At 50.8% G+C, this 70,910-nt stretch overlaps 1 protein-coding gene across 4 annotated transcripts; it reads right to left on the bottom strand.

Moving 5' to 3' along the window:
• Positions 1-10,707: 10,707 nt before the first annotated feature.
• KIAA1755 (KIAA1755 ortholog) lies at positions 10,708-52,399 on the bottom strand. Of its 4 annotated transcripts, none has more exons than XM_032419744.1 (14): positions 43,144-43,330; positions 41,782-41,979; positions 36,878-38,201; positions 36,117-36,305; positions 30,752-30,875; positions 28,200-28,356; positions 27,256-27,342; positions 25,856-25,972; positions 24,018-24,116; positions 22,933-23,081; positions 20,736-20,874; positions 19,187-19,309; positions 18,315-18,524; positions 10,708-11,228 (listed from the first exon to the last, which is right to left on the bottom strand). In XM_032419744.1, the coding sequence occupies exons 1-14, from the start codon at positions 43,159-43,161 to the stop codon at positions 11,166-11,168; spliced, it is 2,997 nt and encodes a 998-aa protein (XP_032275635.1). In that variant the 5' UTR covers positions 43,162-43,330; the 3' UTR covers positions 10,708-11,165. The 4 variants fall into 4 exon arrangements, with proteins under 4 accessions (XP_032275635.1, XP_032275633.1, XP_032275632.1 ...); XM_032419742.1 differs by lacking the exons at positions 10,708-11,228; positions 43,144-43,330 and adding exons at positions 11,314-14,338; positions 52,240-52,399; XM_032419741.1 differs by lacking the exon at positions 10,708-11,228 and adding an exon at positions 11,314-14,338.
• Positions 52,400-70,910: the final 18,511 nt, after the last annotated feature.

Genomic DNA, 70,910 nt, shown 5'->3' with positions numbered 1-70,910 from the left:
GGTGGCTGGGTTCCAAGAGAGCAAAGTGGAGGTTCATTTTTATAACTCTGTTTTGGAAGCCACAGAGCGTCCCTTTGGCCATGCTCTGTTGGTCAAAACAGTCACACAGGGGAGAGAATATAGACAACCCCCCACCCCCCCACTCCAGGAAGGAGAGTCAGGGTGACATCCCCATGGGCGATGTCATGGTCATCTTTGGGAAACACAGTCTGCCCCGTACACGTGGTATGAGAGCCCCTGAGAGGCCTCTGGACCCAGAATCCCCTTTGCTGGTTCCAGGTAGCCGCCGTGCTGTCACCGGGAGCCCATTCTGCTCAGACCCCTCACTCGGACACAGCTAAGACCTCTCCGGTCAAACTCAGCCCATGCTCAATCCTGGATCTCCTTCTAGAGCTGATCCTGGGGCCCTTCCTGCAGAGGGAAAAGTGGTTAAGCTTTTTTCTTACAAACAATGAAGGAAACAAAAGCAAACACCCCCCCCCAACACACACACACACCCACACATCAACCCTATGATCCCAGCATTTGCAGGAGGGTTGGCCAAACAGATGGGGGAATGTTGAGACAAAACCAGCTGGGAAATGCCTCCCCCGGCCAGAGGACACAATTCTGTGTTGAGGGCTGGAGGGTGGAGCTGGGGTCCTGACCTGGCCCAAAGAGCAGAGACTCTCAGACAGCTGGTGGTCAAAATAGGGCCTCTAAATAGAGCCCGGAGCACAGCAGGGTCACGTGGTTGTGAGCAGCTTTCAGAGGGGAAAGAATCATTGAAATCTGGGTTGCTGAGATTCTGGGGGGGGAGACGTGAGAGCCAGGCCAGCCCCCAGTTAGATTAACAACAGCTCCTTGGAATCAGATCCAGTGGATTCCCATCCTCTACCTCTTCTGGGGTCTGACCCTCCGCCCAGCAATGGGAGAAGAACTCGGGGCTCAGAGAAGGGGAAGGGCTCACAGTAAATCGGTGGTGGAGCTGAGACTTGAACCCACCTCCTTCCACTGAGCTGGCCCAACCAAGGCCTCTTAGGGTTCAGAATCTCTTATAAATGGGTCCAATTATTAATAATAAGGTGACCTCCCATTCGTGGAACTCCCAGGCTGAGCATTACATGCCCCTCCTCACCCAGTCCAACGACAGTGCGGGAGGGTTGGGGGCTGTTACTGACACTCCCATCTTCCAGAGGAGGCAATGGGACTGACACAGGAAAGAGATGGTTGAGAGAGGTGAGCCCCTGAGCCCGGCACCCATGCCCTCAGAAAGAGGAAGTGGCCCGCTCAGACCATGCTGGGCACGCTGGCAATTCCCAGCCCTTGCTGAAGTGTTTGGCGTTTCCTGCCCCAGGGTCATTGGCAACTTGAACTGCTTGCAACCCCAGCCAGATGTGGCTATGTTAACAGGAGTTCCTGGGGGGTGTGGAAGCAGGTGGCTCCTCCAGGCATCCCACACCCGGCCATCCTATCCCGGCTTCCCGGCAATCCGAGCCAGGATAATTGTCCGCATTTTAACAGACAGGCAAACTGAGGCCCAGAGAGACAATCAGGTCACCCCTCTTCTGGATAGTTGAGGGTGGGGGGGGGCAAGAAGCTGCAGCTGGATCCTCGCTGACATCCTGCCCACGTGGCTCCTTCCCCAGGGTGAGTAGGATTCCTAGGAATGATGGAAGAGCAGAGGAGTCAGGAGCTCCTTCCCTGCAGACTTCAACTAATCAGACGGTCCCCGTGACTCATCCCCATATCCCCATGGCCCTGAGGCTGTTCTGGCTTCAGCCTTCCTACCACAGCCTTGTTCCTCAGCAGTGAGGACCAGGCCTGCCCCTCCCCTCCCCCGCTCCTGGGGAAGCATTGTCTTCCAACGAAAGGCACCAGATGGGTAGGGTGACCATGTAATTTACTGCTCAAACCGGAACACTTTGGGGAGCTATTAATAATTATGTGGGGACAGGAAACATTAACCGAGACTGTCTAAGGCAAACGGGGAAGTCTGATCACTCTGCAGCTGGGCTATTGTTTAGCTCAAAGTATTAAGAGCACAAATGTCTAACACAGAGCACTGGCCACAAACTGGGGCAAAAGGGTTCCTAGGAAGATATGTTTTTGAGAACGCCTCAAGTCATATGGCATGCCTGGGCGGGCGGGGCCGGGAGGGCTCAAAACTATGTGCAGAGCTTCAGAGCACACCCTCTGAAAGGAGACTGTCTGGGTTCACATCCTGGTTCTACTTCTTGAGGGCTGTGTGAGCTCAGGTCTGTTACCTAACCTCTCTGACCCTCAGTTTTCTCATCCATAAGACCAATCTACCCCCAAAGGACCATTGTAAAGATGAACTCAGATAACACAGGTAAATCATCCACAACAATTTTGGCACAGATTAAATGCTCAGAAAATAAGAAGCCATTGTTATTTTGTATTAATTTGATTGTTATTAATTAATGATGCCAGGCACTGAAGGGGGCAGACCTCCAGGTCTCAGATAGGGCGCTGCCCTCAGGTACACACAGTCCTGTGGGAATGAAGGCTTGAAGGACAGACCCAGGGCTATGGAATTCAGAGACGTAGGAGGGGTCAGAGAGTCAGAGACTTTCTGACTTGGATGGGGGCATCGGGGTAGGCTTCCTGGAGGAGGTGGACCCTGGGCAGGGTCGTAGTCCACAATCTTTGGAAGATTAAGGCCATAGTTCCTGTTTCTAAAGAGCGTCTGATGTCCCTTTTTCTCCATATGAGTACCCAAAAAGAAAGTTCACTGAAGTTCTGCTTTTTATCTTCGTGACAACTTCCATGCGGTATTTGAGATGTCAAATATCAAACTCTTTTCCCTCAAAAGTTCCTTTTGGGGTCCTTGGGCTCACATTTCATCTGCCTAATATTTTGCCCCGGTTGCAAGGAGCACAAGGGCCTCAAGCTAGCTGGACTGAAACCTGATAGGAGGAGCTGGGGCGTGCACGGTGGTGAACAGGGGAAGCAGGTGAGCGGGCGCCTGGCCCCAGAGCAGGGCTGGCGGCTGACCCTGGAATCAGGGCCCTTGCTATCTCTGGGCCTCTTGAGTGTGGCTCTGGGACCGTCAGTTTTAGTCCACCCCCACCGAGCACTACTTTCCTACGTTCTAGGGACACGTTGCAACTCAGCAGCCCTCTGCCCTTGACTTGACACAACATGCTCGGTTCGGAAACTGCCCAGCATCACCGATTCCCAAATCCAAATCCTGGGGAAAGACTCTTACTGGCAATCTTGGGTCACATGTCTACTCCTTATCCAACCGGCTTCAGCGGCCCAGGACCCCGGGTCAGCAGGTTGGACATCCACTCTCAGAAGAGGGAGAAGGCTTTTGCAGGAGGGGGACACAGCTTGGGCTTTGCGTGGAGGACACCGAGTGGCTGAGTTCGTGTCAGCCCCCCGTGGCTGCTTGAAGGGTGGCTGCTGTAGCCCAGTGGCCCAGACGCGGCCCAGAAAGGGAAGTCGCCAGTGAATCAGCAACAGAACCAGAGCTCAAAGCTATTTCCTTCTCCCAGCCCAGGCTTGAGGGTCTGGGGTGAAGGGGAGGGATGGGGGTAGAGGAGCAGGGAGAATGAAATCAAGAAATAACAGGCTTCACAGGAGCGATAATGACATTTTAACTTGAAAATTGCAAGGAGACAGGGCTGCGGAGGCGTAGGCAAATTTCCATGCAGATGAGATGCAAATGAGCCTGCCTGTTCTTGCCTGGTGCACCTGGATGTGGCTCGGCGACAAATCCTAACGGGCACTGCATGGCTATGTGATTGATTATCAAGGCCAGCTGGGATGACAACTGCACTCCCCTCTTGGGAGCTGGGGGAGAGACGAGACTGTTTCTAGAGCGCCCTCTGACGGGGAGACCCTGAGGCATGGCCCTATCTAGTACAGGGATGGCAAATTTGGGGCACATCTATTACTTTTATCGATGCTGGCATCCATGGCAGACATCATTAATCAATCATAGAATTCTTCTTACCGAGCGGGCCATGTGCTCTAGGCAGTCCCTACTAATAGATCAAAGTTGGCATTCATTCATTCATTCATTCATTCATCCAACAAATCTTGTCGAGTTTTTTCCCTGTGCCAAGGATATATTGAACAAAGACTTTCTGTTCCTGCTCTTGTGAAACGCACAGTTTAGAAAGGGATATGAGCATTAATAAAATATTACAAAATGGCAATTGGGATAGTGCCTTGATACCTAGTTTCAGTACAAGAGGGTATTGACTTGTCCTCAGTGGCCAGGAAGGGCCCACCGTCTTGCTGATATCTGAAGCATGTGAAGGGCTTAACTAATTGAAAAAGTAGGGGAAGAACATTCCAGGCCCTGAGACAAAGAAGAGCTTTTAAGCAGGCATTTTCAACACTACACCTACATTCCCTATGATCGTGTTTTGTTTCTTTGCATCCCTTCTGTGGCTTAAAAAAAAAAAAAAAAAAAAAAAGCTTTATTGAGGTATAATTCACATACCATACAATTCACCCAAAGTGTACAATTCAAATATTTTAGTGTATTCACAGGTATATATTACCACCACAGTCAGTTTTGGAACATCTTCATGACCTCCAAAAGAAATCCTTTACCCTTTAAGGATTCATACCCTCCCACCCCACACCCCCAGCCCTAAGCAACCACTAAATTACTTTTTGTCTCTACAGATTTGCCTGTTCTGGACATTTCATATAAATGGAGTCATGTAACATATAATCTGTTATGATTGGCTTCTTTTACTTAACCTGAAGTTTACGAGGTTCATCCTTGTTGTAGCATGCATCAGTAGTTTTTCCTTTAAAAATTTTTTATTGTGATAAAATATATATAACATAAAATTTGCCATTTTAACTATTTTTAAGTGTACAGTTCAGTGGCATTTACATTCACAATGTGCTATCATCACCACTATTTCCATTTGCATCACCCCAAACAGGAACTCTGTACCCATTAAACAATAATTCCCCATTCCCTCCTCCTCCCAGGCCCTGGGAACTTTTTCTTTTTTTTTTTTTTAAGTGGGCTCCATGCCCAGTGCAGAGCCCAATCAAGAGTCAGATGCTCAACCGACTGAGCCACCCACGTGCCCCAGGCCCTGGTAACTTCTAACTTACCTTATGTTTCTATGAATTTGCTCATGCTAGATATTTCATATAACAGAATCATACAATATTGGTCCTTTTTGTCTGGCTTATTTCACTTAGCATATTGTTTTCAAGAATCATCCATATTGTAGCTGGCGTCAGAACTTCCATTCCTTTTATGGATGGATAATTTTCCATTTTATGTACATACCACATTTTGTTTATCCATTTATCTGTTGGTGGACACTTTGGTTATTTCCACATTTTAGCTACTGTGAATGATGCTGCCATGAGCATTGGCACACAAGTGTCTGTTTAAGTCCCTGTTTTAAATTCTTCGGGGTGTACACCTAGGGATGGAATTGCTGGGTCATTTTATGTTGACCTTTTAGAGGAACCCTCAAACTTTTCCACAGTAACTGCATCATTTTACATTCCCATCAGCAATATAAGGGCTTCAATTCACTATGCCTTTATCAACATTTGTGATTTTCTGCTTTTTTGATGATAGTCATCCTAGTAGGTATGAGGTGGTATTTTACTATTTTTGATTCGCATTTCCCTGATGACTAATTATATTGAGCATCTTTCCACATGCTTGCTGGCCATTTGTATATCTTTGGAGAAATGTCTGTTCAATTTCTTTACCCATTTTTAAATTGGGTTGTGTGTCTTTTTGTTGTTGACTTGTAGTTCTTTATATATTTTTTAATTATTATTATCATTATTATTATTTTTAGAGAGAGTGTGTGTGCATAAGCCAGGGGGTGTGGGGCAGAGGGAGTGGGAGAGAGAGAATCTCAAGCAGGGTCCATGCCCGGCATGAAGCCCGATGAGGGGCTTGATCTCACAACCCTGAGATCATGACCGGAGCTGAAATCAAGAGTTGGTCGCTAACCAACTGAGCCACCCAGGCGCCCCTGTAGTCTTTTACATATGTTAGATACTAAACCCTTAATATATATATGATTGGCAAATATTTTCTCCCATTCTGTAGGTTGTCTTTTTCATTTTCCTAATAATGTCCTTTGATGCACAAAAGTTTTCATTTTGATAAAGTCAAATTTAGCAATTTTTACTTTTGTTGCTCATGTTTTTGGTATCATATCTAAGAATCCATGGCCAAATCCAAGCTCATAAAGATTTACTCCTAAGTTTTCTTCTAAGAGTTTTATAGTTTTGACTCTTACATCTAGGTTGTTGATCCACTTCAAGTTAATTTTTATATGGCGTGAAGTAGAGGTCCATCTTCCTTCTTTGACATGTGGAAATCTAGCTGTCCCAACACTGTTTGTTGATTGGACTTGGCACCCTTGTTGAAAAGCAATTGGCTGTAGATATCGGTTTATTTCTGGACTCTCAATTTTATTGCAATTGTCTGGATGTCTGTCTTTATCACACTGTTTTGATTACCGTAGGTTTGTTTTGAAATTGGAAACTGTGAGTCCTCCATCTTTGTCCCTTTTTTTCATGGTGTTTTGGCTGTTTGGGGCCTCTTGGAATTCTATGTGAATTTGAGGATTGGTTTTTCCATTTCTGCAAAAAAAGGCTGTTGGGATTTTGATACAGATTACATTGAATTCTGTAGATTGCTTTGGGTAGTATTTACATTTTAACAATGTTAAGTCTTCCTATCATGTACCTGAGATGTCTTTCCATGTTTTTAGGTCTTCTTTAATTTTTTCAGCAATGTTTTAAAGTTTGCAGTGTATAAGTCTTTCGCCTCCTTGGTTAAATTTATTCCTAGGTTTTATCCTTTCAGATGCTATTGTAAATGGAATTGATTTTTTTTTTAAGATTTATTTACTTATTTGAGAGAGAGAGAGTGGGGGAGGGGCAAAGGGGAGGGAGAGAGAATCCTCAAGCAGACTTCCCAATGAGTGTGGAGTCTGATATGGGGCTCAGTCCCAGGACCCTGAGATCATGACCTGAGCCAAAATCAAGAGTCGGCTGCTTAACCAACTAAGTCACCCAAGTGCCCTGTAAATAGAATTGATTTCTTAATTTTCTTTTCAGATTATCCATTGCTGATGTATAAAAACACAACTGATTTTTGTGTGTTGATCTTATATCCTGCAACTATTAGCTCTAGTAGCTTTCTTGTGGATTACTTGGGATTTTCTATATACAGGGTTATGTCATCTGTGAATAGAGACCATTTTACTTTCTTTCCAATATGGGCGCCTTTATTTCTTTTTCTTGTCTAATTGCTCTGGCAAGAACGTCCATTACAATGTTGAATAGCAATGGTGAAAGCAGGCATCCTTGTCTTTTTCCTGATCTTAGGGGGATCAGTTTCGCACCATTGAGTTTGATGTTCGTTGTGGGTTTTTCATAAATGCCATTTAACGTGTTGAGTAAGTTCCTCTCTATGCCTAGTTTTATGACTATCTTTTATCATGAAAAGGTATTGGATTTTGTCAAATGTCTTTCTGCATCAAGATGGTCATGTGGGTTTTTAACTTTTCATTCTATTAATATGATATATTACATTGATTTATTTTCTTATGCTCAACTACCCTGGCATTCCTGAGATAAAATCTCAATTGGTCATACTGTATAATCTTTTTAATATGTTGTTTGGTTTGCTAGTATTTTGTTGAGGATTTTTGTATGTATATTCATAAGGTATATTGGTCTGTAATTTTCTTTTCTTGGGATGTCTTTATCTGGCTCTGGTATTAGGACAATGTTGACTTCATAGGATAAGTTAGGAAGTGACTTCATTCCTTTTTATGGCTAACTAATGTCCCATTGTTTGAATATACCACATTTTGTTTATCCATTCATTAGTTGATCAATATTTGGGTTGCTTCTACCTTTTGGTTATTATTAATAATTATGCTATAAATATTCCTGTGCCAATTTTTGCACGGACACATGTTTTCATTTCTCTTGGGTATATTCTCACAACGGAATTGCTGGGTCATATGGTATCTTGATGTTTAACCATTTGAGGACCTGGCAAACTGTTTTCCAAGGTAGCTGCACCATTTTACATTCCCACCAGCAGTGTATGAGGCTTCTAGTTTCTCTACATCCTCACCAACATTTGCTATTATTTGAATTTTGATTCCACCCCTCCTAGTGAGTGTGAAGTGGTACCTCACTGTTGTTTGGATTTGCATTTCCCTGATAGCTAATGATGTTGAGCATCTTTTCATCTGTTTATTGGCATTTTTGTGTATCTTCTTTGGAAAAATGCTTATTCAGATCCATTGCCCATTTTTAAATAATGTTGTTTATTATTATTATTATTATTATTATTATTATTTAGTTGTGAGAGCTTCCTATGTATTCTTTATACTGAATATTATCCTCTATGGGCCTGTACCTGCAAAGATTTCCAAAAACTGCCCTCGGGCTCCTGGACCCTGCTTAGAGCAGCACGCTTTTGCAGAGAGCCCCATGTGCCTGGAGGTGTAAAATGCCCTGCAGGGTCCCCATGTCACCAGGCAGAGGCTGACACTTGGTCTGCAATTGTACCTTGGCTTCCTTCCCTTTCTGTCCTGATTGCCTTTTCAACAACTCACCTGCACCTGAGCCTCATCTCCAGGTCTGCTTTTAGGGGAACTTGAGCTCAGACAGAGCTTGGAATGGCTGAGGAACTAAAAGGAAGTCAGTGTTGCCAGAACTCAGAGAGAATATGGAGACTGGGGGATATGGTGAGGCTAGTGCATAGGCAGAGGCCTGACCACACAGAGCTTTGTGCATCACAGTGATTATCTGGAGAGCCATGGGGTGCCACTGGGCGGTGTTAAGTGGAGCCCAACTTCATTTGGCATTTTGTAATGGTCCCTCTAGGTTCTGTGTGCAAGACACGTGAAAGGGCCCCAAGTGGCTGCAGGGAGCCCATGGAGGAGACACTGTGACAGCTGTCCAGGGAAGAGAGGATGGAAGCTGGGATGAGGATGGGGAGTGTGGAGGGAAAGAGAAATGGCAGGTTAGAGAGAGATGGGCAGGTGGATTTCAGGGCTATGGGGAAGTTCAAGGACTCCTGGCGGGTTTCCAGCCTGCGCACCTGGAGAGATGTTCAGTGCACAGAGAGGGCGGCGGGACTGGGAGGGCAGAGTGGGGGTTCCACATGCAAGACGACACCAGTTTACCATCAGCTGCTGGCCCCATCCCATTTCACAGATGGAGCAAGTGAGGCCTGAGGAGTGCAGGGTCTTACCTGGGGTCCCCCAACATGCTCCAAACAGAAGGGGATGGGACTTCAGGAGTCCTGTTGCCCAGCCAGAGAATTTACTCTCCAGGGGTCCCACTGGCTCCAGCCTCAGAAAGCCAGGTTTTTAGCTGGGAGAGGGTGGGGTTTTGAGGCCCATGGGTTTGTCCCGGGCTGGAAGCCAGTTCACAGCCCCCAGAGAACAGAATATCTCTGTTTTATGAGGGCGGCCTGTGCCCTGACTCGGACCAGCTGCCCTGTCCGGGTCTGGTGGGGGTAACTTGAGGGCGTGAGGGAGTGGGGCACCCACGTCAGAGTGGCCAACAAATTGGAGGCTTATCTGCGTTCCCAGATTTGCCATTGATCAGACCAGGCTCCAGATTCTGACCTTTCCCCTCTTTGCCCTGTGACCCCTTTCCTTGGCATTTGACTTTGGGCAGGGCACCTCCCCCTCTCCAGTCTTCATTCAGTCTTCTCATCTGTAACATGGGGACATCCCAGAGTATGACTTTTGTGCCCTCAGGGTTGTAGTGACTATCAGATGAGAAAAAGAATGGATAAAAATATACTTTGTAAACTGGAAAGTGCCTCAACTTCTATTTGGGCTCAGTCTTACCTCTGCCCTAAGCCACTGCCAGGTGGATTTCTAAGGCTTTGCTCCCTGACAAGACAATCACCCCTCTGGAGAGGAAAAACGCCTGGTATGGAGCTCAGGGATCCAGAGATCTTATCACCCTGGCCCGGGAGGCTTGATAAACCCACTGGACAAGTGGAGAAAACTGAGAGGCTGTCTGCTCAGAGTCGTCAGGCCATTAAGCTTAGATTCAAAGGCAGGGCTCTCTGATTCTAAAGATGAGAAAAATCCTTATCCGTTTCGTGACCCGACTGGACAGACAGGCCAGAGGGGAAACAATCTGCCTGGGGTCATGCGGGCAGTCAGCAACAGCGTGTAAATGCCACCTGCGGTCCCCGCCTCCCAGGCCATGCCCCTCCTACCCCCTTGCCCACCAACACCTCAAGCAAGAGAACAGGGCCCCCACCGTGGTGAGCTAGACATAGTCATGTCATTGGCAGACTTGGGGAAGGAACTTGGGGTTCCTTGACAGCCCATCCTCCACCAGCACAGAGGGACGCTGCACCTCCAACTCCTCAGAGCCGCCTCTTAGGGGCTGAGGCTTTGCTGAAACGAAGCTCTGTCGTCACTCATGGGACATCTCCCTGGGGAGACCACACGCCACGCCCCCACCATGGGCAGGTTAGGGCAGAAGTCAATTAATCAGAAAACTAATTAAGAAATCCACATGATTCAAAGAGCAAAAAATTCTCTTGGAATCTATTGGTGGCCTTGGAGAAATTTCTTCCTTGATCTGCTGGGTAATGAAAGCGGGGGCTGTGGCCCGGCTGGAGCCAGAGTATGATACCAGATACCATTTCTTGAGCACTTACTATGCTCCAGGCACCTTTCTAAGGGCTTTCCACGTAGGAATTCATTTAATACTGACAGCAAGGCTTTGAGATCTGATTATCCTCATTTTATGGATAAGGAAACCAAGGCACAGAAAGGTAGCGCAACTTGGTCAAGGACGCACAGCTTGTGAGCCACGGAGCCCGGGTGGAAATCTGGGCTGCCCAGCTCCAGAGCCACGTGACTGACCACATTGCCACACTGGCTTGTGGGCTACAAGGGACAGGAGGTGTCGTGCCTAGAGGACCAAGACCGGCCCAGCCAAGGCCCCTGGGGTACAGCAGTGGCCAGGCCCAGCAGGATTTCTGAAGGGACAAAGCCTGTGGCCAACGCAGAAGCAGCAATCAGCCCAGATTGTCCCGAGATGAGTCCAAAGTGTCAGCGTCGTACCAAGTCCTGACTCTGCCCCTCGCTGCATGGCACTCCGAGTCTCGGTTTCCTCCTCAGTAAGATGGAGTGAACTTGGTATTGGCCTCATAGGATTGTTGTGAAAGATCCAGTGAGCCCCAGAAAGCTTCTAAAGTGCTTAGCACTGAGCTAGGCACAAAGAAAATGCAGACTAAATGTTAGCTATTAATATTATGTATTATTTTTTTATATTATTCTTTGTCATTAGATTTCATACCTGCATCCCCTTCCCCCAGGGGCTGCTGTGAGTAGACAGTGTTGGGGTTTGGCTCTTTTTAGAGACAGAGGGATGCACAAGATGGCTTTGGGGAGCCCTCCCTTCCAAGGATTCCGGAACCATCCACCCCCCTCCACAGCCCCCCCTCCTCCCTCGCAGTGTCTGTACTCTCTCTCTCAAGTTAGTTTCCATCCTTGCACCCCAGGTGCCCTGGCTCTCTGCCTGTGGTCCCCACTGGTTGGATGCTGTTGCTATGACAACAGCATTTTAAGAGCCTTCGGCCCCCCTCTGAGGCGACAGGCATGGATGGAGGTGGGCTTATCAACCGCCTCCTGCATCGGCAGGCCAGTCTGGACGGAAGGCAGGAGGGTGGAACGCGAGAATGAGAGCTGGCCTGGGCTGGGGGGCTCATGACGACGGCCCACCTCGCCGTGTCACAGGAGAAACACCTGAGTAGTTGATTACAAAGGCAGATTCCAGCCATGCCCTGGCTCCCAGGGCCTGATTTTAATTGTCTGGGTGGGAACCCCTAAGAAGCTGCCTTTGATCAGCTCTGCTCATGGCTCTGAGGCAGGCAGGCCATAGACCACACTTGAAGAAATCTTGAGTCCCAGAAGAGTCCTGAAGCCATCTTGGGCATTGAGGTTTGTGTCGCTTTCTCTACTGAGCTGTCTCCTGAAAACCTTGCCTCGTCCTCCTAGGCACTCTCCAGTCCCACCTCCCTCTCTTTCCAGAGTTGAGCTGAGTGCCCCACCCTCTGCCTGGAGCCAGGAAAATTCCAGGGCCAGGCTGCCAGAGGCCACCTGGTTAATGCATCCTAGGCGGAGACAGGGCCTCACACTTTCCCAGCATAACGACCATCAGGGGAGGTGCTAGCCGGGGTCACTCTGGGTGATGGGAAAGGCTGGCTATCTTCTAGATACCCTAGAAGGGACAGGTGGGGCTAGGTAGAAAGAGATAGGCAGGGAGCTACGTGATCAGGCTCACAGAAATCCCAGAAAAAGGGAACAAATCAGACTACCCTGCCCCGGGCGTCAGGAGTGGGGAATCTTTTTATGACAGTCACATTGTGACCAACAAAGAATAACCCGACCCCAAAGAAGAAGTAAGCCACTGAAGATGTTATCACCAGTCCTTACTCAAACCAAGACATCACAAGAATGATGAGGCCGCAGGCTCCCTGATCCGTCCTAAATAACAGACTGTCGGTGGAGGCCCACGTTGGCAACCCTGTCGGGACCCCTCTCACTCCTGAGAGCTTTTTCTGTACCCTTGCTTCATAAAACTCTATCGTTTTCCTCACTCCCCTTTGTCCACAAGATTCATTCTTCGGCCCCATGAGACAAGAACCTCACTCTCCCGCTTCACTCTGAGATCAGGGGTATCAAGGCCTTCCCAGCCCGTCCGCCTGCTGGATGGGGATGTGGCTCCCCACTCCCACCCAACCCAACCACCAGCAGAACCCTACGACGCTGGGCACCAGAAGCTATGCCTAAAGAGAGATGGGGACCTGGGGTGGAGGGAGGAAGTTCACAGAGTCTGAGATGTGCAGGGAGAGAAGAAGACAGAATAGCAGAGGGGGAGAGGGTTCTCTCTGGAGTGCCCGCAGGGGACAGGACCCCATGGGGTTCCTGGAGTATGAGACTGATTGCTTTGTCAGGGGGAGGAGCCGTTGAGAGAGAGTGCGTTCCCTGCCCTTACTCCTTCAGGGTGCTCCAACTGCCTTCCAGCAGATGACTCTCTTTGCCCGAGGCAGGCCCAGAGAATAAACAGCATGTGCTGATTTACTTGACAACACACCCTTTATTCCCTTCCCACACTCACCTCCCTGCTCCTCCACCAGTGGTTCCTGAAATCATGGCCAAATAAACAGGAACCGGAACCCTTGTCTCAGATAAGAAGCCGCTCCCGAATCCCCCCACTCATGGCAACTATGCCCCGTGGGCCCCAAGGGGAAGCTTATGCACCCCTGGACTCCAGGTGGGTGTCTGGCTTGCCTAAGACTGAGCCCTCTGGAAGGGTCTGTCCCAACAACTCTCTCCATGATGGGACACGGGGGCTGTGGAGTCAGTCCCAGGCTCTACCGTATCCTGCCTTGCCCTCTACACTCACTATTCCGTTTGTGAGTCAGGTCTTCCTAGAGTTTTCGGGACCTGGGAACAGGTTCAGGTTCTTGCTTTCTCCTACATGGGCCAAACATACAGTGAGTGCTCAGGAGCCACGTCCAGATGAGATCAGCCAGGGCTCCCCAGCTCCCTCCTGTCACTGGGCCCCTCCCCAGCCACCCCCTGGAGCCCGGTGCCATTGGTGGGGGTCCAAGCTAGAGGGATGCAGGGGGACTTATCTGGGGTGAGTCCTCCAGAGACGTCTGTGAGTCTGTCCCCTCTGAGGAGAAGCTGCCCCCAGTGGGATGGAGGGTCTGACTCTGCCTGGGGAGTCCCTGCCAGGAGAAGAGGGGGTCAAGGAAGCGCTCAGGGGCTGGAAAGGGAAATGGCTCATGGGGGCCTTTGCCTTCATCAGCCTCTACAGCCTGGCCACCTTCCAGGGGCAGAAGGCCTGCCTGCAAATTTCTGTTCTGCCCCTCTCTGGGGGCATGAGGCCAACAAAGATTTGGCGAACGATCCAGGCCCCGTGAGTCCTGGAGGGGCAGGCCCCACCTTCCCTTGGAAGTGACATCTCCATTCAGACCCTGGCCCCTGGCGGCTACCCTTTTTAGCTCCGGGGCTGCTGAGCGGGCCGTGAGCCCCGCTGGGCATGGGCAGTGGGCCAGGGCCTTCTTCAGGAAGGTCTGGATCTCCTCGTGTCTCAGCCGGGCCTCCTCCCACAGCTCCTGGCCCAGGCCGTCCTGGCTCAGCGAGGCCACCTGCAGCCCCATGGCCGTGAGCTTCTCTGCGGGGAACTCAGACGCCAGTCGCTGCACGTAGCGGTGGAGGCGGCGCTGGTCCCCAGGGCTGGCCCTCTGGGCCTTGCCCAGCCTGAGCTGCCTCATCAGGTCCTGACAGTCCATGTGAAACCAGGTCATCTGGGGGCGACAAGACAGGGAGGTGGGGCTCAGGCTAGGAGCGGGACTGTGCCGCTCCATGAGGACAGGGATGCGCCTCTCCAAGCAGAGAGTAAGCATTGCTGGGTTGAATTCATAAGAAGCGCCCAGTCGATGTCCTGGCCTCCTCCAGTGAAGGACAATGGTCCCCTCTCTTCCCTCAGGTAAACACACCTGCCATCAGCAACGGTCCCCAGCACCCTTCGGATCCTCAGGCTTGGTCCCCTAGACCTGGGGGCCAACAAAGACTTAACCCTTCGCTGAGGCTGTTTTTCCTTCTCAAGAAGGTGAGGTCGTACTAGATGATCATTCGGGTTCTTGGATTGTGGTGACAGTTGTCTTCACCCCTTATGAGTGGCACGGAGGGAGGCATCTAACAGACGTTTATTGAGCACCGACTGTTTGGCAGGCTCTGTGCATCTCATGTATGATCACACTGAACGGTACCAGCAGCCCATTTTACAGAGGAGGAAACCAAGGCTCAGACACATGAAATCACTTGCCCCAGGTCACGTGGCAAGTCAGGGGGGAGCTGGGATTTGAACTCAGGTGTGTCTAGGCTTCGAGCGAGTATCTTCTAAGCACCGCCTCGCACGGGAGAAACTGGTCCAGCCGGGACGGTGCACACACAGTCCCCAGCGAGACCCAGGCCCGGGGGCCCCCTCACTCAGCTGGGCCTCTGCCCCATTTTGGGATTCTGCCTGTCCCTACTTCACCCACAAAATGTCTGCAGGCTGCAAAGGAGCCAACTCGTTCCCAGCAGCTCATGATAAACATAATCTTTCTCTCCATTAATTTAGAAGCCGACAGCGAGCTGTTAGCTGTGGGGATTGGAGAACCATTTTCTCCAAGGAAACCATCTTTCCGCGGATTAAGGGAACTTGTCTTTAGATAAATGGCTTCATATTCGCGGAAGCACACAGAGCTCATGGCTGGGAAAGGGCTCCATAAATCTCTGTTAGTGGCACAATTGTTTTATTATTATTTAGTGCCAAAGCTGCCGGACGCACGCTCTCGGGCCTGGGGCTGAGCCCAGCCCAGGGCTGTCCTGTCTGTCTGTCCATCTGTTTGGGACTCCATCTTCTAGGCTGAGCTGGATAGGGATGGGTAGCACCTCAACAATCATCTTACCCAACCCTAGGCTGTGTGGATTAAGATTTAGGGCCGGAGAGGAGCGGGGGGGCCTGCCCAGGTCAAATAGCGAGATGACCCTAGTGGGATTCCAGGTGAGGCTCCCACCTCCTCCCACCTCCTCCTGTAGGACCTCCAGGCCTGGGGGACAGGGGGAGCTCTATTTTCCCACATGCCGCCCCCCCCCCCGCCCCCCGCCCAGTCTTCCTTCCTCCGCCTCACTCCTCACTCTCCCTCTGGCTACTTGGTCGCTGTGGGGGCCGACCCTGCACCCGGCACCGGGGAGGGATGAGGACATAGTCCCGGGGCTCGCCTCCCGGGTGACTGACAGCAGGTGATGAAGCCACAGGATAATTTCAGATCACAATGAGCACCGTGAAGTGAGACAAACAGGGTGACCAGAGGGTTGGGGGGCCAGGCGGGGACACATGAGCTGAGCACTGAAGACAAGAAACCAGCCGGTCTCGAGGAAAAGCCTTCCCAACTGAGGGACCAGCATGTGCGAAGGTGCAAAGCCGCAGTGAGTTTGCTTTACAGGGCCGAAATGGGCTAAAATTAGTAAGCAGGGGAGAGAAGCTGCCAGATGCCCTTAACCCATGAGGCATTACCACCGCTCCTACTGCTCCTAATGATGATCATATTGGTGTCGATAATAATAACACCAACTTTGAGTAAAGCCCCGGGGTTGGGTGGGGGGTTACTTACATTTCATTTCCTACTCTCACTACCCAGCAGGGCTGGCCCCAGAGCTAGAGGACCTGGGTTTGAATCTCAGCTCCGCCGCTTCCCTGCTGTGTGACCCTGGATGAGTTACTTGACCTCTCTGTGTTTCCTCGTACATAAAATGGGCATAATAATAGCACCTGCCTCAGAGGGTTGGTGTGTCAATAAAATGACATGTGAATGATGAACAGGGCCTGCCACATAGTAAGAACTACAGAAACACTGGTTATGATTACTATTATGATCGTTACTACTGACGAGGAGCCGAGGCCTGGAGCAGTGAAGACCATCACTGAGGTCACACGGCCTGAGCAGACAGGAGCTGCCCCTGGCTCTAAGCCTCAGATTCTGCCACTGCCCGGCTCTCTACTGTCAGCTGGGAGTGGGGGTCCCTCCACTGCCACTGTCCACATCCCTTGCCGGCTGCCCCACATAGACAGAGAGCGGCCTGTCCTCCCGGCGCCCCAGGCAGGCCTTGACCAGAGTCCCTCTTGCTGCCCTCCAAAGCATCCTGTGTTCTCCCTTTCCTGTGTGCTGGGCCAGCCTGACAGCTGGGAGGCTGGGGTCAGGCCCTTCCCACACTCTGTCCTTGGCGGCGAGTGCGAGGGGGTGAGTCTGAGGGCACTGGGCCTGGGCCAGAGCTGGAGTTCTTGTCCCATCTGGGGTACAGCTCTCCCGGGCTGCTCCTTGTCCTCCTAAGCCTCAGTCCCTATCAGAAAAATGAGAGATTTGACTAAATGGATTTGGGGGAGGGTTGTCTTAAGTCAAATCCTGCTTGGCCACCGGCCCTCTGGGGAACCATGAGCAAGACCCTTTCCTCTTTGGGCCTCCGTTTACTCATCCACTGAATGGAAACAGTGTTGGCACCCCTCTCTCATAAAGATATGGTGAGATTAGGGGCACCTCGCTGGCTCAGTCAGTAGAGCGCGTGACCTGATCTCCGGGTTATGAGTTCGAACCCCACATTGGGCATAGAGCCTACTTTAAAAAAAAAATAAATAAATAAAACAGAGATGATGAGATCAAGTCAAGCAAGGTTTGTGAAGCACTTATAGGAGTGTCTGGCATGGAGTCCACAATCACTAATGTGGGCTCATCTCATAATAATCATATCATCATCATCATCATCATCACCACACCTGATTGAACAGGGGAATCTGTTACCCCCTGCTCTCCCAGGTTTGGAGAAGAACACAGAGCATCATGAATGCATCTGTGTTCAAATTCCAGCTCTTCTCTTCTGCAGCTGTGTGGCCTTGGGCAAGGCCCTTTCCCTCTTAGGGCCTCAGTTTGCTCATCTGGCAAGTGGGACCACTCAACCTTGCTACACTGGATTGCGAAGAGATGATGGATACAAAGCAAAGGAGTTCGTCTTGCCTCCTACCCCAGCACTGCCCCACTCCCATGCCCTAGGGGAGCCCTACCCTCTCCTCCCTGCTCCTGGCCAAACTCTGGGTTCCTGGCAAGGACCAAGGCCTCTGCTCTGAGGGTGCTCAGAGAAGCCTCTGGGCCCACCTTCTCCAACTACCCCCCCTTCCCTAGCTCCCGCCGTCTGTGCAGGACAAGGTGAGGCATGGCAAAGAGCACTAGAATGGTGCCATGGGCTTGCTGTGTGACGCTGGCTAAATGGCAGCCCTTCTCTGATCCTGTTTTCCCAGCTCTGCAACAGAGGGGTGGGACAAGATCAACGTTCTTAGCCTGGTCTGACTACCTAAATTTGTCTGCAGTGAGCTACCCGCGGAGACAGAGTCTATGGCTTCGATTGGATTCTTGGAACTACCTGGCCCCCTTCCCCTAATCCCAACGTTTAAGAAGCAGGTGATTTCTGAGTGTCCTTTGAGAGCTGATGTTCAGGTCGCTGGGGGGCTGCCGGGTGTAGTGGGACAAGCTGGGGTCAGAGATCAGCCAGGACTGATTTAGGGGGTAACCTATCCTCTCAAACCTTGCTTCTCTCCTAGAAAATGCAGGTAATACCTTCCTCCCACCCCACAGGACTATAGAATGAATCATGCAAGGAGCCTAGTGCTGTGTGTGGGCTGCTTCCTGCCCCCCCCCGACTGGAGCGGGCGGGGAGGGGTCTGTGCAGGGGGGCCCCAGGGCTCACCTTCTGGCAGAAGTGGTGCAGGTCGAGTAGCGTCTCCAGGTCTGTGCGCTGTCGCTCAGCCGCCATGTAGAAGTGGGTCAGCTTAGCCTGGAAGGCCCGCTGGGTGGAGGCGAAGGCTGCCAGTTCCCGGGACTCTGCTCCTCCTGCCTCGCTGGGCCCTCCCAGCTGAGCGGCCTGCTTGGACAGCTCCAGGCCGCGGCGGTACTGGGCCTGAGCAGGGAGAGCAGGGGGCGCCGCTCAGCTCCCATCCTAGCCGAGGCCTCGTCCAGAGGTCAGGAACCTCCGCTGCCCCGCTGCTGAGTTGTGAGACTTGCCAGACCTCTGTTGCCTCATCTACAGAATGGGGGCCAGGCCTCTGCCTCAGCAGCTCACTTGCCTCGCTGGGACTCTGCTTAGGGTCACCCTGACCCGGGGTCTGGGTTAGGGGCTCCTGCTGTGTGCCCCCACGTCTCCTTTTCTGTTTGTCTCCCTGTTTGTCTGCCACCCCCAGCCCCCACTGGCCTGGGAGCTCCCTGAGGACTGAAAGGGGCTGAATCACCCATGTTCTAGGGTCCAGTACATCAAGGATACAAATTCTTTGCCCCTGACCTCTGAGGCTGACTGAATGGTCTCGGGTGGGACCCTGGAATCTGCATTTTATGAAATCTTCCAGGGATTCTGAGATAGGTCTTTTTTGGACATGGTGGTCCAGGAAGGCTTCCTGGAGGAGACAGCATCTAAGCTGAACCCTTTGTGATCTCAGGTCGTCTTCTCACTGTCTCTGGAAGTTTCCTTGCACTCTCCTACCTCCACACCTTTGCCCCAGCTGTGCCCCCCTCCTCCACTGCCTTCTCCATGTGCCCGGGTCCCGCTCCTCAGTCTTAGGAACGCACTGCAGCCTGAAGGAAGAAGTCCTCAAACTCCGCATGGGCCTTCTCCACAGTCTCCAAGCTTCTGTCTGTGGGGCTCAGCACCTGCAGGCACAAGCTCCCCTCCTGCTCCATCCAGTTGCTGACCTAGGGCAGGGGAGGGAGGTGCGGACATGAGGGGTGCCCGGGGGGATGTCTCTTAGCCGGTTCCCCAACTCCCTGGGAGGTGGGGATCTTCTCCTCCTCAGTTATTTAATGGCTGGGCTCTGCCCATTGGCCTAGACTGAGACCTTCCCAGTTCTGGGGAGGAGGGACAGCTTGGGGAGGGTGGGTGCATTGTCATGTTCTTCAAATACCTGAAGGGGAGGGGCTTGGGTGGCTCAGTCATTAAGCGTCTATCTTCGGCTCAGGTCATGACCCCGGAGTCCAGGGATCGAGCCCCACATCGGGCTCCCTGCTCAGTGGGGAACCTGCTTCTCCCTCTTCTTCTGCCCCTCCCCCTCCTTCTCTTTCTCTCTCTCACTCTCTCTCTCTCTCAAATAAATTAAATTAAATAAAAACAAATACCTGAAGGGGAGAGGACTCCCCAAGAGGGACCCCAGGGGGCGTCTGGCCTGGCCAGTACCATGCACGAAGTAGGCCTTCTGTGCACACTTGTCTGAACAGGGTGGCAAATTTCAGCTTACTCTAACCACTTGCCACCACCAATCATAAAAGAGGCAGCCTTGAGAGTAATGAGCTCCCCATCCCCAGGGGTGTGCAAACAGTGCTGGAGGAAAAGCTGTCTTCTGTAGAGTAAGGTGCATGGGTGCTATGAAGTAAGGTGCTATGAACTCATTGTGTCAACTGGGCAAGTCACTTCCCCTTTCTGGGCCTCAACTTATTCAGGGGCAAAATGGGGGTAGACATGAGGAATCCGCAAGGGACAGAGGGGTTACAACGGCTCTCGAAGCCATGAACAGAAGTCCCCTTATTCTGGGATGCCTTCAAGAGTATGTATCCACTTACTTTATCTTCAAAGAGCTTAGCGTGGCAGGCACTAATATTATTCCCCACTGAACAGATGGGGAAACTGAGGCAGTGAACAGTGAAATAACCTGCGTAGGGTCACAGTCAGTGCTGGAGCCAGGATTAGAGCCCACGCTGTCGTGCGCTGCACGGCCCCACCCTGGAGGGACATGCCGCTCGAGGCACCGGCAGTCCGAGGAGCGAGGCCAGGTGGGAGCTCCAGGATCCCCAGGTGCGTGACCACAGGCAGGTGATGTCATGTCTCCCCACCTCAGTGTCCTCATCGATGAGTGGGAGAAATCCCGGCATCTTCCCACATCACTGGCAAGTGATTAGTTGGAAAATCATGGTAGATGCAGAGGCTCTGGCCCAGGGCTTGGCGGGGTGAGCGGGGCTTCACCCGTTCAGCACCTATGGAATGCCATGTCACGTGCCATGTCCCGGGATGCCTGCCTGGCCCTTGGAGAATGGCCAGCCTTGTGTCCTTACACCAGAGCGGAGTGCCTAGCTGCGGCTGGGCCTGGAGCGGGGCCTTCCCTGCAGAGAGGCCAGCCTCCCCCTTCACCTGGTGGATGGCAGCTTCCAGGCGGCCCAGGCGGATGCGGAGCTCTAGCCTCCCCAGGAGGTGGTTAGATGCAGTGACCAGGACATGCAGCTGCTCATCCATGAGGCCGTACAAGGCAACAGCTTCGGCCAGATGGCTCCTGGGAGGTGGAAGAGGGGGAAAGAGGGCCCCAAATGTTCCCCCCTCCAGTACTCCTGCCCATCATAGCCACACTGCCCCCCCCCCCCACAACCCCCCCCAATTCTGTCCGGCCTGGGGATTCCAGCTGCTGACTTGCTGTGTGACCTTGGGCAGGTCCCTATACTTCTCTGGACCTCAGACTGGCCCTCCAGGGGACTGGGAAGACCAGAGGACACAGCAGGAAACCAAATGACCCTCCCCTTCCCTGGAAGGGTATGAAGTGAGCTGGACAGATCTGGGTTCAAATCTCCACGCCCACCCTAAGCCAACTGAATCAGACTCAGAGTGCAGCCTGGACATCAGTGCTTTCTAAAGCTTCTTAGTTCCAGGGGGCAGCAAGGACTGAGCACCAGCCCTCACACACTCAAAACTCTTAACGCAGTGCCCAGCACAGTGTTTGTTAGCGCTTATTATTTCTACTGTAATGATGGTGAGTGGCTGTAACACAACCTTGTACCCCAAGCCTCCATTTTATAGATAGGAAAACTGAGGTCCAGAGAGAGGAACTGACTCTCACGCATGGCATTCCGAATTGAAACCTGGTGTACAGCCATTTGCATATAATTTTTTAAAATTGTCAAAGCCAGTAAGACATAAGTGAAGGGATGCAGATGGGATTCAGGCATGGTAACACTGCGGCGGAGGGAGGAACACTCCTCAAATCCCACCCCACCGTCCTCTGCCCTACGGGGTCTTAACTTCGGAAGGAAAAGGGAAAAAATGCGATGGAAGGAAAGCCTGCTTTCCTTGTTCTGGGCCTCCTCATCTGACTGCAACTTCCCACAGATCACTGCCCTTCCAGGAAGGGGTGAGGGCCCAGGGTCGGTGGTGCTCGGGATGGAAAATGCCAGCCTGCCTGGGGGGACAGAGGGAGGAAGGGGCCGGCAGGCGGCAGCTGTGGGGTCCTACCGGCAGAACCAACAGGCACAGCAGCTCATGTGGGACCATAGCGCCCCCTGGTGGAGCTGCTGGGGACAACAGTCTGGAGAGGCCCAAGGTGGACAGAGGAGCCGGGCCGCCAGCCAGCGAGGCGGGGTCAGGCTGGGAAAGACAGTGCCAGCCCCACCAGGCCCTGTGAGGGGCAGGGAGACGGCTCCACGCCCAGCACCAGGCCCCGCATCAGCTGAATCTCTCTGTGCTGCAGCTCAGGGGGATGTGTTCAAGATTCTGGGCCAGGCTGCCTCGGTTCAAGTCTTGACCCCACCACAGCTCAGCTGTGTGATCCTGGGAAAGTCACTCAACCTCCCTGGGCCTCAGGCCCCTCTGTTGTAAACTGAGGATAATGCTAGACTCCACCTTGTGGGAATTAAACAAATTAGTATTTGCAAAGTCCTTAGAACTAGGCTGTGCTCGTACTAAGTGCTATTTAGGTGTTGGTTAAATAAACAAATTATTCTTGGAAGCTTGTGTAAACTTTGTTAATTGTGTTTGTTCTAATGGAGATAAAATATCTCCAATCACTGATTTAATTACTGATTTGCACCCCCCACCCCTAAATTTAAGCAAGCCGGTCCTTTCCAGGAATACATATTTGTTGTTTTGTGGCTCTGAGACCACTAACCCAGCATAAGGTTCCCTCCACCAGGCTGAGGAGCCCCCCAGGGAAGGCGGGGTGGTGCAGGGCTTGCTGCTTAGATGTTCTGGCCTTTAGAGCATTTCCCTGTGCTTCCGTCACCCATCGGCCAAATGAGGACGATGTGGCCCTCACAAGGTTCTTTTGAGGAATAAACGAGGTGCGCCCTTGAAGAGACTCAGCCCAGTGTCTTAGAAAGTCAGAGAAAGTGCTTGAGGGTGACCAGAAACGAGCAGGGGCTGTTCTCAGATACCTACCTTGGGCTGAAGATGGCCAGGGCTGAAGGAGGGGCAGCAAAGAAGGGACGGGGACCTTACCAAAGCCTCAGCCCAGGACAGGGGCCCTGCAAATGCCCCCATCCTAGACCCACCTTGTGGGTCCCCAGCGCCAAGCCCTCAGGGCCAGGGAACAAAGGTGAGGAAGGAAAAGCCTGGCCGTTCCTACCTGACGTCGGGGTTGAAGTCCAGCCTACCAGCTTCCTGCCGCAGCCTGGCCAGAGTGGCTCCCCCTTCCCGCTGGAGGCCCAGCAGGCCTGGGTCCCTCAGCACGGCCTCCATCAGCTCCTTGGACTTGCTCAGACACCTGGAGGCCTCCTGTCAGTGCAGGGAGGTGGCCTAAGGCTCAATCCCCACTCTGGGTCTACAGCCTTCCAGGGCTCCCCACACCCAGATCATGCCTGATTCCCCCAGTTTGGCATTCAAGGTCCTGCAGAAAGTCTCTCCTTTCTATCTCTCAAACATCTCCTCAAGCCACGCCTCCACTTGTCGCCATGGCAACCTCACCGGTCCAAGCGCCGTCATTTCTCCAGGACCCTCAGCCCAGCCTCTTCACGGCTCTCCCTGCTGCTCTCTGGCTCCCCCTGCAGTCGGTTCTCTGCATGGCAGCTGGGAGGGTCTCAACGTGCCAAGGTGTTCATCCCGCGGCTCAAAACTCTCCCAGGGCTTCCCTGCCAGTTTAGAGTCCAATCCCAGCCCAACTCCTTGATCCGGCCTCCGCGGGATTAGAAGATCCTCCAGTTGTTCTCTTCTTCTCCTACCCCACTCCCACCACTCTGTTCTACATCGGCCTCCGTGCTCTTCTTGAACATACCAGAGCAATCCCACCTCAGCACCTTGGCACGTATTTGCCCTCCACCCAGAGCAGTCCCCCTCCTATTCCCATCGTCGGCTCCTTCCCATCGTCATCCTCAGGCATCAACTTAAATACTCATCTCTTTAGGGAGGCCCTCCCTCTTTCCCTATTGTTCTCGATCTGACTTTCATGGCATTTGGCACAATTTGTAGCTACATATCCATTTCTTTGTTTACTTTTTAAAGGATTGCCTCTACCACTGCACCCACTAAAACCTCCGAGGGTGGGGACGAGTCGGTTTGGCCCAGGCTGGGGTCTCCAGGGCGTGACACATAGTGAGTGGCCTATAGATATTGGTCCAATGAACGAAGACCCACCCTGGCTGTCCCCTTCACTGAGCCCTTGGTCCATGGAATCTGGGGTGCAGTAGGCTTCCCCACCCCATGCATCTGGCTCACCTGCACCCCTCCAGGGGGGTCGCTCTTCTCAAACTGCCTGATGGAAGCCTTTAGAAAGGAGGAGGCCCGGCGGAGGTCAGCAAGGAAAGGGTCCAACTTCTGCATGATGGAAGACCAGAGTGGGGGTGTCAGCCTGGGCCAGCGAGGAGGGTGCCTGCCCATGCCAGGAGGACCCAGGGCGGGCATCAGGCAGTGGTTCTCAAACTTGAGCTGCATCAGAATCACCTAGAGGGCTGGTTAAAACCCAGACTGCTGAGCCCCACTCCTGAGTTCCTGATTTAATTCTTTTGGGGTGGGGCCTGAGAATGTGCGTCTCTAACAAGTTCCCAGGTGTTGCTGATGCTGCTGGTCCAGGCACCACACTTTGAGAACCACTGATGCTGGGAATGAGAGAAGGAGAGAAAAGAAGACCCAAGATATCCCCTGGGGAAGGGGAAGGAGCAGATGTGGGAGGCCGGAGCTAGGGGACATCCTCTGCTGGGTCCCACTTCAGCCTAACTCCACCACTGACTAGCTGTGAGACCTTGGGCAAGTTGCCTAACCTCTCTGTGCCTCTGCTTCCTCCTCCATAAAATGGGATCACAGTAGTTCCTACCTTATAGGCTTGCAGGAGGATGAAATGGGTTCACGTGCACGAGGCACTTAGTGTATTAGCCACCATCATCATTAGTTTTATATTCTGGGTCTATAGGTTAGATTTCATTTCAAGGGATGGTTTTAAAGTGAAAATATAGTTCAAAGGCCACAGGATTCATCAGAGAGGAATTGGGGGCCTGTGGGATGAATAGGAAAGGAGATCGCGCAATATATATATACCCTTTAGTAGCCTTTTAATTTTTTAACACACTGCCTCTTCAAAAACAGGCACAGGTTCAATAGGAGAGCACCCAGTCGCCAAACAAATAAGCAAACAACCCACTGCATTAGACTGTTGGTGGAGACCAGTGGTTCTCCCTGAGGGGTGATTCCGTCCCCCAGGGGACATTAAGCAATGTCTGGAGATGGTTGTCATAATTGGTGAGGTGCTCCTGTCAGAGTGGGTAGTGGCCGGGGATGGTGCTAATCATGCTACAATGTACAAGAGAGCCCCCCCACCCCAAAAGAATTATCCAGTCCCAAAGGTGAACAGTGCCGAGGATGAGCAGCCCTGGTCTAGGGAAAGTCGAGGGCAGCATTTATGGGCACTGGTTTCTGTGCCATTTAATCTGGAATATTCTGTGTGCTGTTGTGCAAGTACCCCCAGCCCCCGCCGTCCTGTGTCCTCATATGTTAAACTGGGCATGAAATGCCCCCTCTGGGGTCGTGCTGAGGAGAGGCTGAGATCACGCGGGGAAGGAGCCCAGCAAGGGCCGTTTCCTGATCTCCTCCCTCTCTCAGGAGGGAGTGCGTCTGAGTGCCCCGCCAGCCCCCGAGCTCCTGAGTCGTGTGGGCCCACAGAACAAATGTCGGTCCATTTCTTTTCAGTTAACCCAGACACAGCTCTTGGCATGCGCGAGCCACTCTTCTAAGCTCTTCGCCCACATTAACTCAATTAATCCTCACAATAGCCCCCTCGGGAAGTACTATCATTACCCCCTCCCTCCATTTTGTATTCAAGGAAAAGGGCTCAGAGAAGATAGGTAACTTACCCAAGGTCACACAGCAGAGCGGGGAGTGGAACCCAGGCAGTCTGGGCCCAGAGCCTGAGCTCTTAATAACCGTACCCTGCACCCTCATTATAAATGCTTATTGAATGTCTGCTTTTGAACATGACAGGGTCGCTGGATCCCTGAGGCAGGAGTGTGAAGGGAGGAAGAGAAGGAGTCAGGGTGGGGGGTAGAGGCTGTGACGGTGGGCACCTGAAAGAATTGCACCCACTCGCTGTGGCAGTAGGGGAGGGGGCCTTCCAGGGCCGGGGGCAGCTGGCTGGGGTCCACGTGGTGGCTGAGAGCCTTCAATGAGGTCACCACCTCTACCTGCAGAGGAAAGAAGCCAGTCAGGAGGACCAGGGGACTCGGGGTGGGGACATATGTTTGAGAAGGGCCTTGCCAGATCCCTGCCCCACCACCACTCCACCCGCCGCACGGAAGGCTGGCCCTGGCTTTAAGAGTTGCTTTCTGGGCCGAGGATCTCCTCTGGAAAGTCTGACAAATCAACATTCAGAATGAGACCCTAGCTAAGGAATGGCAAATAACAGCACTCATCATGCCCGTTTTAGCCTTTGCCCAAGGCAAACATCACTAATCAATCCCAGCACTGGCTCCCTCTAAGCCAGGCTCTTTCCCGGCACAACTCTCCAGGCAATCATACAAACTGAGTGAAGCCCACCCTTTTCCTGTAACTTCTTTGTAATCTTCGTGCTATCCTCTGAGGACCCCCCAAGGTGCTGTCTCCTTCTTGGGGCTGATGAAAAAGGTCACCCAATCCTGACAGTATCCTCTAAGACATGGAGGAGGGATGAAGTGGCTGCTTCTCCTGGGTGGTGAAGTTGGAAGTTTATGCCAGGCCCAGCTCCAGATACCTAAGCTTGGGATCGAGGTGGATTCGATTTTTTTGGACCTATCTGTTCTCCTTGGTACTCAAAGTGTGGTCCATGGACCAGCAGCCTCAGCACCACCTAGGAGCTTTTTAGAGATGCCAAATCCCAGGCCCCATCCGGAACTGCTTCATTAGAACCCGCACTTTGACAAGGTCCTCAAGGGATTCACTGGCACATAAAAGCATGAAATGCACATCTCTGGCTCACAATGTGCCCCTTTACCAACGAGGAGGAGGAGGAAGGAGTCCTTTAAAATCACTTCCTGAAGCAGGGCAGAGGGCAGGGTGCCCATGCTCCTGATTGTAATACATGGCGCTAATTAAAGAAAACGGCAGGGCTCTTTCCTGCAAAACCCCAAATCATCTGGGTATCTGAGCCCGAGATGCTGAGAGACCCAAGGGAGGGGAAGGCAGGAAGATCGAGGCCACAGTATGCCTCTAGCTTGCCATGTGGCCTTGGGCCTCAGTTTCCCTATCTGAAAAGAGGGAGGGAGGGGTCGAGGAGATGAAGCTTTTAAAATAGGTTTCAGGCCATTGCAACTCTCAGTCATGTGCCAGGAGCATCACCAGAGATAGAGAACTGTACTGTTTGGGAGCACCTGCCACAGAGGCAGGGCCGTGGAGTTGCAACACCCGGCCTTGAACTTGTTGACCTCCACTAGGTTATTTCAGGGTGGCCCCTAGCTGCTGGATTCTCAGCTCAGCTCAGCCTCCCCCTCACCTGGATGTCAGGTAGTGTCTCCAGCTGGACAGCGGCCTCCTTGTCCCCCAGGTAGAGCACAGCACGGATGGAGGCTGGGGCCAGAGCCTGTCAGAGAGAACCACTTCAGAGGTGCTCTGCCTAGACCTTCACCGAGCACCCTGCTAAGATTCAGGCAAACTGGGGGTGGGGGGGGCACGGCTGGGGACATGTAGGTGGTATGTTTGGAGGGTGAATCGAGAGTCAATAGAGCAGCAGGTCCAAACTTCCTAGATGACCCGTCCCCACTGGGCCTCAGTTTCCCCATTATAAAGTGAGGAGGAGGAGGAGGAGGAGATCAGCCCATAAGGTAAGCATACGCCAACCTTCCACTTCCTGTGCTGCCGAACCCAGCTACTTAGGCACCTTTTCCTCTGACATTCTGGGCTCAGGAGGTTCAGGGGATCCAAGTCTAAGCCGATCAGTGTGCCGCATTCCCCTGGCCACAGAATTGGTTGGGGGATGGACACCTGAGCTAAGGAGACAAAAGGAGACTCGCTGGGATCTCTGGGAAGAGAATCTCTCACTCTTTCCTACTGGACTTAAATGAAAGACCATGGGAAGTGAGAGCTGTTGGGAGCCAGACCGCCACCAAGGCAGGGAGCCTGGCTGAAAATAGCGCCCTCCCAGGAGAACCCGGCCAGAAATGGAGAGACAGGAACCAGGTGTTGGTGATAATATTTGAGCTCTTGAATCAAGCCGTACTTGAAGTTGGATTTAATTTCCAAATTGTCAAGTCAAATGAACCAATGAACTCCCTCTCTCTTCAGGTCTCTTTGGGCTGGGATTTCTGTACCTGTAATTAAGAGTGTGCCTGCCTGGGGTTCCTGGTCCCAGCTCTGAGCCTCCCCGGGGCTCCATGAACATCACAAGTCCCCTGGGAGCTCCAAGACTTGCTAGGCTGAGGCTGTCCACCTCCCACTCACCTGGGTGGCCTGCAGGGCACTGACCAGACCAGGGTGTGGGGGCTGTTTCCTGGCATCAATCACAACCGCCAGTCCCTTGGTTTTATCTTCAGGCCTGTGGGTTGTAAACAGAGTTGGCAGTCTTGCTGGATGGACCGGCCCTTCTAGGAGGAAGGACCTAGGGAAAGGGGAGGGAAACTGGCTGCCAGAAGCCTTGATTTATTGGTGAACTCTTCATCCTACAAGACCAACTGCCAATGCCCACCCCACTCCAGGAAGCCCTCCATGATCTCTCTCCAGGCAGAGTCCATTGCTTCCTCTTTGGTGTTCCCATGGTACCTCACACAGCCCTCTCTCACACCCTAAAAGCCACTGTCCCAGCTGCAGCGGGTGAGTCGTCCAGCATTCAACCCACCCCTTCCCTGTGGGCAGAACGCTCTCGTGTTTTCAGGAATCCCACGCCCTCCGTGTAACAGGCCCCCAGGGGCTGGTTTCTGATTGGCTGAGGCCAACAGCAGCAAGCCAATTCCTCTGGCCAATCATTGCTTTAAGTGGGGTCACATGACATATTTCTGTCCAATGAGAAGTGAGGGGGCGTGTGCTGGGGGACTTCTGGGTAAGACAGGCTCTCCTGTACGAGGTTCTTCCTCAGAGCTGGAAAGCAGAGACCAAGAAAGATGAATTTCCTTATCAGTTAAGACATTTTGAATTGGAATTTGTTACTCGCAGCCGGAACACCCTCACTGGTTCGTGCTGTACTTTTCAGTGATTACCTTAGGATTTCCCAAACTGGCCCAATTGTCAGGACTTGCTAAAATAATCGGTTCCTCACCCCAGCCCTGCCCCATCCCCTGAGCGGGTACAGGGTCGGGCAGGGAGTCTGAGGTTCCAAGTGCCCCTGGCCATCCTGATGATCAGGCAGGTTGGGAAAATAGCCGCCCCCCACCCCAGGCCTTCAAGCCGTAAGCCCAGCCAGTTCATAGAGAAAACGGAGGCGGCCAGTGTGGAGGCGGCGTTGTGGTATTACAGGATCTGGGTACCTGGGCAAGTTGTTTCCTCTTGCATCTGTAAATGGGGATAATAACAGTGCTGGCCCCACGGGACTGGCTGTGGTGAGGACTGATGAATTCATTAGTGTAAGGCACTCAGTGACTGTGCAGGGTAAGAGGAATGGAAATGTCTGCTTTTGTAATGACCCTAGAAGGGGAAACTGAGGCACAGAGCCCCGACATGGCAGACAGTGAGAAGAGGCCCTTGGAGGTGATGCCATGTCTCAGACTTCATGGCCCGCACCTCACCAGCCTCTGGCTGTTCATGCTGGGACAGCGGTTTGCTTCCACACCGGCCTGGCCGCCAGCCTGGAGGCCCCTGGAGGGCAGGCCCGGATGTGAGGGGCATCTGAGTCTCTAACATGGCCTAGTGTGAAGCTGGGGCCAGGACTCCACAGTTTACAGTGGTCATCAGAGTCCACTTGGTCGTCCCTTTTTTTCAAGTGAGACTCAGAGGGGGAGGTTACTGCCCCGACATCACACAGCAAGTTGGTGGGATTCCAGGACTCAGTCTACCACACTGGCCACTTCTCAGCACAGAAAAGGGGGTCCCATCTCCCCCTCAGGCCAGAAAAGCCACACCACCTTGGAGAAGAGGAAGAAAAATCTCAATGGCCCCAAGTGGCAGTGATGGCTCCCATGGGGTGGAGCACATGGGGAAGGTTCCAAAGGGTTCCATCAGTCCCTCACTCCTTACCCCTAGCCACACAACCTCTAGGGTGGGCTGGGGTCTATAGGCACAGTCCTGAGCAGATACCATCTCTGAGACCCTCCTGGCTGGGGGCCAGAACTCTGAGGAAAGGTACCTTTCCCCAGCCAGCCCAACATGACGTCACACAGGTGGGGGAGGGGAGGTGTTAGAAATCAGCCTGGATCACCCATTACTCACATACTAATTCTTTCTTTCACTCTCTTACTCATTCATTCATTCATTCACTCATTCGCCCTTCATTTGTTCAACAAATATTTATAATTCAAATGCCAGCTCAATTATCACCTCCTCTGGGATGCCTTCCCAGATTTCCCAATTGAAATCAGTCCCCCACCCTTCCCACTCCACAACAGTGGTTCTCATAATGTGACCCTAGCCCAGCAGCATCAGTGTCACCAGAACACTTGTGAGAAATGTAAATTCTTAGGCCCAAGATCTACCGAATGAGAAACTTGCAGTGGGGCCCAGCGATCTGCTTTAACAGCTCTCCAGGTGATTCTGATGTACGCTCGAGTTGCGAACCACTGATCTACATCATCCCCCTGTTTTCTTCACCACACTGATGCTCCTGAGAGTTGCTTGTGCGTGCTTTGCTCCTTACACACCATCCATCACCCCCCCTCAATCTGGGAACCCCCTGATGGCAGGGACTAAGTCTGTCCTGCTTTCCCCCCAGCATCTGGCTTCGGACTGGCTCTGGGAACAGATGACTGGGTGGAAGGACACAGTGTCTCTCCATTCAGCGCCTGGACCTGGGCTCCGGGCCAAGAAGTCAAAGGGGGACAGAGTGGCCAGCTGGCTCAGCCCCTTACCTGGGGACAGTGCACAGGTAGGACAGCAGCTTGGTGACCTCTGACGCTGTGCACCACAGTGCCTCCCAGGCCCCCTCGGTGGTTGACACCAGGAGCAGGGGCCTCCCTGCCCTGTCCCGACCCCCTGGAGGAGAGATGACACATGTGAGCAGTGAGAACTTTGGTGGAGCCCTCTCTCTGGGAACCTCCTCTGTGGCCTCCAGGTCCCTCCACCTCCGATGCCCTTTCTCTCCTTCCCCGTGAACTCTGAACTGAGTCAGCCCTGAAGACCCAGCTCAAAAGCCACTTCCCCAGAAAGCCGTCCCTGAATCCGTCCTCCGTGGAGAGGCATCCTCACTTCCCTCCGGACTCCCCTCTGCACAGGACACTCTGGGAGGCACAGCTCAGGGACTAGACTCCCAGGCACGGAGATGGGTTCAAGTGTCGGCTCGTCACCGACTCACTGTGTGTCCTTGGGCTAGTCAGCGTGCCTCTGAGCCTGCTTCCTCATCTGTTAAACGGGGAGAATAAAATGCGGAGCTTCTTAGGTCATTTTGAGGACTAAATGAGAAGCTCCTGAGAAACACACTGAGCCATGGGCTCAGTGACAGCCATTGTTAACACGGATCATCACCTCTGTCCTCGGCTCTGTCCTTGGCTCTGCCCTTGGCCCAGAGCCGCCAACTCACGCTTTATTCTTGCCGACTTTTACCCGTGGGTTCTCCACAAACTGTTTCCTGTTCCAGGAATCAGGGCAGTGTGGGCCACTGTCCCCCCAGGGGTTGAGAATCCGAGGCCCAGGGATTCAGCACAGCCCGGCTGCACTGTGTCGAGGGGAGAGGACAGCGCGAGGGAAAAAGGCTCAGGCCTCTGGAAACTGGGCCTGTCTCACACCCTGGGCTCGGAGCCCTGCCCTCCAGAGTCACCTCACGCAGAACCATCCTGCAGTGGTCACTGCCCACTCTAGGTGGGGCACGACCCTCTACAGTGTGTAAGTGCGGAAGACCCTTTATGGCTCAGGAAGTCTTGGAGACAAACTTAACTACCTTCGCAGGGATCGTCTTACACAGGGGTGCAGACCTCTGGACCATTCTTTCTTTCACACAGCTTTGCAAATTTGACATAATTTAAAAATTTAAAAAGATGTCCATCTGTGTATGTGTGTATCTAACTCTATATCCTCTTGATATCATGGGTTTGATTTTTTTCCTTGATACTCATTTATAAATTTCAAAAGGAAAAGCATTTTGTTGGGGACAATATGGGAAAACTTGAATATGAACTGGGTGTTGAATAGTATGAGAAATTATATTTAGTTTTGTTAGATGGGCTAATGGTATTGCAGTTATTAGGGAAAATATCCTTAGAGCTGAGGGTATGTGAGTGTTCATTATACTGCAGTCCCTGCTTTTTTGTATGTTAGAAATTTTTTATAAGAGCAAGTCAAAAAACGTGAAATGATTAAACATGAGAAAATGACATAACTGCAAAGTAGGAGATGTCTGTCCATGTCCCCCTGAAATCCTGTCCCCGGGCCCGTTTTATTGATAAGGAAACTGAGGCCCGGCGAGGGGAAGCGGCTTCCCAGTCTTGCACAGCGCCAGGTCCCTAACCTGCCAGCCACGGAGGGGGCAGTGCTTGATCTGGCCCTTGACCATACGGAAAGATGGGCTCCCGTCCCTGTAGACCCATGACTGGAGCTCAGCAGAGGCTCTGGGGGCGCTACTCCCCTACTCTAAATACTCCATGGCTCCCCAAGGCCTCCAGGAAAAAGTGCAAGCTTCTCGACTTGGCACTCAGGTCTCCCCAGAGGCTGCACACTCTTCTGGGCTCATTTCATTCACTTTGTGCCATGAGCTGTATTATGCCCTCCCCACACCTCCCACCCCCCTTCCATTTGTTGAAGTCCTAATCCCCGGGAACTCAGAATGTAACTGTATTTAGAGATAGGGTCTTCAAAGAGGTGATTTGATTAAAATGAGGTCACTGGGGTGGACCCTAATCCAATACGATGTGTGTCCCTGTGAGAAAAGGAAATGTGGACACAGACACACAGAGAGAAGACCACGTGAAGATCAGATGACCGTCTACAACTAATATACTATGTCACCCTTTGTCACCTATGGCCCAGCCAGAATGGGTCATCTGTCGTTGCCTAAACTAGCCTGATTCTTCCTCACCTCCCCACCTTTGTTCATGCTGCTTCTTCTGCCAGGGATTCCCTCCCCTCCTGTCTTTGTCTGGTGAAACCCTCCTCATCTTTCCAAGCCCAGTTTGGATGCCACCTCCTCCAAGAAGACCTCTTCCCTGCCCTCCTTAGAAACCCTCCAGCCCCCTACAGCAAATGTAGGCCTTTGTTCGATCCTGCAAGACTGAGGGTACACAGGCTCAAACTCATTGTATCCCAGCTCTCAGCGCAGAATTGGAACAGGTAATCTATGTCTTGACTGATGAATGCATGGATTATTACAGTCGTGCCTCTCAAACTTCCATGCTCCTGAGGATCCTGCTAGAATGCAGATTCTGATGCTAATCAGGCCTGAGAGTCTGCATCTCTCCCTAGCTCCAAGGTGATACCAATAGAGTTGGTCCCCAGACTACACTCTGAGTAGCAGAGGGTCCCGGTACTCAGAACATTCCACGATGGAACATGGCTCGTGTGTCTGGTTCCCCACCCAGCACCGCCTGGAACAGGGCTTGCACACAACCAGAACCACCTGGCTGAATCCACTGGAGCGATGGGCAGCTGTCCACCTGATGTGCCTTCAGCTGGGAGGCCCTTCTGCCCCAGACGCCCCCCTCGTCTGACAGCTGGAGCCAGGAATACATTAGTGCCTCGGAGCCCTGGCTCAGAGCTGCGCTGTGCGCACTGGGTTCTGAGTCTCCGGTGGAAATAGGGACAGCGAGTCAGGAGGTCGTGAGTACCGAAAGCCACCAAAAACCTGTCGCACCTTTCTGCAGCATTATTCACTCCCAGTATGGGGCGGGGAAAGGTAAGCGATGTAACTGGCAAGGCATTGAGAGCATTCTTTTTTATATTGAAACAAATATGAATGTATTCTTAGGGAGAATACAAAATGGATAGAAATTTTAAAGACAAAAAGCATTTCAAAGATATGTGCAGAGCAACCGAAAGCTCGGGGTGAGGTCTCAACCCCTGGGGCCCTGTTCAGTTTCTTCTGCGTTTGGGATTTCTCCATGCAAAGCCTGCGAAGCCCTCTCCAAAGGCTTGGTACCTGCAGTAAGCAGAGTTATGGCTCCAAAGATGCCCACGTCCTAACTGAGAGCCTATGCGGATGCCAGCTTACCTGGCAAAGGGACTTTGCCCATGTGATTAAAGCAGGACCTCTAGTTGGAAGATTAGCCTGGATTATGCAGGTGGCCTAATCTAATCTAATCTAATCTAATCATGTGATCCTTAAAAGCTGAACACCTTTCCTAGCTTCAGGCAGTCAGAAAAAGGTGTGAAGACAGATGGGCAAGATGCCAGCATGTCTTAGGCTGGTGGGAATGGTCCAAGAGAGAGGAGAATCTTGCTGGAGGGATGTCTCTGAATAGGTGAGCAGGAGCGGAGCTGGGAAGAAGTGAGGACATGATGAAGGGTGGGGAGGGATGAAGAGAAGGTGGTTGGACCAATAGGTTCAGGGCCTGGGGGACCGAAAGATTATTAAAATTGGGCTGGTGGGTGAGCAGGGAAGAGGGCAGGGTAATGTAATCCTGGGGGTGGCCGTGGTGGGAGAAGCTGTGGGAGATAAGGACAAGATCACTGAAGACGAGGCGGTCAAGGGAGGCAATGGAAGGAACCTCTACATGGAGAATATTCATTCATTCAAAAAATGCTTTTTGACCACCTCCTATGCACCAGACACACTGCTCCAGGCACCCGGGACCCACCAGCGTATGTTGCAAGTCCAAAAATCACAACAAGAGTATTGTGGAAAGAGTGACAGTGAGCCAAGTCCTATCTGCTTCCTTTCCTCTTACACAAGGCTCAGAGAGGGCAAGTGACTCCCCTGAGGTCACAGAGGAAGCCAATAAAACTGAAATTAGAATGATCTCCTGCCTCCCAGAACAGGGCCCTTTGATGGACAAAATCTGAGCTCTTGGAACATGACAGCCCTGAAAGGATTGTGAAGCCCTTTGTTACAATTAATACGGGCAAAAACAGCATGAGTTTCAACAAAGATGACCCAGAAGAGGACGGACAATGCCCCCTTGGAGTTTCAAAAAGACAGAGCACTGTCCAGGGCCCTGCAGAGATGCCAAAGTCTGTGAAGTAAAATAGAATTTCAAGATAGTAGGTCGCAGAAAGCCCTGTGGTCTCTCTTGCCTCTAGACATTTGCACATCCTGTTCCCTCTGTCCGGGACACTGTTCCCCACCCCCCTTCACCTGGATAACACCTTAGTCATGCTCTAGGACTGAGCTTTCTATTGCTTCCTCCTTCCTCCGTGACCTGTCCTCCAGCCCAAGCCTGGGCCAGGGTGCTCGCCTGTCCTCTACGGCTGCAATTTGCTTACACTGGATTGTAATAACCTGTTGAATTTTCTCTTCCACGAGAATATAGACTTTTTGAGAGCAGAGCACACATCAGACTTGTTCCCCCCTGAATCCTCAGTGCTAAGCCCAAGGGCTGGCTGTACGAAGCCGGTATTAAAGAAATATTTATTGCAAAGATGAATAAATACTCAACAGAAGAGGTAACACCCTCTCTATCGGATGCTGGTAACACCCCACTCAGATCGCTTTGGGCTAGAATACCCATCCCCCGGAGGCCGTTGACTGTTGGCTGTATTGGCTCCCAGATGTCCCTTTCTCTGGAGAATTGCCCTCAACTGAACCGGATCACGGGCTCACCCTGCATCCCCATCCCAGGATCCCCATCCTTAGGTTGATGACCAACAGACCCAAGTATACAAAAGACCAGCCCCCTACACCTTAAAATGGAATGAGCTCTGTGGTGTAATTCATGCTCCAGACCCTCATGGGGTCAGGCCATGTCCTTGCTCAACTCCTCCCCCGCCCTGTCCTGCTTCCCTCACTCCCCTTCTCCTGAGAGCAACCTTCAACAAATCACTTCACCAAGGATCCCTATCTTGGGCGCTGCTTCTAGGGAACTCACCTAAAACACGCACCTTGGATGCCTCACTGAAAGTAGGATGGATGGATGGATGGATGGATGGATGGCTATCTAGAAATTGCTTTCATATTATCCAACTTCTTCACTGGAGAGATGAAGAGCCTGAGTCCCAGTGAGGCTTGGTCCAGAATACAAGCCTCCAGGACCTTCCCTGTCTCCACACCCACCAGCATCAGGATGCTCAGAGACCCTCCCCCACCCCAACACCCTCCCCTCCACCTCCAGCTGCCCTGTGATCCCCGAGGACCTGGCAGGCATGCTATCCTTGACTGGAAGATCTCCACATTCAGAGCCCCAATCCTGGGCTCAGGCCCTGGGGACTCCTCATCCAGAGTGGGGCCTCTTTCTGGAGGGCCTTCTGGGAAGCCAGGCTTTTCCCTGGTCAGTGGGCCTGAGTCAGCGGCTGGGCCAGATGTTTTGGTCTGAGTTGTTCCAGCTGGGGAAGAGCAACAAAGAAAAGGGTATTAAGGAGAATATGGGTTTCCCCAGAGGAAATGCATTCTCTGGCACCTTCTGACTGATAATAACAGTTTACAGCTATTGATCTCCTACCATGTGGCAGGTGTTATGCTAAGCTCCTTACTTTTTTTTTTTTAAGTTTATTTATTTGGTAATCTCTACACCCAACGTGGGGCTCAAACTCACAACCCTGAGATCAAGAGTCACACGCTCTTCCAACTGAGCCAGCCAGGCACCCCTAAGCTCCTTACTTCTGGTGTGTCTTTGAACCTCAAAACAACTGTGTGAGGCAGGTGGGACCTACACGCACCGAGAAGGAGTCCTTGACCAAGGTCTGCCAGCCGGTGTGGGGCCGAGCTGGGTGTGGACTCGGGCCGGCTCATTACAGCTCAGCTCCAGATCCCCGAGACTTCCAGCCTCTTGAATGCCACCTGTGCACTGAGCCAGTTCGGGGGGGGGTGTCTCTGTCCCTGGCAACCCGCGCCTCCTTGTCACCTGGTCATGTCCAGAGAACAGTCCCCTGTCCAGCTGAGCGAGTGGGCGACTTACCTTTCCCCAAGCACTTGGCTCGGTGGGGTTTGGGAGAGTAGAGTGAACACAAGGCTTTCCAGGGCCCGTCCTGCTGGAGTGAGGCTTTCTCTGGAGGCCCCGGGGCTTGCCTTTGCCCTTTCAAGAAGGAGAATCTGAGCCCAGGAGTGGGGGATCTGGAAGAGGAGGTATTCTGACTGGGGCCAGTCCCAGGTTTGGGAGGTCTCCCATGGCCCTGTTTGGCCCTCTCTTCCATCTTGGCTTTAGCAGGAGGGGAAGCTGGGCACACGTGCAGGGAGGATGCTTGCTTTGGTTCAGGCATGGGCTGCATGGTATCTTCTGGGTTTCCCAGAGGTCCCTGCATCTTGGAGGAAGATGAACCACCTGCCTCGAGGCCAGAGGCACAGGGCAGTGGCTTCTCAAGGACGTTGAGGTAGGGCTCCTGGGGCTGGTGTTCTGAGTCGTGGGTGGGTAAGTCAACTTTACGGTTGACCTTTCTCCTCAAGCCCAAAATGCAGGTCTCCTCTTCTGAGCTTGCTGGCTTCTCACAAGCCCATTTTTTCAAGGAAGGTCCCCCATTGGTCCCTGAGAGAGGTGGCGTTCTTTGAGAGAAAGGGATTTCCTTAGTTTTGGAGAGTTCCTCCAGTGCCCTCAAAGGACATTCACTGGATGTCTCCACTTCCCTACTGGGAGACCCTTCTCTGCTCTCCAGGAGGACCACATAGTCTCCCTCCAACTCCTGGCTGGCCACATGGTCCATCCTAAAGGCCACCTCCCCAGGCCTGGCTGGCTCCACCTTGATGAGTCCTGGGTACTTGTTTCCATATGTCCCGCCCTTGCCCTTGGCCAAGCTCCGGGCAAGCAACACCTGGCTGCCGGGGGACCTGGGCTGGTGCAGCTCCAGAGGGCTGCTCAAATCGAGGGCTTCTAACTGAAGGGACCCCCAGGCTGGGGAGACGACATTCACTGCTTGGGGTCTGTCATCCACAAACTCCGGGCTGGTTATCTTGGTCCAGGGCACAGGGGCAACTCCGTCTTCTGAAGCGACCAGGCAGTTGTGTAGGGGACTTCCCTCAAAGTCACTGTTGATGGCCTCCAGCCACGTCTGGGTGAAAAGTATAGGGTAGGATGACACGGGAACAGGTTTTGTGTCCACTGTGCGGAGGTCCAAGGAGAGACACTTGATCATGATGCAGACAGACTGTTCCTCCTGGGGCTCGACTTGGAGATAGAAGTCCCCTTGGCGCAGTAAGAGGGGGTTGAGGGGGGCCAGGTGCACCACGACCTCACCCCGCAGACACAGAGGCCAGCCCTCATGCAGGAAGAGGCAGTGTGAGTACGGGGCCTGCGGACAGAAGGGTGAGGGTGACGTCAGAGAATCCTGCCCTGAAAGGCCCTGCCCATTGGTCTGCTTCCTTCCCTCTCCCAGATGGAATCAGGAGCGGGGCAGGGAGTCAAGAGAGGTGCCTAGGATGCAGCAATAGGGACCCCATCGCAGGGTCTTGCAAGACGCACGACCCCTAGAGCAAATGCCTCTCCTGCCTCACCCTAGTCCTGAACCTGACCTTAAAAATGCTTGCTAGCCTACTGGCAAGGGAGAAAAGCTCTGAGTGGCAGATGCTAATTAACAGGAGCCTTTCCCACGAGGATCGTATTGCTTGGGTCACGGTCCCTTCTCCCCATCCATCCGAAAACTTCTCTCAACCTAGATCAAGTCTGAGCCCTTCATTTTAGAGCCAGGAAGAGGTGGATCCCAAGGTCTGAATCACTGATTTGTGCAGATTACATAACCGCTTTAAGCCTCAATTTTCCTATCTGCAAATAGGAGTGACCATATTTATAATCCGATTGGGTTGGTACGTGGATTAAGTGAGATTTTATATATATGTAAAAAAAAAAACCCACAACACAATGCCTGGCATACACTAAGTGGGTGTTCAATAAATAATAATTTCCTCTCCCTTTGACATTTACCCTTTGAAAAAATGGAATTTTCCATTAAAAAATAAGAGGGTCAGTTACTGCATTTACACCATTCTATAATTTTTAAGCAGAGAGATTACAGAATGAAGTCGAAACAATACTGAGTGAAAAGCCAGGAAATCTGACCCCACCACTACCTTGCTGGATGACCTTGAAAAAAAAAAAAATCATTCCACTATTCTGGGCTTGAATGTTTATTATTTATTTGTTTATGATTTACTTATTTATTTATTTTCCTTTACTGAGTAACGACATGAGAGGTGAGGCAAAACTTAAAAAAATTTTTTTAAACAGGAGGTGCCAGCAATTCTCCATATAGGTGGACACAGCAGGGCATCCTGGAGCGGGTTGGACCCTGATCTCTCTCGATGGAGCCGCTCCACCGGGCTGTGCGGGACCCGCGCCCCACAGCGACACCATGTGGCAACAACAGCCTCAGCAAGCAACAGCCTCACTGGTCTGACAAACAGGTCTCTCTCTCTCTCTCTCTCTCTCTCTCTACCTGGCTTTCGGAAAAGAGTCCTGTGGATTGAGTAACACCGGCATAATCTTACATAATTTGGATGTGTATGTGGGAGAGCTCCAGAGAATGACACCGCAGTTCCCATTAATGAAGCAGGTGCTTCCCGGGTTGATTAACTGGGGCAAGAACTGACCACCCTTGTAGCCCGAGTGGGTAAACCAGTTCCCTCCCGTCAGTGACACTGTAGATTTGGCTGCCGCAGGGAACCTTCCTATCCATAAACCCCTCGAGTCTGCGAGTTTCTCCACTACTTCCACGGAGCTCTCTGCGGTTTACAACCTGCCTTTCCTCGCCTTCTCATTGAACAAGGCAGTATTGAACAACCCAGCAGTATTGAGAAACAGCAACGCACCATAGAGGTGGCGGTTATGATAGACTTATTTGAACCTCACAGTCACTCAGTGGGGCAGAGTGTTTAGGCTTCGTTGTCCCCATTGTACAGATGAGGACAACTGAGGCTCAGGGGGGTGAAAGAACCGGCTCATGGTCACACAGCTGAGAGCAGCATAAACAGGACTTGTGCCTAGGCCTTCACATTAGGAGTCATCTTTGTCTGTCCCTGATCCCCCACTGGACTCCATCTGAGGGTGCTGGCTGCCCCCGGGTGCTGGCCTTTACCAGGGCCGACTTTGAGGCTGGCACATTTTTATTTCCAGGGGAGAAAGGAGGAAGTGGGACAGTAACAGTCAATGGCTACTAAGCACCTACTGCATGCCAGGCTCTGTGCCAGGCTGTGTATCATCTCTGGGACGTAGGTACCGTGTTATCAACATTCCCACTTTCCCATTAAGGAAACTGAAGCTCAGAGGGTGATTCTCCAGCTCCACAGTGACAGAGACTGGTTTTGAACCTGGGGCACCTCACTCCTGCCGCCATACTAGGAATCCCGCCCCCGGCTTGGAGGTGATATGAATTCACCTATAATTATAATTAAAATCGCCCATAATTAAAAATAGAGAAATTAAAAGGTTGTGACCCTTGTTCTTGGAAGAAATGGGGAAGGAGACCATGCAAATGCAGTTTTAACGGCCAAAAAAGGGAAGTGCGGAGTTGTAGAGCTTGGCAGGGGAACGAGTCGGGAGGCGCAGGATATGCATAAAATAGTGTCAGGGTGGATAAGTGGGAGTTGGCAGCAGGTGTTCAGTGAGAATCTTCCTTCTCTTGCAATAACAATGACTGTGTATGCCACTGTTTCTGTGTGCCAGGAACCGCCCCGAGCACATGAAATGAAGCATCTCGGTCTCCTTCCAGTTCCAACCATCTCTAGTTCCGGCTCCCAAACCTGAGCTTCTAGCTGCCATATTCAATTCCTTGCTACCACTGAAATGATGTGCATAGTCCCCACTCTTATTTTTTGCCCCTGGTGTATCATGTCCCTGATACACGGGAGCCAGCGGGACCGATGAACCTCTTAGTGATGCTCGAGGCTGGGGCAGTGGGGGGATGGGCATTAACAGCAGAGCAGGGCACAGCTGGCGACGCCGTGAAGGGTGTGGGCAAGTTCCTGCAACAGGCGTCTGAGGGTTTGGTCTCCAAAGGCCTGTCCCCACCCTTAAAACAGTCATCACCTCTGACCAGAGACGTAGGCGTATGATGCAAGCCTGGCCAACCCCGCTATCCCATTTCTCTGGCTGCAGTGATTGGTCCAGGGGCGGACATCCAACCCAAGCCTGGCCAATCAGGATCCTTCCTGGCAACTTTTCTATCTGCAGCTGATGGGGAAGAGTTCTTTCTCCTCTCCAGGATGGGAGTTGATCCCAGTCTTGGGGGAACATCTAGCCTGTAAGAATGATGTTGGCAAGCAACGGGAAGCAGAGACAAAAGACAGAAATCCCTAGGGGTTTGATTGGTGTATCAACTCGGGGCTGAGGCCAGATCAACCTTGAGTAAAGATCTGTCATTTGCAGCCACTGAGACCTACCTAAAACACTTTTCTTTCCCCTTTGCCTTAGAGAGGTCTCCCTGAGATCTGGGTTCAAAGAGGTCTCCTGGGACAAAAGTGAGTCCTGAGGCCCTAAGGGCTCCAGGAAAGATCTGGAACATTCTCTGCTATTTCCATTGTAGCTGACCTACTTCAGTCAAGGCAGCCTGGTGATGCCCACAGTGCCAGCCCCAGGGCAGGCTCCCAGGGGCCACCCCACAAGGACGCCTTTTATCCAGGATTTACTCCCTGCTAGTGAAAGGATAAACGTGATTGACTCCTAGATATCAGAGAGCAAAGGGCCAAGCGAGCTTCCTGCTCCACTGGGGGGCTGACATCTCCGTTTGGGCAAAGCAACAGTACCAGGAGAACCATCCCATGTCCTCAGTACTTACTCTGAGACAAGACACGCACAAGCCCACTTCCTTCTCTGCTCACCTCCAGCCCCCTGGTTCTGGGAGTGCTTGTTCCCTGGCCCTGCCGTCCCTTCCAACTTACACAGGCTGCTTCACGCACTTGCTCACACAGGCGCTTGGCAGGAATTAGGAAATCCAGGAGGAAGCTCAGTCCATCCCCCTGGAAGTCAGAATCCAGGAGACGGAACACCTGCCCCAGGATGGTGGGCGCCGTGGCCTCAAAAGGGGGGTAGAGGCCTGCTAGGGCATGCTGGATGGCTGCGTCCAGGGATGGGGGGTCCTGTGGGGGATAGGAGAAGAGTAGGAAAAGTGATCGTAGGAGTAATAATAAGGGTAATGGCCACTTCCCATGACTTCCCAGGCCCCATATGACTAAGGCTACTGCTAACTTGCTGACCTCCTCTGCTACCCCTACCCCTCCTTCAGCCCCTCCAGCCATAGTGGACTTCTTTCCTGTTCCTCAAACACACTGGGCACCATCCCACCTCAGGGCCTTTGCACTGGCATCTCCCTCTGTCTAGAATATGCTTCCTCAAGACATCCTCATTCCCTCACCTCTGGCAGTCTTTGCTCAGTGTCATCCACTGGTCCAAGGTGGAGTGGAGGAATGATGGGGGCATTCAGGTCAGGGCCAGAGGGAACGGGGAGGTCAGCATCCCCAAATCCCACCATCTGACAGACCTGCACACCTGCAGGTTGAAGCTGAGCCATCAGTGAAGCCCAACCTGTAGTAAATGTGCAGGTGCATCAACATGCAGGTGCGTGAACGACAATAAATAATTGCTGTTTTTTAACACCAAGCTTTGGAGTGGTTACACAGCAATAACTGATTGATATAAATTAATATAATTGATACATGAGCTCACAGATCCAGACTCACATAACGAGCTGCCTCTTGGAGACCTTCCCTAGATGTCCACCAGGCACAGATCATCAACACGTCAAACCCAACTCAATATGTCCCTAAACCCACCCCTCCCCCATGTCCCTACCTCAGTGATGGCCCCACAGTCCAGTCAGACTCCCAGGCCAGAAATCTGCTCATCATCCTGCCCTTCCTCTTGCCTCCTCTGCTCACACACAACCCTCAGCCACGTCCTCTACTCTTCCCACAGCCAGCAGCTCACCCACCAGTTCTGCTCTGCTCCCCTGTCCCTGCGCTGACCCAGGCCTGACCCCTGTCTCTTCCACTGACTCCCCTCCCCATTGCCACCCAACCTTAGGCAGCCTCACTTCCAACTATTCTGGACCAGGCACCCACAGTGATCTTTCTCAAATGCAAACCTGACCACGGAAGTATCCCCACTGCCTTCAGGAAAGTAACAGCCTCTGGGTATTCAGGTCCCCTGTGACTTTGGCATTGGCCTCACTTCCCCTCCCACCCCCAAGCCCGTCTGCCTCTCTCATGCATCAGCCACAGCGTCACCTGCATTCTATGGCTTACCTCCAGGCCTCTGCACATGCCGTTCCTTCCTCCCAGGATCCTTCCACTTCCACTCCCTCTTCACCTGGCTAACTCCTTCTCATTCTTCAAGAGTTGAGTCAGCCCTCATTTGTTCCATGGGATTTCCCCTGACTTCCCTCCCCCGCACTCCCAGGCCAGGTGTCCCCTCTCCTGGGCCCCATCATAGAGGTTCCCATGCTGATTGCCGTCTCCCTTGAAGACTCTGGGCTCCTTGAGGACAGGGCTGGTAAGCAGAATAGTGGCCCCCAAAGATGCCCGTGTCCTAATCTCCGGAACCTGTCAGTCTGTTTCCCCACAAGGCAAAGATGGAATAAGCATGGAGAATCAGCCGGCCTTAAGATAGGGAGAGTATCCTGGATTATCCAGTGGGCCCCATGCAATCACAAGGGGTCTCCAAAGTTCAAGAGGGTGCTGAAGAGGCGAGAATCGGGGGCGGGAAATGTGACGTCGGAAGAAGGATCAGAGAGATGCCATGTTGCTGGCTGTGAAAATGGAGGAAGAGCCCAGGAACGCGGGCTGCTCCTAGCTGCTAGAAAAGGCAAGCAGATTCTCCTCTAGAGTCTCCCGAAAAGAGTGCAGCCTGCCAACACCTTGGTTTGAGCCCAGTGAGACCCGTGTTGGACTTCCAATCTATAGAACTGCAAGATAGTAACTGGATGCTGCGTTAAGCTACGAAGTCTGGGACCATGTGTTTCAGCAGCACGGGAACTGCCACAGCGGGGGGCATCAGCTCCTCTTCCTCCGGGGTCTCCTGTTCCTGGCACGGGGCCTGGGCCAAAACAGGTGCTCAGTAAATGCCAAGGAAGGACAAACAAAACGTCCCTCTCTGAACCACAGGTTTTTCCATCTGTAAAACATTTTGGACAAGACCAGAGGTTTCCAGTCCGGAGTAGTAATAGAACCCATGGGTTATGATTTTCCACTCTTAAAATGCCTAATGGAAGCCATTCTGGTTGGCCCAGACTGCTTGCAAGCTCTGGGTCCATCTGTCACTGAGGGATGTAAAGCAAGATGAGAATAAACTAGAATCCAGAGTAAACGGAGCTTATTTGGGGCAGAAAAATCATTTTTACAAATGAGGTCCCTTCAGACAGGGAGATAAAACACGGGCTTTGAGGAGGAGGAATATGGCACTTCTCCATCCCAGCAAGAGTCCAGTGCCAGGAGGCTGTAACACAGGGGACACTAGCCCAGGGTCACTGGACCAATGTCAGGGTCACCACTCTGCCCCCGCACCCACACAGCACTGGGCACAGGGTAGGGCCCCCATCACTAGTTGTGGAAGGAATGTATGTCTACAACCCCCATTCTGAAGGAAGGAGGGTCTCACCACTGTCATAACGTAAACGTGGTAGGGATGATGTACCGCAAGTTCTTGATGTCAAAAGTGTGCATGCCCAGGAAGGGCTACTTTCACATTGAGGTGCCAAGCAAGGTCAGGGACAGGGAGAGGGGCGTCTTCAAGTTGGCAGAACAGGGAAAGGCTCATCTGGCCTGGCCACCTCTTCTAATGCTCTTCCCCTCCAAAACAAGGCCAAACCCTGAGAGTTTTCCCCTACCCACGCCATCTTGAGGACAGCAGTGGGAATGGAAACCCAGAGTTAGAGGACCCTGACTGACACCTGTGAACACACAGACACACTAAATCAATGAAGCCAGCACCCCTTCCCAGCCCTCCCCACTCCACCCCGCCTCTCCTGGGACACTTGCTTTCCCGGGTTCCACAACACTGTGCCACCTTGAGTAGATGCCTTCCCTCTCTGGGCCTTTCCTTGTGTGCACGTTGAGTTGGGCTAGGTTTGTTTCGTTTTGCTTTTTGGAAATTTAATCATTTGCTGGCATCTTCATGAATTTTAGCATATCCAAGTACCATTTGTACTGCTTTTTTCCCCCCCCAAATCACTCACCAAAAATACTTATATAATTGCATTTTAAATGGAGACTCTAGGCCACCATACTGGTCATGAGAATGCAACCAGACTGCCTGAGTTCAAATCCCTGCTCTTACCAAGTGGTAAGTGCTTATGTGACCTGGCAAGTTGCTTAGCTCTCTCTGCTTCAATTTCCTTACTGGGAAAACTGGAATTTGTGGTTGTACGTGCCTTAAACAGTTGAGCGAGATGGAATGAGATAAGACACGGAGGGTCTCTGCACAGGACCAGCACTTAGTAGGTGCTCAATTCAGCAACAGCTATCACTGCTATGCTCGTGGCCATTACTATGGTTATTATTACGTCATCGCTTTATGGGGAAAATCAGCATCAACTGGCACAAATGGAATGGAACTTCAAAGATAAACCAATGATGCATTGGGCGGTTTTTGTATTATTTTATTTATATAAATATATTTATATTTATCATATACATTTATTATTATAGCTACAGGAGAGACCTTACATTAGTACATATTTCTATAAATAATGCAATATATAACTATATGCTAAATACACACTTATTATATAAAATATATTTCATTCTTACTGTTTTAGTTCTATAAGTAAGCAATGAGAACAAACACATAAGTTCTAGGACATCTGGTCACCTCCTAAAGGCTCATCAAGTTTCTCTTTCTGTCTTCCAAAGCAAGCTTGCCATGCATTAGAAAGGTGGTGAAGACATCTTATTGTGAGAGGGGGGTTTTCTCTGGGGGTCCCCAGAATATCAGAGGGAAGTGCAAAGGGCCTGAGTCGCCCACCACATGACTCTGTGTTACTTAGCTCTAGCCTGTGACAGCCTGTGTCCTGACTGTGGTTTGCATGCCAACCTCGGGGCATCTCTGCCTTGATGTGCCTCAGTTTACCCATCTGTAAACGGGGAATCTAGAGCCTATCCTATCTTGCTCAGATGATTCTTCTGCAGATGCAGGGAGATGATGCATGCGGAGGTCCTGAGAAAAGGGTAAGTTTCTGCTGCATTTTTTATGATTTTTTTGTTTTTGTTTTTACTCCTCCTGTCCGACAAAGCTAGAGTCCGCACCTCTGTGTGAAGCCATGTGCCCCTCCTGACCCCCCTTCCTGAACCCACTGCTGTCACCCCAAGAATAACAACAGCTTCCAGGCACCTGCTATACACCAGGCCCTGTGCTCACTCACATTCTCTTGCTTAGCCACACAATGGCCCTGGGGCAGAGAAGAAACATCCCGCCCTACAGATAAAGAAGCTGAAGCTCATCTTGTCCAAGATTGCTGAGAGGAGGAGAAAGACGGAGCCACGATCCAACCCAGTCTTGGCCAGTCAGGCCCGCCGTCTTCCCCTGCCCCCTGGTGCCTTGCCCGCCTTGGGGCCAGCAGCAGCCACCAGCCTTCAGGGTGGCCTTCCCAGCCGCCTGGCCTGCAGTGTTTCAAGCTGTTTACTTCTCGCAGACTAAAGCTCACAGATGGGATGCCTTTGGCTTTCACAAATGGGCTCACTGGCTGCACACTATAATGATTTAAGGGGCAGCCAGTAAAAAACAAGAATGTTCCGAGTTAATGGGACTCCAAGCTCTTACCCCAGGGGTTCATAAGCTGTCCAAGTATGGGGGTGAGCACACAGTGTGGGAGCCCAGGAGCCTGCAGGAAGGAAAGCTGGCCCCTCTCCACTCCAAACCAATCGGGCAGCCCAGCCTGGGCCCTCAGGAACCCAAACACCGCTGGCCAGACACGGGCCCCTCAAAATGATTTCCGTGAAACTTAATCGACGTGTTTCCATTCCTCCCCAGTGAGCACAGCCAGGCTGGGTCTTTAACCGTTCCTTGCAAGAGCCAGCGTGAAGCTGAAAAGGGAGAAGGCGAGACCAGCCAAAGCCGGTCTGCAGCCCTCCAGCCCCTCTCCAGCAGCAGAGAAGGAGCCCCCGAGGGGGACCCCCGCAGACCCCACTGCCGGGCTGGAGCCTGGACGATGCTCATGGGCCTTCTGGATGGACCCGAGGAAACTGCTACGGTGCTGACAGAAAAGTGTCTGTCCCCAGCGGTTCCCTCTGGGCACGGGAGTGGGAAGGGGTGGGGGCGGGAGGTTTCCGCACTTCGGTGTCAGCGTTTTGCACTGAGCTTCCATTATTATTTTATGAAGTAAAATACACAAGGTTGATGGGTTTTTACCTATGTGCCTATCCCCGTGACCACTGCCCAGATCAACATACAAGATTTCCACCACCCCGGAAAGAGGCTCCCCGCCAGGCAACTCCCTCACCCCAAAGGGAACAACTCTTCTGACTATTGGAAGTTGCTAAAAGAAAAAATTCCCAGACAGTGTAATCTCCACTGCGCAAAAATGTGCGTAAGCTAAGAGGTCTTGGAAGAAAGTGTTAACTGCCCTCACCCCCTGAGCGCCGTGAGGGGCAGGGGCCTCATAAGTCACCGTTTTCCTTTTCTTCATAGTTTGCTGGATTTTCCGACCATTCTGTAACCAGCCTGTGTAGCTTTTATAATCAAGGGGGAAAATAAAAGTGCGATTGTGTGTGTCTTTAAGGCCTGTTCCCTTTTTTAAATGGGCTCACCAGATGTTGTTAGCTGGGCTTTCTGAGATGTGTGCCGAACTCTTCTTAAAGGCCCAGATTTATCCATTTGCTCCACCAGGCAAAGCTTTGAGCATCACTTAGCATCAGCGCCTCCTAGCTTGGGAAGAGAGAGGGCTGCGAGAAACTGAGGTAGGCAGTGTCCCGGGGCTGCCGTCATCCCCTGCTCTCCTCTGTGGTAGGGACGCTTAGGGAAGGTGAGATTCCACCCTTGACTCACAGGGTGACCGTGGCCTCAATTTCCCCATCTGTAAAATGGGGGTGTTGGGCTTATCTGTCTATCTCTAAGGGTGCTTCCAGCAGGGCCATTCTAGAATTCAAGGTACAATCAGGTGCAGGAAGGTGTGGAGCTGGGACATGGTTTCTAAATGGGATCAGTTAATCCTCAATTGAAGGGAAAGTTTGAAAAGATCTGTTTCATCCACAATGAAACTCAGCCCAGGAAAAATCTACACCACCAGCCACAGACACAAATGCCCACAGGGGACTGAAAGGTGACATGGAATACAGAAGTGTGAGAAAATAACCCCTCTAGCCCCTTGGTGAGTGGCCCCTAACAATCAGCCTCAGTGTCGGGGAGGCAATAGGGAGTAGTGGGGCCTGGGGCACATGTCCCACCTCATCAGCTCCAGCCCAGTGTTGCCTTCGCCCAACATTGCTGGATTTGCTGATATTTTAGTAAAGCCTCCCCATGTTCTAAAGGTTAACCAAACCACACACATCTGAGAGCCAGATATAGCCCAGTGGATATCAGCTTGGGACTGCCAGGTTCAGCTACCTGGGAACTTCCTCTTGAACTTCTCCAGGCTGGAAATTCTAAAAGCAGTGTTCTGTTGCCCTGGCTGCCAGGAAGTTGTTGCTCGTGTCCAACTAAAACTTCTGCTGCTTTAAATCCTTTTTATTTTTGTGTGGGTGGAAGCATGAGTGAGAATTGGCTCCTTATAAAAAAAAAGAGAAAGAAAGAAAGAAAAAAGAACCTTTCAGAAACTGGAAAAACAGCCCAGATGCAGTGAACTAAAAAGCAAGTGGGTGTTAGAAGACCCACATTCAAGTCCAGCTCAGTCATGTGTCATCTGTGCGACATTGAGCAAGTCACTTCACCTGTCCGGGGCTTAGTTTTGTGTTTGTTCTTTTCTCTCCCTGCCCCTTTTGCCCTGGGGCTCACCATCACCCACCCAAAACACATAATGATAATAATAGCAATTATAACTAGAGCTTCTTCTTGAGCAAACTTCTGTATCAGGCTTTATCCTAAGTGCTTCTCATTATTTTATTAACATTATTTTATATCATCTTCCCAACAATTCTATGGGATGGGTATTTTTATTCCCATTTTACAGGTTAAGAAACTGAGCCCAAGGATCTATCACCAGTAAATGGTAGGGCTGTGGTATGAACATGGCCCATCACCACCAGCTCTTCTGCCCCTTTCCCCAGGCCTGGCTCTCCTCTGGCCACCACAATGGCCTTTTAACACGCAGACGCGACTGTGACCCTCCACTGCTCAACAACCTTGAGTGGCTCTCCACTGCCTTAGCACCTCAGCCTGCCCCTAGTGGCCATCAGTCCACAGCAGCGTACCTGTCCTGCATCCTCTAACACACTTGACACTCTTAGCCCAGGACTTCCCAATCACCCATGTGCCACACGCATGAGTTTTTCTTGCTGTTCATACCTCCTAATTTATTTTACTCGACATTGATTATTATTTACTTCACATTTGTCTTCTTGTCAATTCATTTGTCAATTCATTTCCAACTTAAATCCATGGATTTTTATTTATCATCATGTGCTTGTGCTGCCTAAATCACTTCCTACCACTCACTAAGATGAAAAACTGTAAATAAAAATATTCATCTAAAGTCTCCCTACCCAGGACCCACGGCGGGTGCCCCACTTTGAGAAGCACTGCCTGAGCTCGTGTGTGCCCCCTCCCTGGACTGGGTGAGCTCCTTTCCACCCTTCAGAGCCCCGCTCAACCCACATCTCTTCGCTTTTCACAACACATATGCTTCCAGGCAGAAAGAGAGACTCCCATTGCCTATCACCCAGCCTGGAAATGCAGCGAGCAGGCACTCGAAGCCCCCAGGGCAGGGACCAGGGCTTACTCTTCTCACACTCAGGTCCTTACACGGGGCCGGGCACATAGTGGGTGCCTTGGGGGAGTACCACAAAGTAGGTACTTTGGCAATGTTGAATAAATTGGATTCAACCAGCTTTTCTCAAAGCTTGGATGACCCACAAGATGAATTGGGGAGGACATGAACTCGATGTGAGATCACAGAAAGTTACCCCAACTCGTTTGGTCCTCCTGAGAACACCAAAGAGAAAGTCTCAGTTCAGTGCCAGGATATCTTAAAACACCTCTCAGACACTCAGTGATTACTCCTTTTAACAAAAAGAAAGCAGTCCTCCGTCTTGGAATCATCCAGAGCCAACCTCATCGAGCCAGAATTTACTAACACAAATTTGCCTTCATTGTATACATTTTTACAGTTACCTTGTGTTTATGACAATGGATACTGATTTTTCATGGTGGTGATATAAACTGTCTTATTTAAATGTATGTTTAAATGTATAAGGTAAGTTGATTAAAAGAAAAATATTAAGCAAAGAGTAATTTTGATTTTGTTCTTTCTTCATAATACCTTATTCAGTAAGTGAACATGCAAAGATTGTTACGATAGAACTAAAAGTTCGGGAATGTGAAACCGGATAAGCCCAAAGCCCCTTTGTCATAAGACGCTCTGACACTGGGCTGTCCCAGAGCACGAGGTAGCCTTAAATCAAATCATCCCGGGAAAAGAACAACTGTGATGGAGCCATGAAGGAAAGATACATGGCTAGAGTGGGAGCCAGGGAAACTGGGAAAGGCTTTCCTGAGGACGTGATACTTGGGTGGAGATTTACAGGATGGATAGGAATTCTTCAGGTGAAGGGGTACCACCCAGCAGGAACAGCATATGCAAAGGCCCTGTGGCAGGAGGGAACATGAAAGATAAGAAGTTCTGAACCAAGGTCAGAGTGGCTCAAGTACCGAGGTGGGGCCAGAGAGGTGGGCAGGTGACAAAAGTGGGAGAAAACCTGTCCATCATGCCTATTTAGGAAAGAGTTGCTCAACCTTTTCGGGAGCCACCCAGGGCCTGACTCTTGATCTGAGGGTCTGGCGTTCAGCAAGGAGTTTCTGGATTCTGAAAGTAATAACTGAGTTAGGTCCAAAACTGGTGAAGGTTTAGCAAACACTACTTGGTGCAGGTGTGGTTCTGGGGTGGCCAGGACAGCTGAAAGCTGTTCAGAATTCAGGCTGTCCTATTTCCCACTTCCTGGTCGGGTGACCTTGGGCAGCCACTGAAGCTCCCAGAGCCTCAGGTCCCCATCTGTGGGGTGGAGATACCAGCAGGTCTGTTTTTAGGGCTGGTGTGAGTTACACGAGCTCCTGCATGTAAATGGCCGGGCACAGAGCCTTGCCTGTGACTGAGAGCCGAAGAACCACGAGCTTACGAAGATTTCTGTCAAACAGCTTGGGCAGCAGTGTGTGCTGTATACGTGTCCTGCTGGTGTATGGATCTAGCAGCCTGGTTTTGCAATATGTCTGTGGTGTGGATGCCCATATTTTAGCAGTAGGGACAGCAGGTGGGCAAGCCGTGTGTGTGTCAGAGGGCACGTGTGTTCAGCCGTGTGAGTCAATGGGAACACGCTTTGGTGTGCTCTGCATGGGTGTATACCCACCTAAATAGAATTCTTCTGCACTGAGTGAAAACCCACACAAATTCAACATGGCCCATCAGTCAAGGGTTAAAGCCTCCGCCTGTCTTCACAGCACTTTTCCAAATCCCCATTGCTCCCGGGAATCTGCCTGGGTCTCCTGGGTCTGTTGGGAGCTAGGCTGCGATTCACTGAAAACAGACTTTTCTTTCATTCCCTGTTCCCAGATACTGGCACGTACACACACACACCTCTCCCAGAGCATCTCAACCTCATCAAGGGGCCAGCCGAGGAAGCCACAGTATGGAGGTATCACCCTCCTTCTCCCCCTCTCCTAGGCCTACCTCCCCCTACCCCGTTCCCACGAGACCACCTCATGTCAGGACTAGGTGCACATCTGACTTTTCTGCCCTGAGTCTAAAGTGGCAAAACCACCCCAAGTTTTGGTGAGCAACTCCCTCCTCTCCACTGGGCACTGGGAGGGGCCTTGAACCCCCCCATCTCCATCCACACCCTGTGTGGATGGAGTGGACATACCTGGCCCTGAGTCCAAAACGCAACACCACCCCGCGTTTTATCTAAGGCCCAAGGGCTAGGGTTCCAGCTCTGATCTGTGCCTGGGATGGGGCGACATCAAAGTTCACAAGTCATCCAATCTTATCCATCCACTTCACGCCCAGAGAGGAGAAAGGACATGGCCAGAGGGGGATCCCGGCACCCCCACCCGCATACCGCCCCCCCCATCCTGGTGGGAGGCACTTAACACAGACCCGCGGTGAGGTACTGAGGGTCATAGCATAAAACGTCGGTGTCCGCCCTGGACACCCCCACAAAAAGGGGACAGAGCCAGGTGGTCCAGGCCTTGGCAGGCGTTACCATGGTGACGGGCTGCTCCTCTCCGGGGCTCGGGATCAGTCTGTCCGCAGGTCGGTCTGTGGGGCGCGGCCCCCTCCAAGCACTGGAGCGAGCAGAGCGGGCTGGCTGGGGAGGGGAGGCCGGCGACACAGGGAGAGAGCCCGACAGAGCCGGCGAGACGAGACTGGAGGCAGGGCGAGGCGAGCGGGGGGCCGCGGGCGGCCGCAGGGGCGGGTCGGAGCGCTGCTCCCCGCGCGGGACGGGGCGGCGCGACGGCGGCCCCTTTGTGGCGGCGCCTGGCCCGCGCCCCGCCCGCCGCGCGGGAGGACAAGCAGGCGCCCCCCTCCCGGTCCGGGCCGCGCCGCCGCCCAGAGCAGCTGGGCCGCCTGCCGCCTTTCCGCCCACCCCCCTCGGCCCCGCCGCCCCGCCGCCCCCGCCGCACCGACGGCCCGGCCAGGCCCCCGCCCCGGCGCCGCACCCACGGCTAGGCGCGCACCGCTTCAGCCTCAGCCCGGGGTTCGAATCTCCGCCTCGTCCACTCGCCAGTTGTGGGATGGGGCAAGGCACAAAGTGTCTTAAGCCTCAGTTTCCTTATCTGTAAAATGGGGATGATGCTACTGATGCTGCTGCTGAAGCTAGTACCTGCTTCTTAGACTGGGTGGCGAAGAGTAGGCATCTGTCCCAACTTCTTGCCCCTGTGAAGCCTACACCACCCACCATCAGGATGGCCCAATTCAAGACTTAGAAGTGATGGGGCTGGGGCTGTTCGCGAGTTCTGATCTGTTCTCGCAGATAATGACGAGCTTTGTGGCCTTGGTCAAGCCATTGTTCCTCAGCTTTGGAGGGAGACTAGAAACTAGACGATTTCTGGCTGGATGACTCTGGGGTTCATCCATTTATTGACCAAACATTGTGCCAAGGACTGAGCCAGAAGTCGGAGCCTCTGCCCTCAGGTAATGTATAATCTAGTGGGGAAGAGAGGCAAGAAACAGATAAACAGAAACAAATAATGGTTGAGTGTGCTAGCTGCTAAGGCAACAGACAAATGTGGACATTGGGAACTGTAGGGGGACCAACTTGGAGCTGGTGGTCTAGGAAGGGACAGAGAAGCCTAGATCTGAAAAAGGGGAAGGGATTAGATGAAGAGTGGGGGAAGGGTGATGGGGGAAGAAACAGAGTTCCAGGCAGAAGGAACAGCGTGTGCAAAGGCCCTGAGGTACCATTAAGCTTAAAGAAACTGGGAATCAGTGAAGACCTGACAAAGGGCAAGTGTAGTACTGAGGGTTCGAGTTCAAAGCCCAAGCCTTATTTATAGCCCACCTCCCACCCCACATAGGTTAATCAGTCTTTTAGCAGAGAAAAACCTGAGCTAAGAACCACCCCATCTTGCTGTATAACTTTTAACAAGTTCCTTCATATCCTTGGTCCTCCCATTTGCTCACTGTTAATTTGAGACTAATAATCCCGAATAGTTTCACCATGCCACATAGCCCAGAGACTCCCTCCACAGCATGTATTAAGCAAGCAAATCAGTGTGTCCAACCTGCAGGGGCAGTCTTTTTTGGCATCACTACTCCAGACATAAATTTGAGCAAGAACAGATTTGTTGTTGTCAGGTAAAGAATTCCACTGGGAATTGGGGGGGATCCCAGCTTGGAGCCTGCAGAGTCCCAGTTTTGCAGTGAGACAGAATTGACATGACATCCAGTGTTCTGGGGTTGCGGATAACAGACCGACTCTGAGTCAGTTTAGCAGAGAAATAATGGATTAGCAGAGTATCGGGAGCTCGCAGAATCAACGAGAAGACTGGGGGCCCATCCTCTGGAAAGCACAGGAACCAAATGAGATACTCCAGGGGTCTTCTTGTGGGAATGAATGGCAAACTCTTGGAAGACTGATGGAAATACATCAAGACAGAAAAACACACCAAAGTAGAACTTTCTATGTACTGCTACTTCTCTAAGTGTGTAACAGTTATGAGGTAGTTTCTGTGATTATCCTTATTTTACAGATGAAAAAATGAGGCACAGAGAGGTTATGTATCTTGCCCAATGTGGGATACGTACTGATTGTGGAGCCTGAAATTGCACAAGGCTATCCATTTTTGGAAATTATGTTATTAGCCACCTTCCTGTGCTACCTGAATGAATCCCAAGCTATGTGTCACTCTTTTCTAGATTCAAAGACTTAAATGAGAGATTCTAGTTGGGTCATGCGCCCAAGGTCCCATAACACTGAACGTATTGGGACTAGTAGGTCATCTAAAGGGTGGGAATGGATCTGAAGTAGCTTATAAACAATGGTGCTCATTACAGTCCATCCCTTGGTCCTCTCAACATCCTTTGTATCTTTATTCCCATGCATGCTCTTCCAAAAATAATCTCTACTAACATGGTACTACTCCACGTACAGCCAAAAATGTACATACACATACCTACACCCTTGTATGGTTTGGCTCCATGCTGTGTGTGACCTCAAGGAAGTTCACATTTCTGAACCTCAAATCCGTCGTTTGTAAGACAGCATATGACTTATTTCCTCATGGGACTGTGGTGGGGATTAAATAAGTCAATGAATGTAAAATGCTTTGCACTGTGTCTGGTACACAGCAGAATTAATATATGACACATAAAATGGTGTTGTTTATGTAAGGGGCCAATGGTTGTGAAATCGGTCTCCAACTACACAGGCTTAACTATTGGATTGGATTTGGTTCATCTCTCAGGGACTTTCCAGAGGATTTTCCAAGGACTGTTCAATGTATTTCCTCTCTCTTTGGCAAATGATTGACTGAATGAATCATGCTCCACTTGCTACACGAGATTTGGAGAAATAATGAAACCCATCGCTGGTCTTACATATGGTGGAGGAGTGGAGAAAGTGGGGAAGCGTGGTGGAAATGGGTCTCTGCTACCGACCTGCTGGGTCGCCTTGCACAGATCCCTCCTCTTTCAGGACCACAATTTCCTCAGCATAAATTGGAGGCTCTAATCCTCTCCTCATGGGACTTTTGTGAGAATCCAGTGAGGTGATGATTGAAAGAGCCTAACTCAGTGCCTGGCATGTAAGAGGTCCCCAGCAGATGGCAGTTGTCCCTATGACTCTGAGATTCCCAGGGCCAGGTGCCAGGACATCTCCCCCCAGAGACAGTCTCACTTGGGGGGAAGAGAGTTGCCTAATTCAAACAAAATGTCATGCGATTCCAAATTCATTCATTCAATATTTATTTCTTCCTACTATAAGGATAGCAAATACTTGGTACACATATGCACACTCACTGCTTTCCTACCCATGGTAGGCATCAGGAATCAATCAAGAACCTTCCTGCAGAACTTAGAAGCAGCTTCAGAATCCTCAACACAGAGCCCAGGCAGCCGCTACCAATCAATAGGAGTTGGCGTTAAGACAATATTTATCTAATATTTGTGGTCCCTAATGTATAAGGAAGATTAACATTGAGAAAGGCACAGACTCTGGAGGCAGAAGGCTTGGCTTTGAATCTTGCCTTAAAATTTCCTACGGACTGTTACTAGAATGAGTAGGTACTGAGGCGCTGGATCAGCCATGGAGTGTGCCACTTAGATCTCCCTTCAAGAATGATCCCATAGCTGGAAGTTCAGTGAGTTGTGGATTCCTCCAGGATACAGCTTTTGACCTGAGGCCACGTGCTTCTGGAAGAGCCCCCAGCTGAGCACAGTATGCACAAGGAGTCACCATCTCTGCCTGATGTGGGCCTCTTCTGTGAACAATCTCTGTGCCAGGGCTCCCCACTGGGCTGAGACTTTCTCAGTGCTGTACCGCAGTCTGAAATTCTTTCTACCCCATCCCCCTTTCTTCCGTTCTTCCTTTCACGGATGTCAGACCTGTGGCGTGGTCTGAAGCCTCTCCCGTGCTCTTTCTGCCTGTCTCCCCTTCACCCTCATGGGCATCACTCCCAGTAAGTTCCTTGCACTTCTAACTCTGACTTTGGCATCTGTTGCAGAGGATGCAACTCACACCACACTGAGCTGTGTAAGTCTGGGTTGGAAGGGAATATGCTCCTCTCTGGGATGCTGAGACTAAGGGGAGACACAGAGATTATTTTCAAGTTTGGGGGCAAAGACCCAGAACAGGGAGGCTGAAGAGCACAGTAACATAACCTATGGCCTGCCCTAGATGAAATTGACCTTACCTATCAAGGACTCTTGATTGTAAGTGTCAGAGGTTCAATCCTAGCACCACAACATTTTTACCCTACATCTATATACTAATCCTAAGGAAGAGACATTGATTGGCCTTGCTTGGGTCCCAAGTCTATTCCTTAGCCAGTTACTGTGGTCAGGGTAATGAGGATATTCTGATTGGTCAGAATAGACTCTATGCCCACCGCTGGATGGGAGCATATGATGGTAGCTCTACCAGGACTGCAAGGAGTGGGGGAGAAGTTCTTCAAAGAAACCAGAAGGAGAGGGATGGAGACACAGGCTAAGCCAACAAAAGCTTTGGGGATCATTGCCCAGTTCATGAACAGTGGGAAGAGAAAAGATGGAAAAGACTTGGTGTTGTCCTTCAAGGACCTTCTCTTCTTGCAGGTGAAAATGTGGTGTTTAGATGAGTTTCCTGAGACCAGGTCTTGGGATGGGACTGGAGGAGAGCTGGGGACACACAGATACCTCAGACACTGTCCCATCCTCTCCTAGGATGCCCACAGTCTGGTCCACAGGGACAGAAATGGAAACAACCTATGAGAATAAAAGCCCTTGATACTTAAAACGTACCTTGTTTGTCTGTCCTGATTTACAGCACGGAGGTCCACCCACAGAGGGCTGACTCACACAGTGTCGCCCTGCCCAGCCAGGACACCTACCTGTCATGTTTGCACTGTCCCTAAAATTGTTTCCTAGTAGAGGAGCTCATGATATATATGCAGGGCCCTGAGTTCCAGTCCCTGCCTGCCCACTAACACCCTGGGGGCTCATGATGGTTTACTTAAATTTTCCAAATCTCAGTTTTTTAAGCTGTACAATGGAACCAATAATCTCTGCTTTGCCTCCTCCCCCCTGCCTGCTGTGAGGCAATAGCTACAAGCATTGGTCATGTCCTGCAAGAGACGCAGATGCATTTATTGATCACCCACTGTATGCCAGGGACAGTGTGTTGAGTCCTGGGAGTAGCAGGGTGAACATGACAGACAGGCCTTGCCCTGTGTAGCTCACAGTGTAGTAGGGGATCAGATCTTAATAATGAAGCATCATACAAATCGTGGTATGGTTGTTCAAGAGAGGAAAAGCAGATACCAAAGGAATCCAGTAGATTCTAAGGGTCTGGGAGGGCTCCCCTGAAGGCTTAACCTGAGATCTGAAGAGAGAGAAAGGATGAACTGGTGAAAGAAGTCAGAGAAAAACATTACAGTCAGAAGGAACAGTATATGCAGAAGTCCTGTGGCAGGAGAAGAGTTGGAAGCACAAAAGAGGCACAGTGAGAGGGACAGGGACACAAGAAGGGGCGGAGGAGGTTTTTGCCTTAGAGCCCTAAAAAGCCATGGGTGGGAACTAAGAGGAGAGTAATGTAATCAGACTTATTTTTCCCAAAAGATTCCTCTAGCTGCTGGATGAGCAGACGGTAGAAGGAAGGCAGAGGCTGCAAGGACACCCACCAGCAAGGGGGCTGCCACGAGGGCTGGAGAGGATCAAGCTCTAAGGACAGTGGAAACCAAGAGCCAAGGCCCCATGGCAGAGGCCACTGAGGGTCATCCCACTCCCCCCAGCTACTTGGAGCGCCTCGGGGTCTGTGGAGTTTGCCCCTCGCCATCTGGGCAGGCAGCCAAGAGCCTCTCCAGCTGGGGGCGGGGGAGTCTAAGAAGGGAGGAGCCGGGACTCTGCTCGCTCAGGCACTACCCACGCTTCCCTGCCTCTGTGATTTTGCTCATCTTCTTCCTCCTGCCAAGGGACCCCCCTATCTGCAAGTCCTGTTCATCCCCCCAGGACCACCTCCTCCGGGAAGCCCTGTCCCACGTCCCAAGGCGATTGTTCCCTTCTGCTCAACAACCCCTGTCTTTTCATTCACTCCCTCAGGAGCTCACCTCTTCGTGAGGGAGACAAGAGAGTGCAAAGATGGAGCTGGGGACATAGATAAGGTAGCAGCCTACAGGAGGAAGCCAGCAGCAGCCCCCAGGCGAGGGGTCAGAGGAGGTTTCCCAGAGGGAGAGACATTTGCACCTGGGTTGTGAAGGAGGAATAGAAGTTCACTCTGGGAAGAAAGAGGAGAAGGCATTCCAGGCCAAGGAAGCGGTGTGTGCAGGGGGGTGATGGCGAATCATTTCTGGGAAGTGTGAAAGGGGCCTCGTGCATTTTTTAATGAATAGATGTTTGGGGAGTACATTGAGAAATTCACTATAGCTGCATCAGTTTGCAAACTGGTGATGTATGTGCCAAACCTGGCAAACACAGGGTTTAAAAAAACAGAATAAAACTGAATCCATTGTCAACATCTAACAACAGGGAGGCTTCACATAAATTTCTGGGCAGCGGCCTCTCCCATCGTCCACTTTAAGTATGTGGTACCCAGCTCACCGGAGTCTCCACCTGAGTCACTTTGCTCATTTGTACTTCCTGGGTCACTTTCTGGACCTTGTGGGCATTCGAGTTCGCATCCCTGATCTAGATGATATGCTTCCCGAGGCTCTGAACTGTATGAGGTGCTAAGAGGGCCAGGAGCACAGTAGGTGCTCAATAAATGTTAGCTAGGTGATTCTAGAACATGTCCACAAATACTTAGCACTCCTGCCTTTCCAAGGTGGAGCCCTCTTCAGTGTGGATTGGATGGACACACTCACCTTTAAAGAATCAACTGTGGAGGAAGTAATGGTATGTGACTATTGTGACAAGGTCATAAAAGACATGTGGCTTCCACCTTGCTGTCTCTTGGATCGCTCACTGTGGTGGAAGCCAGTTGCCATGTTGTTAGGACACTCAGTGACTCTATGGAAACACCCATGGCAAGGAACGGAAGCCTTCTACCAGCGTCAGCACCAACTTGCTGGCCATGCGAGCAAGCCTCTTTGGAAGTGGACCCTACAACCCAGTCCAGCCTTTGGATGGTTATAGCCCCAGCTGACGGCTTGACGGCTGCCTCATGAGAGACCCGGAGCTGAACCCACTCAACTAAGCTGCTTCTGGACGCCTAATCCAGAGAGAGTGTGCAACGGTAAATGTTTATTGCTGTTTCAGATGCTGAGTGCTGAGGTAATGTGTTACATATCAACAGATAAATTAACACAAATGGATGGATGGATGGATGGATGGATGGATAGAGGGAATGGATGGCTAAAGGGCGTGTTATGTAAGAAGAGAGGTTCTATTGGGAAAGCAAGGGAGCAGTCAGATCCCAGCTGAGTTTTGTCATCCTGGAAAGCCAAAAGAAGTTGTAATCCAGTAATGCCACAGTCATATCTAAGTTTTAGGTGGGTCACTCAGGCAGACAGCTAGGGGATGACGGATAATGAGCCTTCGGGCTGAGAGGTAAGCAAGAGCCTGTGTCAATCATCCTGGGGAGACAGGCTGCCTTGTGTCTCCAAACACAGCTTCCTCCAGGAGGAGTCCCACTCCATCCTTTGTACCCCATGGTCCTGGCTCTGTCATTCCTCGGCCCTGACTGGCCGTCTGGGCTGTGGAGGAGGTCAAGACTTGAGCATTTCTCAGAGACCAAGTCATCCTCCTCACTCAGAGTCTTCTTTGTGTCGAGGAAGCAGTTGCTCCTTTGGCTGGTGGGGGCTCGGAGTAGGGTCGTGGCCTTCAGGAACCAGAGAGGGGGACCAAGGAGCTCAATTCTCTGTGCGGACCCCACTTGCCCCTAGGGGTGATGGGGAGCCTCAGCTACCAATCACCCATGGGTTAGCTCAACCCTGAGATCCAGTCCATTGAGATTGCTTGAAATGGCCCAGCACATGTCCCAGGGAAACGTATTTGCAAACGAGTCTGACACATATGAGAAGCTTTAATGCAAATCAAACTGCACTGAAATGCCATCTCTCATCTATTAAATAGGCAAAAGTTCAAAAGCTTGACAACGCATGTCAGTGAGGCTTTGAGCAAATAGGCACTCTCACTTTCCACCTAAGAAAAACTTTTTGAAAACCATTTATTTATCTGTGTACTTACTTACTTAATTATGCAAAATTTTATCCAGGAAGGATAAATCGAAAACTTACTGAAAATGGTCACTCATGGGGTGCCTGGGTGGCTCAGTCGGTTAATCGTCTGCCTTCGGCTCGGGTCATGATCTCCGGGTCCTGGGATCGAGCCCCATGTCCGGCTTCTGGCTCGGCGGGAGGTCTGGTTCTCCCTCTCCCTCTGCCTCTCCCCCGTGCTCATGCTCTCTCTCTCCCTCTCAAATGAATGAATACAATCTTTTAAAAAAATGGTCACTCATTCACTGATATGAGGAATTCTTAATCTCAGGAAACAAACTGAGGGTTGCTGGAGTCGGGGGTGGGGTGGGAGGGATGGGGTGACTGCGTGATGGACACTGGGGAGGGTATGTGCTCTGGTAAGCGCTGTGAATTGTGCAAGACTGTTGAATCTCAGATCTGTACCTCTGAAACAAACAATGCAATATACGTTAAGAAAGAAAAAAAGAAGAAGAAGAATGTGGCAGGAGGGGAAGAATGAAGGGGGGGAAATAGGAGGGGGAGAAGAACCATGAGAGACGATGGACTCTGAAAAACAAACTGAGGGTTCTAGAGGGGAGGGGGGTGGGAGGATGGGTTAGCCTGGTGACGGGTATTGAGGAGGGCACGTTCTGCATGGAGCACTGGGTGTTATGCACAAACAATGAATCATGGAACACTATATCTAAAACTAATGATGTAATGTATGGGGATTAACATAACAATAAAAAAATTTTAAAAAAATGGTCACTCATAAGGAGTTGGACACAATGCAATGGAGAAGAAAGAGATGGCAGGGAAATTTCTCTGGATATAGTTATATACAGTTTTGACTTTTTAACTACAAAAACACTGTACATTTCCAAAAATAAAATTAAAGATATGAAAACCTAAACCCTAAACTCGAAAACAAAGAGAAAAAATGAACTTAACTGTACTTCGAGTAAATAGTATAACCACACACAAAAAATAATTAATTCAAGTAACTTTGGCCACAAGATTCTGAGTCCTGACCCCTTAGCGGGATACACGTCATGGATAAAGAGAATGGCATAGGAATCCTGAGCTTTACTTAGTAGTAGTTGACAGAGGCGTTGGTATTATAATTCTGAAGCTACTATCTGTGTTGCATGATTGAAGAAATGAACAAATATATTGATGACTTGGGAACCCAGATCTTCAGTATGGGAAAAGGAAGTTAAAAATATGGAATGGAGAAAAGATCTGTGTGGCTCTGAGTTTTAACTGGAGACATCAGTAGGAGCTCATGCTTTAAAAGACATGCACGCACGCAAGCACATGCACGCTCATGCACACACACACGCACACACACACACACATTCTCTAGCTCTGCCCACTTACAGGGCCAGGGAACTACAATACCGTCATAGCAATTAGCACACCCGGTGCCCAGATCTTGGTTCCTAAATACCAGTCTCCACTAAGTAAAACCCACATCCTTAGAGAAGAGACTGATTCCAGGATTAGGTAGGGAAAGTGCCTGAACTGGAAATATCTCGTGTCAAAAAGCAAGGAAGCACTCAAGAATGGTGAGGCCGAGTGAAAGGATCCAACTTAAAGGGGCTTCCACTTACCAAAGTTCAGACAATTTGATCATCAAAGGAAGAATGATGCGGTTTCTCACTGCTGGAGTGAGAGCTTACAGACAAGCAGGAAGTAGAATGATCTCTGCGGTAATGGGTTAGAGCCAGGGACAGTATGAACTCATGCTTAGTTTAATATAGATAGAGATGAAGATTGGTAGATTGATAGACACATATAGAAACATTTAAAGATATGTGTGTACAGAAGTCAGTATATACACATATATTGCCTTGGTCCATCAGCTGAAGGAGCTTACAAGCAATCATACCCCAGCAGCAATGAGCACACCCAGCACCCACATCTTCTAACACCATTCTCCAATAAAAAAAATCAGAGGGGGGAAATAGCTGATTCTAGGACCAGGGTAGGAAATACACAAGATGACCCTGGAGAAAGTAAGGAAGTGCCAAACAACTAACAGACAAAACCCACAATGATGGAAGTAGGTCAAAGAGACACAGGAACTCACAGAAAGAGCTTCTAATGACCAAAGCTGCAACAATTTGAGCAAGGAAAAAAATGGAAGTATTACACTGATATAAATATGAGTGAATAACTAAGTGGGAGAGAACAAATTTCCCATGCAGAAGAATTCCAAATAATTTATGCAGATACTTCGCCTTTGAGGAGATGGAGCATAACTCCCCAGTCTTAAAGTGAACTTCCTTCCAAAGAGCACAGTATGGAAAGGAGGGAAAATCAATTTTACAGTGTATAACCCTGACAAACACTACTTCAGCCCGGTGATCAAGGTCAACATCAAGACTCGTAAGTCATGTTGATAGTAGATACTCTTGCTATGCTTTGCAAGGACAGGGTAATTAAGTGAGGCTGTCTTAGACGTCCTCCATTCTGACCCCACCTGCCTTGCAAAGATGCCCAGAGAGGGCAACAGTCTTCTCCGAGACCACACAGCATGTCCATGGCAGAGTCAGGATTAGAACCCATCATCCTGACCCCTAGCCCAGGGATCTACCCCAAAATCTGAGTGCTGGGAATGGCAGGAACTGGACAGGCCCCTTTATAACACCATCAGAGCTGCCACAGCGAAGGCGGGGGGGGGGGGGGGCGTTCCGAGGATGAGTGGAATGTCCCCACACCACCTTGGAGTGACAGAGCTGCCAAAAAATAGGAAGCAGGGCTCCCCAAGCCACCCTGCCCCCAAGGCCACAGCATAGCCTGAGTTAGCCCCATCCCTGGGAGTCCCAGCACGGATGTCTCCTTCCCCAAAATGCTTGTTCTCTCTCCCTCCTTTCTCAAGGTGATGGCCCCTTCCCTCTGTGGCCCCGCTTCAGGGATCCAGGGCCACCAGAGTACACCCTGGGCCTCTACCTAGGGTGATGGGGTCTGGGCAGGGTGAAGAAACTGAACAGATGGTGCTGTGGGGGTGGTAACAGGGAGGGGGCGGGGTCGAGCGGAGGAGAACTTGGCCATGAAAGAGCTCAATTGTCCTTTGCAGCTGTGCTTGTCTTTCTCCCCCTTTCAGTCTACAGCCCTGATTGGAAAGGGGGCAGCTGCCTTCTCTGTGCCTGTCTTACCCCCACCCCCAGCCCTCCAGGGGCCATCAAGCACCACTCTCCCTTTCTGGTTTCTTGTCAAAACAGAATCTCAGGTCTGCAGAGCAAGAAGGGGTCTGGAAGCCCTGGTGTCTCACTGCTGCCGCATCAGAATGGCCCGTGGGGTGCATTTCATGCAGACATCCCCTCTTCACCAGGATCAGAACCCCCAGGGCTGGGACCAGAAATTGTATTTTTAATAAACACAGCTGGTTGGTGAGACACCTGGTTACACTGATGAGAACAACTGGGGACTCCCTGTCTGGAGAGGGACACGGACTTTCTCAGGGTCACAGAGCGAGTTTTATGGCTAGACCCGAGCTGACTCATTCGTTCATTTGTTTATTCATTCATTCATTCATTCATAAAAACATTCACTCAGCACTGACTATCCCAGCCTACATGCTAAGGATTTAGCAGAGAAAAGGATTGCTTCCAAGGTGCTCACAACACGCAAGCAAGCAAAGAAACAACAAATATGTCCTTCAAAAGCACGATGATAGGTACTGCAATTGGCTTGTCCAAGGTACTGCAGGAGCCCACCTGGAAAGAGTACTTACTCCAGGCAAAGGGGGGCAGTGATCAGGGAAGGCTGCCTGGAGGAGGTGATAACCCAAGCAGAACCTTTAAGGAGTCATAGGAAATATTTATGCCAAGAAGGAAGGGCCTCCACACAGGTGGGTCAGCATGAGCAAAGGCTTGGCGGCAAGAAACAGCATAGTGTGTGTGGGCAGCCAATAGCAGTTCAGTGTTGCTGGAGCCCCAAATGTAAAGCAATTTCATTCACTGATTACATCTGTTGAGTGCTTACTGCACGCCAGACCCTATTCAGGCACTGGGTTTGGGCACGTTGAACAAAGCAGACAAAATTTTTGCCCTCATGGACCTTCCATTTTAGTGGGAAAGAGAGAAAAAGACAAACCAATAAGCAAATAAATGCATAACATGAATAAAGTGACAAGTGCAGAGGAGGAATATAAATCAGGGCAAGGGGCTGGGGGTTCCTATTCTGTGAAGGGCAGCCAGGGAAGACCTCTTGGAGAAAATAGCCATTAGTAGAGACTTAAATGAAGCAAGGTAGTGAGTCATGAATAACTGAGTGAAGCAAATTCTAGGAAGAGGAAACAGCAAGTGCAAAGGTCCTGAGGCAGGAGAGAGATGAGGCTGGAGGAACTTACATGAAACTGAAACTTTTCTTTTTCCTTCTTTTTGTAAAGTATAGGAAGCACGTTTTAAGCAGAGGAGTGAGCACAGCCAAATTTAGATTTTAAAATTCCTTCTGACTGTGGAGAATGATTTGTGGAGAACAGAAGTAGATGGCAGCAGGAAGAACAGTGAGGAGGCTGCTACAGTGGTCTAGGTGGCAGGAGATGGTGGCAGGGGCTGCCGTGGGAGGGTGTGGGAGGGGTGAAAAGAAGACAAGAAATACTAAATGAATTAACCAGGAGGCAAAATCCACAGGGCTGGTGTGGTTGCTAACATTGGGGGAAAACGAGGCCCAGGATGGCATCAGGTTCCTGGTGGGATGTCACCTCTTAGATGGAGCAAGACTGGGGAGAAGATACATTTAGTTTGCAGCTCTGAGCTTGAGGCTCCTGGGGGCTGTCCCTGTCCAGGGGATGACAAACGGGGGCTCTAGAGAGATCTGAGCTGGGAGGGGGTTGGGGAGCTGGCACATAATGAGGGGTGGGAGATCTTTGACCCACTGGTCATTCGAGTTGACTCATGATTGTTGAGTGGAAAGGGAAGGGAGCCCAGGATGGAACCTCAGGAAACCCCAGGGTTTTAGGGGTGGAATAGAAGCCCACCAAGGAGCCAGAGAAGGAGTTGTCTAGGCCCCCAGGAGAATGAGGAGCAAGTTGGAGGAAGCCATGGATGGTTTGAGGGGAGAGAGACAGGCAGTGGTAAGTCTGCTCAGAGACCCATTCAATCAAGGGCTAAAATATGTGCGTGGGAACTTAGCCAGGTGCTAAACCGACTGACAGCGCTCTCAGTGCACGCACGTGGAGCTGTCTTCAAGGTTGTGCTCCTTATACATTGCTGGGTAACTGATGACTCCACAACTCAGCGGCTTACAGCAACAAGGAACGTTGATTGTTGCTCAGTTTCCGTGGGTCAGGAATTCAGGAACGGCGAGGTTGCACCATTCTGGCTCAGAGCCTCTCGTGAGGTCGCAGTCAGGGTGTTGACCGGGGCTACGGTCACCTGAAGGCTTGATTAGGGCTGACAGATCCACTTCCAAGGCCTCTTGCTTAAGCGGCTGATGAATGGCGCTGGCTGTTGGAAGGAGGCCTCAGTTCCCCATCCTGTGGGCCCCTCCCCAGGGCTGGCTGAGCGGCCTCACAACATGGCGGCTGGCTTCACCCAGAGCCAGTGACCTGAGAGTGTGCAAGCCATGTCTTATGGCCTAACCTGGGAAGTCACACACTGTTATTTCCTCCCTATCCAATCATAGTCCTATTACGTGTGGGAGGGGCCTCCACATGGAGGCTGGGGTCACTGGGGATCACCTTGGAGGCTGGCTTCTGCAAGGTGAAGAAAGTAAGAACGTAAGTGCCCGGCGGTATGTTTGGTTTGTGGAGGTCTTTGACAGGTCACCCATCTATCTGAGCACATGGTGCGTCTTTCACGGAACATCTCTGAGAGGATATGCTTTTCACCGTCTATCCGTTTGTAGCTTACATGTTTCTCCTCATCTAAGGAATATATTTAAAACAAATAATTATCAGGTGGCCAAAAGGAGCGCCCACTGAGTTTGGAAAAAGTTCTTTCATTCCTTCAAATAACAAATATTTTGACTGAGTTCCTACTGCGCGCCAGGCATTGTTCTTGGCACTGGAAGCAGGGGCGTGAGCAGAGCAAAGTTCCTGCTGTCATCAGCGAGATGAGTCTGTAGGGCTGCCATAACCAAGGCTGGAGATTGGAGAACCGAAACAACAACAATTTATTTTCTTACAGTTCTGGAAGCTAAGAGTCTGAAATCAAGGTGTCAACCTGGTTGGTTCCTCCTGAGGGAGGAGAGGGAATGGTCTGTTCTAGACCATTGGCTTGTGATTGGCCATCTTCATGTTCACATGGCATTCTCCTGTGTATATGTGTGTCCAAATTTCCCCACTTCGTGAGGACACCAGTCATACTGGATTAGGGCCCACTGTAATGATCTCATTTTAACTGCTTTACCTCTATAAATACCATATCTCAAAATAAGGACACATTCTGTGGTCTTAGGACCACAACATATGAATTTGGCAGCAGGGGTAGGGGTGGACAGACACACAGTTCCGCAGGTAACACTGGCCTTATAATCTTGTGAGGGAGACAGACAAGAAGCAGGTAAGTGCGTAACACCTCCAGGGGTGAGGAGTGTTACGGAAAGAGAGAAAGCAGGGCACAGGGATGGGTAGGCCAAGGGAAAGGTGTTGCTCTTATCTGTGGGGTAGGAGGTTCCAGGGGCTGAGGGGGGCGGGTGGCCTGAGGGCAGGAAGTGGGAGTCTGACCCTTGGAGACAAATGGGGCTTTGAGGAGGTTTGGCTGAAGAGGGGAGGAAGGGCAGTAGCTGGAGGGAAGCGTGGGATCAAAGAGAAGGTTTATCTGATTTTCTGATGGAGAATTTTGTGAGCTGAGAAGACCAAAAAATTCAGAAAAGGGGAGGACCTGGCCTTTTCTGGGTGCTGAGAAGAAGGGAGGGGGGAGAGGGGGAAGAGGACTGTGTGTATGCCTGAGCACCAGGAGAGAGGCAAAGGAGGAAGAGGCCACTTGCTCAATGCTGAGGTACAGGGGCGGGAGCAGGTGAGGAGCAAGCAGCCTTAGGTCTTGGCTGAGGGACACAGGAAGCTCGAGGGTGGGGGCCTGCCCGCTCAGTTCCCAGGCCTCCCTCCCAACCACCACCAACCCCTGCAAGCCTCTGGCCTTCCCGTTTCCTCCCCATCTCCCCCAGGGCCCCGTGATGACTGGCTGTGGGGCTCTCCCTCCCCACCCGATGTCCACTCTGATCAATGGATGCTGTGTTCTCCCTGGCTCTCCTCCACGTGTCCCCGGTCATGGAGATCGCGGGGCCCGTGGTCAAGGCAGTCACCATCTGGCCAAAGGGAAACTCTGCCTCCACATCTCTGACAATATTTGAGATTCTTAAGAAGCTGTGTTTTGTCTTTTCACATCCATTGGACCCTGCCCCACCTTTTGAAAACCCTCCAGTGACCCCATTGCTCACAGAACAGAATCCAAACCCTTCAGATAGCCTCCAAGGCTCTGCACGGTCTGGCTTCTGTAGTACTTTAAAAAAAATTTTTTTTTTATTTTGAAATAATTTTAGGTTTTGCAAAAGAGTTGCAAAGACAATATAAAGAATTCCAATATACACTTCACCTCAGTTCCCCCAATGATAGCGTCTTACACAATCATAGCACATTTATCAAAACTAAGAAGTTAATGTTGGTATGATAATGTGTTGCTCTTACAGTAAATAAAAATGATTACGGATTTTTTTTTCGTTTTTATTGTGGAATGTACCACAGATACAAAGGCATGTATGTGCAGTTTGAAAAGCAGTGATAAATATTTCGTCTTTTATGGAATTTCTGTCCATGTTTTTTTGTTCATTTTCTGTTCTTAGTCTCTTTGATTCATAAGTGTTTTTATATATTCTGGATGCTACTCTGGTTAGTTATGTGTGTTGCAAATACCTTCCTGCAGATTATGACTGGTCTTTTCATTCTTTTTTTTTTTTTTTTTAAGATTTATTTATTTATTTGAGAGAAAGAGAGAGAGAGCATGCACATGCACATGAGTGAGGGGAGGGGCAGAGGCAGAGAAACTTTCCAGCAGACTCCCCACTGTATGGGGAGCCCAACACAGGGCTCAATCCCAAGACCCATGAGATCATGACCTGAGCTCAAACCAAGAGTCAGATGCTTAACCGACTGAGCCACCCACGCAGCCCTGGGTTTTTCATTCTTACTGGGGTTCTTGATGAAAGGAAGTTTTCAATTTTAATATAGTCAAACTTACCAAATATTTCCTTTAGGTTTAAATTTTTTTGTATGATATGTTTAAAAGGTTTCATTAAGGCTCTTTCTGTAAGGAGGCTGCCCCATATTTTATTCTAAAGTTGTAGGTTTTACCATTTACATTTAAATCCTTAATCCATCTGGTATAGATTTTTAGTGTATGGTATGAGGTAGAGAATCATTTCCATTTTCTTCCATATGAATGGCCAATCAGTCCAGCCTTGTTTATTAGATAGACCATCTTTTCCTCCTGGATTGGCAATGCAGGTTGTGCTGAATATCAGCTTTCCATAAATGCATAAGAAAAAAAAATGTTAAGGAAAAAGTAAAATGCAACATGTCAGCAAGTCCACATCTAGGAATTTATCCTAAAGTAATAACTGTAAATGTGAAAAAATACTTAGTTCTAGGATGTTGTTTATAAGAACCAAAAAATAAAAACAATCTACTTGTATATCCAACAAGAGGGGATTGTTTAAATACATTTTTGTATATCCATACAATGGATCATTGTGTTGCAATCCAAAAAGATGTGGTAGATTTTAACATGATAACATGGAAATACTGAAAAAAGCAGACTATAGAGCCACATACGTAGTATAATCCCCTCCATATGATCTAGAGGATGTACATACATACATTACAAAGGAGGAAGGATTTATAGTAAGCGGTTAGTTGTTTATTATTTGAGTTGCTATAACAATATCAAAAAACACAAATAAAATGCATTTCCTTTTTTTACGTAGTCCAAAAAATACGTTGCATATGTTTAGGCTCATACCATAGGATCCAGCAATCCTGCCCCAAGGAGTTTCCACAAGAGAAATAAAAGCATAAGTTTACACAAAAGCCTGTCCATGAATGTTTATAGCAGCTGTAGTCATAATCACCAAAAGCTGGAAGCAAGCCAGATTCCTTCAACTGGTGAATGGGTAAACAAACTGTGGTACATCCATACGGTGGATTATTACTCAGCTATAAAAAGAAACACCGCTGATAGGCGCAGCTCCTGGTTAACCTCAATGCACTGTGTAGAGTGAGAGAAACCAGACTCAGAGGCTGCATACTCTATGGTCCCTTTTATATGACGTTCCAGAGAAGGCAAATTTATGGGAAAATTAAACATCAGTGGTCCCCAGGCACTGGGGCGTTGGGAGGGGCCGACTCCAAATAGGTACAGGGAACTTGTTTGGGATGAACTCTTCTAGACATTGATTACGGTGGTGATTACACGGCTGCGAGTCTCTCAAAATTCAGATGTAAACACCAGAAAAGGTGATTTTTACTGTATGCAAGTTATATCTCAATCACAAAACACAAACTGCAAGAGGTGCGGCGTATAATACCCTTGTAAATTAAAATAAACCAGCAACATGAGAGCTAAAGAAAAATGCGTCGTGCGAGAACATTTAATGGGATGGAATAACATTCGCCCTATTGTCCAATGAATGCTCATGTTCTACAACTGTGAATGAGCCTCTGTGTGTGTGTGTATGTGTGTGTGTGTATGTGTGTGTATTGCGTACACGCCTGCACACATGGCAGAAAGACAAACTGCCAGATAAGCATCATAAATGGCGTCCAGGAGTCTCTCTGAGTAGAGGGCTTCCAGCTCATCTGTATTTTCTTTTGCTCCTGTGTTTGCTAATTTTCCCACGATGACCACACTTTGTCCTGGCTCTTTGGAACCACTGGAGTCCAGCGCTGGCTTGGGGAAGCCGGGGAGGAGCAGCCACTTCACACCTGGGAAAACAGCAGCCCCCAGATGAACCCTGAGTCTCGTCCTGTCAATGTTTATTTTTCTTCCCTGGGCCGACAAGGCAGGAGACTGGACGGAGGGACAGAAATTCAGACTCAGAAGCCCCGTTCAGGGTAGCCTGCCCCTCAGAGCCCGCTCGCCCGTCCTCTGTTGCCTGGGCTTTGATAGAGGAGTGTAAGGCCCACCAGAGGGCCATTTCATCACTTACCGACTGTGTGTCCCTGGGCCAGTTACTCAACCTCTCTGTGCCTCCATGTCTTCCTCTGTAACATGGGGATAAAGATGGTGCCTACGTCATCAGGATGTTGTCTGTGTATATGTGCATGTATGCACGTACAAAGAACTTAGAACATACCTGGCACCATTTAAGTGCTCAGTAATGTTTAGAAAGATTGTTGTGAAAATCCAGCTGATGGATGTATGAGCCTACTGGTCCCACCGCATGGCATGTGGAAGTCACAGGCTCACACACCCACCATGCCCCAAATAATTTTAAAACGACTCAAGTTCTTCACTGTGATTTAGAGCATCCTGAAGGGAATATGCACAGTCTACAAAACCCTGGCTAATATTTCTCTTCAGCCAGCCACTTCCCTCGCCTCCATCACTACCAGCTCTCT

The sequence above is a fragment of the Phoca vitulina genome, unplaced genomic scaffold, assembly GCF_004348235.1.
Source record: "Phoca vitulina isolate PV1807 unplaced genomic scaffold, GSC_HSeal_1.0 scaffold22, whole genome shotgun sequence".
In the NCBI taxonomy this organism is placed as follows: domain Eukaryota; kingdom Metazoa; phylum Chordata; class Mammalia; order Carnivora; family Phocidae; genus Phoca; species Phoca vitulina.
The sequence above is the reverse complement of the archived record's forward strand: the minus strand, read 5'-3'. Positions and strand labels throughout refer to the sequence as shown.

Bases quoted from the DNA above. Each gene is read 5' to 3' on its own strand.
- KIAA1755 (XM_032419741.1), bottom strand. The intron at 30,876-36,116 runs GTCCTCGGGGAT...TCTCTCCTCCAG, and splicing joins AAGGATAGCATGCCTGCCAG to GGGGTCGGGACAGGGCAGGG. The intron at 24,117-25,855 runs GTGCCCACCGTC...TCCATCATGCAG, and splicing joins AGTGGGTGCAATTCTTTCAG to AAGTTGGACCCTTTCCTTGC.